Here is a 52671-nt window from a genome sequence, read left to right as displayed (position 1 = left end):
TGACTGATTGGGGATATATTAATATACAAACTGAACACTGGATTCTATTTAATAAAAATTAAATTACAATCTTAAGAAAAGTGTTTACCGAGGGAACTGAACTGTCGCCCCCTGCTGACCCCATGCTAAAAAGAATGCAGTTTGAGGCACTGTTGCACTGGCTTCACATATCAGACCCAGAAGTCATGTTAGTATATTTTATGTACTCTCTGTACTGAACCCACTATTGCAAAATATAACCTGTGCAGCTTTTTGTAATGCCTACTTCACAAGGAGAGCCCCTGCTCCTCTGTGCAGTGAGTCATGGCCACAGAGTTTCTTTTCAGACTTTTCAACGGTTCAAATTTTGTTTACGACGATGCAATGTTCCATTAAAAGTTCAGGGACCAAGTTATGTGACTGTTTAGCTGTGTCTGCATTTAAAACATCCACCTGCAACCTGCTGGTTTGACCCTTGTAAACACAGCTGCCTGTTGAGCTTGGTTAGAGCTTAGATGTGGGCTGGAATCAAAGGCAACATTGTTTTCATTGCTTCTCTGTCGTTACTTTTTGTTTGGATCAGATTTATTGTGTGTATCACATTGTGAGAACATACCAAACTTAATGGGGGCAAAAGTAAATCACAACTTAAATCGTTCAATTTTAGTATCAAGACTTAATGAGGATAGGTTTATGGTACATCTACAGAAAATGAATGCAGGTTTGTGTTTTATCCTAAAACATAACAGCTGCCAACATTATAGTGCAATTTGTGTCAGAACTCACACTCAGCCCTGCTTGCTTTTCATCTAAAATGCCATTGTGTCTTCTTTCTTAAAAGAACTTGATGTTCTGTGAACACCTTCTGGAGTCCAGGCCTGAAAGACTGGCTCTATTCTGTGGGAAATAGGCTGTTTGAATTTGCTGAAAGAACAGACCCCTGAGATGGGGCATTTTATTTTCCTGGGTTTCTTTCTAAAAATTGAAGAACGTACATTTGAATAAAAAGAGGTGACATTTTATTTCAAGATAATGTTTTTAAAGCAGGAAAATCCAAATTAAAGGGATGTAAAAGCACCGCGGTACCACTCGCAGAGTAGTGGGGAAGTGCGTGGTTTCTAGAGCATTAAATGTCTTTTTAACTTTGCGCAGACACAGATGATTATCATATTAGTTTCATTGTTTACTTTCACTGATATATACACTTGTTGATAATTCTGTCTGTCCAGATCTATGTTATTTTCTTTAGTTTAATTTTTTTAAGTGTGTCAAATATTTTGCATTGATTTGCTGTAATAGCCCCTCCTGACCAGGCTTGCCCGGAACAAGCCACATGGGTCCACCCTCCTGTGGGGCCAGAGGGAGCTGTAAAGGTCTGGTCCTTTGCTGAACAAGTGGCAGTCAAAGGCTTTGGTGGTGAGGTATTTACTACATGTTCAACTAGAAGAGGACATTCTGGAGAATTCCTGCTGGAAGACTTTAGAGGGTGCAGCCAGGTGAGAAGTTGGTTTGGGCGTCTTTGCTTAGTCTCCTGCCCCTATGACCCAGACCCGGATGGATGGATGGATGGATGGATGGATGGATGGATGGATCATTGTAATAAGTGATCATGTGTTACACTTGTAGATCTGTTGAAAAAAGTAAATAAGCACCAATTATAAAAAATGAAAATCAAAGTCTAGGAATTTGATCTATAACACATCTGTATCTGTAAATAAGTGATCTTTCTGGATGGTCTGTGCATACAGCTTAGCTGTTTGCATGTGGTCATCCCATCAGTCAACCAAAACTTACAATATATTTCCAGAAAAGATAACACATGTAACACATGGCTCTAAAAGAGTTACACACAACACAAATCTGGATGTTTTGAGGGGAAAGGGTGAACTGTTTCATTTTATTTTTCTCCATTTAATTTGAATTAAATGGGGGTGAGTGAACATTTTATGAGGTTATTATTGTAGCAAAACTATTTGTTCGTGTAGCTCAAGCCACATGTGTGTATTTCGATGAGTATGGAGATTTGTGTGTCTGCTTCCAGATCTGTGTGCCTATACTGAGATCTGTGTGTGTATATTCAGATCCATGTATGCGTAATCTGATATGTAAATGTGTAAACAAATCTGTAAATCTCTACAGAGATTTGCGAATGTGTTAGCAGAGACATGGTGAAAGAATGCTGATAAATCTGGACTCCCAGATTGGGAGGTTTAGGGTATAGCTATCCCAACATGGCCCGCCCTCCAGGTTGATGTGGCTGATGGTGTATGAAGTCCCAATTACAGTAGTGGAAGGAGTGGAGTGAAAGATCAACAAGTGCTTTTGAAGGTGGCTGGGAATCCCTTCGAGTTTTACATCAGACGTCAGAACTGGGCAACTACAAAATCTTCTCCCGTTGAAGAGTTCAAAGTGGCAAAATGCAGGGTTGCCTTGACCTTCACAGGCTCAAGAGACAACAAGGTCAGAGAAGCAGTGGGAGGTTTCTACATCACTGGCCCAAGCATAAAGGATCCCCAAATTCAAGGACATCATTGGAGCATCTGTTGCACCCTTAAAAAGAACTAAAAAAAAATAAAAAGATGAAAATAGGTATTCACTTTGTGCAACTTTATTACCAAAAATAATCACCGGCTCGAGCATACAGCGTGTGTAGTTTTCTCCTTTCACAGTACAATCACTGTCATGAACTCTCCTTCCCATCATGCATTGTGTCATTCTTAAAGCGGTATTATCATGCCAGAAATCTATGAAAGAAACAAAAAAAACTAAAGTAATTTTTAACACATTTAGCCATCGACCACCTGTTTTAACTAAATACTAAATAAAGTAGATGTTTGCCCAATAAAAATAAATAAATATATATATCTATTAATTGACTATCACAACATCTTTTTCAGGGCTCTACATCCTCCCCTACTAAAATAATAAAATGTTTCCAAAACATTTTACCCTCCAAAAACCTAAAGAATGTATCCTTACTACTAACTTTTAACATTGAACTCACCCAGGTACCATTTAGTTACATGTTGCTCTTCAAAACGATAACCAACATTACACCTCAAATGACTACAAATGTATATATACAGGATAAGTACATTTACCTATATTCCTGTTTCAGTGTATCAACTTAAATGATTGGTACATTGGTAGGCCTCCCAAGTCCATTAAGTCACATATGGCTAAATCTACCATTCCACCTTATTAAATGTGTCCACATTAAACATGCTTTGAATGTAGTACCACCTCTTACAGACTACTTTTGTGTTACCCGATAACACACTCAATTCCTTCTGTAAATGCATCAATAACGTATAAGTGTAGGTTTAGTCACTAGAAATACATTTCTGCAAAATGACTCTTACTCGTAACTAAATATTTTTGAACCAAATGAGTAACAAAACATTTTCAATCAACTTTAGCTGTAACTACAACTAGATATAGTTCAAAATACTATTCCTATTTCTTCAAAGATGTGAAACTAGGTTTCCCTAACTCATCATATGTAAAGATGGATTTTGGTTGACGTGTCCTTGAGGAACGTCGCTCCTGCTCCACTTCCACCTCCCAATCACCCTCCGAGGAAACACTGCTGTCTTCCTCAAGCATTTCAAGTTCAAGTCTTTGATCCTCAGTATCCATGCCTGGATTTTGACTTGTGTCTTGGTTCTGAATGTCTCCTTCCTCATGTCTCTTGTCCACTTGATTACTGATGTCAGCAGAATCATTCTCATCCTGAGACTGGTTTTGTCTTCCTACAAGTCTCCTAGTTTGGGTTTCTTCTGCAGGTTGGCTTGATCTGGACTGAAAGGCTGGGGCATGCGGATTGAGGCTGGTAGTCTGACTTTGACGGGCAATCCACACAGAATACTCGTTCTCACTACAGCTGTCAGAATCCTCCTGAACTTGATCTCTGATTTGGCGTATTTGTTTACCTTCTCGTCTCCTTTGTTTGTGTTTTTCTTTTGGTCCTTTAGTATCTTGACCATCAATAAGATAAGGACAGGGTAATAACACATTCCTATGAAGGATTCTTTCCCTTCCTTCACCATCTAATGGTGTCACCACATATACTGGACTATCTTTCCCTCTTCTTTCTTTTATAACATGCATTTTGTTTTCCCAGTAAGCACGTATCTTTCCAGGTCCTCCTCTTTCAGATAGATTTTGGACAAGAACATGGTCTCCAGGTTGAAGTTCTGAGCTCCAGGCTTTTCTGCTGTAATACTTTTGTCCTCTTTTGCTTGCTTTTCTCATGTTTTCTTGTGCAATGCTGTAAGCTTCCTGCATTGACCTTTGCCATTTGTCTGCATAGTCCTGATGAGACTGTGACGGCTTTTGCTCTTTTGGAAACAGTAGGTCAATAGGTAGGATCGGCTCTTTTCCAAATAACAGAAAAAATGGTGAAAAGCCGGTCGATTCATTCATTGTAGAGTTGTATGCATGTACTACTTTGTTTAAATAGTCTTTCCAGTTAGGTTTCTGCGTCTCTTCCAGTGTTCTGAGCATGCTTAACAAAGTTCTGTTAAAACGTTCAGCCGGGTTAGACTGGGGATGGTAAGGGGTTGTCCTTGAATGTTGTATCCCACTGTAACTCTGTAACTTCCTGAACAACTCATTCTCAAATTCCCTTCCCTGATCATGATGAATTCGGGCAGGGTATCCGAATCGCAGAATAAAGTCATCAAAGATTTTGCGTGCAGCTGTCTTTCCAGACTTGTTAGGTGTTGCATAAGCCTGCGCAAACTTAGTAAAATGATCTACTATTACCAGAATATACTCTACACCCCCTTTACTTCTCTCTAGATGCAGATAATCGATCGATATTAGCTCAAAAGGCGCAGAGGTTGTAATAGTTTGTAGTGGGGTTCGGGTTTTCCGGTTAGGTTTCTTTTGTTTCAAGCAGCGGCAGACTCTTGTAACATAATGTTCAATCTCTTCTCGCATTTTTGGCCAAAAAAACCTCTCCCTGGCCAATGAGATCATTCTGTCTGCACCTAAATGACCCATTTCTTCATGGAGTTGCTGGTAAATCAATTTCTTGAGCTTAGCAGGCACTACAAGTTGATTTCTCGTTTTTGTCTTTCGTCGTAAAACTCCATCTTTGTCCAGATAAAGATGAGGCCACTCTCTCAGTAATCGTTTCACTTCAGATGGCTCTTTTACTTTATCCCTGTATTTAAGTTTCTCATTATGCTGCTTTAATGTGATTACTCGTTGTATCACTTGGTCTTCGTGTTGAGCCATCTGGATGTCTTTGACTGCTATTGGCTCAACTGGAGTTGCACATGGAACAGTTAGTTGTGACAGTACATCTACATTGCATGTAATAGCTGAAATCCAGTCAGTATCACCACTGTGATCTGCTTTGAGTCCTTGCTGTAGTGCTGTAATGTCATCAGCTTTACATTCCTCTGTACATGCTGACATCATTTTGTCCATTTCAGCAGGTTTGCGAGATAGAAAATCAGCATCTCGGTTGACTTTACCGGGTCTGTACTTCAGAGTGAAACAAAAATCAGCTAATTCTGAGACCCAGCGATGTCCTACTGCATTCAGTTTAGCACTTTTCATCACATATGTTAAGGGATTGTTATCACTGTACACCACAAAGTGTGGGGCATGAAAAAGGTAATCTCGAAATCGCTCAGTGACAGCCCACTTCAGAGCTAAGAATTCAAGCTTCCCTGGGTGGAGTTTGTAGTTTTTCTCAGTTGGAGTGAGTGTACGTGAACCATAACCTATTACTCTTAATACTCCCTCCTGCCGTTGATATAAAACAGCCCCAAGACCTTGCTCTGACGCGTCCACCTGTAACACAAATGGTTTTTCAAGGTCTGGGTAGGCCATTACTGGTGGATCTGATAAAGCGTCAACAAGTCTTTCAAGTGCCTCCTGCTGCAATGTCGTCCATTCCACCGACTGAGATGGCGGCAGCTGTATAGAACTTTTCTTTAAGGATTTGTTCTTTGTCTTTGGGTGTGACAACAGATCGTAAAGCGGTTTTGCTATCCTTGCGAAGTCAGCTATGAATGATCGGTAGTAGCCTAAAAAGCCTACAAGGGATCTTACTTCTCTGACTGTTTTAGGACTCGACTTTTTCAAAGCTTGCACTGCTTCTACTTCCTTTGGGTTCATCCGATACCCATCCTTTGAAATGACACGGCCAACGTAACACACTTCTCTTTTAAAGAAATCACATTTCTTTGCTCTGAGTTTGATTCCACATTCTTTTTGTCTTTGTAAAACTTTTCTCACACTTTCCACATGTTGGTCAAAATCTTTGCTAAAAACTAAAACATCATCGAGATAGGGCACACATACCTCATCCCTGAGATCTCCAAGACAACCTTCCATATACCTCTGAAAGGCAGCTGGGGCATTTGTTAGCCCGAATGGTATCCTCAGCCATTCATAAAGTCCCCATGGCGAGATGAAGGCAGTGCATGCTCTGCTGTCTGGGCTAACAAAGCCTTGGTGGTAGGCTTTTCCTTGGTCTAGCACCGTGAACCAGGAATTTCCACCAAGATTTTCCAAAATTTCTTGAATCCTTGGAATGGGGTGTCTGTCGGGGTGTGTCTTTTCGTTTAATTTCCTATAATCCACACAAAGCCGAATGGTAGAGTCTTTTTTTCTCACAATTACTATTGGTGATGAATAAGAAGAGGATGACTCCTGTATCCACCCCTTACTGAGCAGATCTTGAATGTGCTTTTTCACTTCCTGATACAAATGACGAGGGATTGAATTGTATGTTTTTGTCACTGGGATGTTATCTTTGAGATGTATTTCCATCTGCAGATCAGGTATGCATCCTGTATCCCACTCATTTTGTGCAAAAACATCACTTTCCTCTCTTAGCATTTTCCTCACTTTGTCTTGTTGTTCTACCGTTAAGTGTGAAATGTCAACTGGTGGATCCCATATTTGTTTGTCGTTTTTTCCTTCATTATCTGATGTCACTTTCATGTCTTTGGTGTGTGCATGTCCACTTTCACTTTGTGACCTCTTTGTGACTTCTTTTACCTCTTGTATGTGATCCACAGTGAATAATGAACCAATTATTGTCCTGTTTTGTAGTCTAATATTGTTGTCTGTGTGGTTTTCGACTACAATTGAAATTTTAGCTCCCTCATCAGTTGGTATGTGTATTAGTTGCGGTTGTATTTGTAATCCTTCTGGCCATGGTGTGCTTTCATTTGGTTCCAAAAGTGCATATTGTCCCTTTAGCACATTTTTCTTGAATTTTCCACAGATTACTTTGGACATTTGATGTTTTGGGATAATAACATCTTGTCTCCCTAGTTTTACTGTTTGATTCTCTGCCATAGATTTGTCTTCACGTAACACAGAGAACACTGCCTTTGCCTTTTTTTGTCCTACGTCTAACGCTGACCCAAGACTGTGCAAGAACTTGTTGGGAAGAGTTCTATCTGATGACATGTTAGACTTTGCGAGTTCTTCTATGACATTGAAACCCACTATTGGCTTAGTGATTGGCTGAGAGCTTACAAGAAATGGCACTAACAGTTCACTGTCTCTGTTGTCTGTAAGGCTGAACTCAACTCCTACCCAACCCTCATAAGGTATCTCAGTGCCATTTGCTGCAGAAAGGTCTAACATACCCTCCTCAAGAAGCTCTTTCACTGATCGAACCGCGGCGTCTGGTAGATGTTTTTCTTTCCAGTCTAGATCCACAATTGACACTTGTGATCCTGTGTCCCAAAGAGCGGTGACTGGAACACCCCCAATATGGCACTGGACCAGGTTTTTGCGTCCTATTAGTTTTGCTGTCTTTTCCTGTTTTTTTGACAAAGGCACATTCTTCTGTGGAACAACACTGTCAATAACATTTTCAGTATGTACTTCAATTTTGTTGACATTAACTGTTGAGTCTTTCTTTTTCCGACAACCAATAGCCCAATGTTCACTGCTTCCACATTTAAAACAATGTGTACATTTTCCTTCTGGGTTTGATTGTTCGCATTGACGACATTTTCTGGGGTTCTTTCTCGTAGCACTTTGATAGTATGGCTTACTTTTTAAGTTTTTGTCTTCAGTTTTCACTTTTGCCTGAGTCAAGTTAGAGACTTGTGTTGAAAGATTTTGGATAGCTTCACAAATAACTTTGTTATTGGCTTCCAGCTTTTCCACAATGGGGTTTGGCTTTTCTGTCTGGTTTTTGCTTTTCTTTGAGCTCCCAACATTTTCATTTCTGCATTTTTCTTCTTCCTGGACTGAAGCCACTTTGATGTTCTTTTGTCTGGTCGACAGTTTATTCCTTCTTTCGAGTTCAACACTGTAGGCGGCACTCATTTTCTCAAGAAGTACTTCATCACTAACAGTTGTGTCCTGCAGGTAAGGTTTAATGTCCCCTCGAACAGCATCATCTTGTAATCCAGTCAGAATAGTTTGCAAAAACTGTGTCTGCACCAGCTCAGGATTGTATTTTAGTCCAGCTTTGGCTCTATCAGACGCAGTCAATACTTTTTGTCTAAGGTCCATTGCGCGTATGAGGAACTGAACAGGAGTTTCTTTGGATTCTTGCACTGCACGTGTTAAGGAGTGATAGAGTTCTGTTGCATCTTTGTCTATGAAGTGTGTCCTAAGCACTTGCCTGAGAGAGTTCAAGGATAATTCTGACCTACTCTCCAGATAACTTTTTAATTTCACATCAGGTACAATGGCTTGGATCACTGCTTCAACGATCTCTCCCTCATCGTATCCTTTTTTTTGTCCTCGTTCTATCTGTCTTTCAAGACTAGTGAAGTTCAGTTTATCCTTTTGTCCAACATCGCCGATTTGTCCAATAATCCGAAAATCCTTTCTGTATATTGGATGCAAGTGTCCTTGGTCTTTGGCTTGTGATGACTCCCTTTCAGAACTTGCTGAGCTGCTTGATAGTCGCGGCTGTAAAACCGAAGGTGTAGTACCGATTTGTACCAGCAGAGGTTGCTCAACGACCACTTGTTGCTCAGCGGTGGTGTGCTCTGACGCAGCACCTGACAAAATACTTGTATCGGTTTTCTTATTCAAGTCATTTATTAAATCATTCGTGGTCAACAACACTGATAATCCACTGTCTTCTAAAGAAATGACTTCTTCGCTTTCCAAGTGAGTACACATTTTTCTTCTTATTAACCGACATGACAACTTCACCTCTTCACTGAGCTGCAGGCCTAACGCTTCACTTAGGGCATTTAGCTCATTTAGTGACAGAGTAACCAGCTTCTTATCAATATCAGCAAATACAGATTCCCACTCACTGTCCATGATGCTTTGTCTTGGTTGATTCACCGCTTGGAAAGATTCACGTTCGTTTCTTCATCGGTTGTTTCCCTTTCACAGTAGACGTCATCTGGTTAGGTGCATAGCCGCTTAGCTTAGCCACTAGCATGCTCGTGTTGCTCCGCCGAGCTGTTGTTCCTCTTCATCACAAAAAAAAAATCACTTCTTATGTAGAAAACATTTGCTGAACCGGGCGGAAACACCAAAATTTATGTTGCACCCTTAAAAAGAACTAAAAAAAAATAAAAAGATGAAAATAGGTATTCACTTTGTGCAACTTTATTACCAAAAATAATCACCGGCTCGAGCATACAGCGTGTGTAGTTTTCTCCTTTCACAGTACAATCACTGTCATGAACTCTCCTTCCCATCATGCATTGTGTCATTCTTAAAGCGGTATTATCATGCCAGAAATCTATGAAAGAAACAAAAAAAACTAAAGTAATTTTTAACACATTTAGCCATCGACCACCTGTTTTAACTAAATACTAAATAAAGTAGATGTTTGCCCAATAAAAATAAATAAATATATATATCTATTAATTGACTATCACAACATCTTTTTCAGGGCTCTACACATCCTGTCCAGGAAGGCAAGGTCTGGGAATGACACATTTCCAAAAGTGGAGAAAAACTAACTCAACAGAGAGTAAGAACTATGATCCAAGCAGATATAAGAAACCTGGAGGAGGAATGGAAGAACCTACAAGCAGTAGATCCCAGGGAGCCTGGACAAAGCGGGACCTCCCCAAAAGGAAGTTGACTTGGACTGACATATGAAAGCTGGAGCTGTTCCAGATGTCCTTCCTGCCGAGGGCCATCTACAAGACCCTTCCAAACCTTCTGAATATTCACAGGTGTTGCATGAGAAATGGCCAAATATGCAAACTCTGCAGTCAGAAGAGAACCCTGGCATGCATCCTGTCAGGATGCAAGATCACTCTGATCCAAGGCAGATAAGGGTGGCTGGCTGCATTCGCAGACATCCTAGAGCAGGAGAGGACAACTATTCAAGGGCAAGGCATCACTTGCAAAAATATTTGTCAAGGAGGGAGCACAGACAGTAGCTTCCAGGGCAACCCTCCTGCAGTTGGCCCAAGAGTGGGAGCAAAGAATAGACCTCAAAAGGAGGCTCCAGTTCCCAGATGTCATCCATTGCTGATGCAATTTTGTTCTCCACTGAAGGTAAGATCATCCTTGTGGAGCTAATGGGTGCTATGTGAAGTGGGATGCGAGGAGGCATTCGAGTGGAAATCTGAGCACTACAAAAAAAAAAAAAAAAAAAGGTGCAAGACTGTAGGGATAAAGGCTGGCAGGCATGGTTGCACCCGATCAAGACTGGCCAATCAGTTTGTCAGTTTTTGACAGCAATGGGACTGACAGGGAGCAAGAGGAAGAAGGCGGTTTGACGATTGGGAGTGACAGCAGAAAAAGCCTCCTGCTGCATATGAAGTAGGAGAGAGGAGTTGGGCTGGCAGCCAGGAGGAAGTGAGTAATAGCTGGGCACCACTGCTTACCCACCAACAGGAGAGTGTTATGGGTAAGGGTCGAAACAATCAACGATAGTTGGTACCCATCGGATGACATGATCTCCTGGCTGCAGTCATTATTATGCAGTGACTGAAGGAGAGGATGTATGCAATCACTCAACACAGATTAAAATACATACGCGCGGACTGAGATACACGTACACACACACACACACACACACACAGATACAGAAACGGTTTTACTACATTAAAAGCCTCTTAACATTGCAGCCACTGTGGGCCGCCAGAGTGCCTGTCCACGCTTGTAACCATTTTTCTAATAATGGTAAGACATTATCTGATTGATGCTCTGCTTGTAACTATACAAACATTAACGTTTTTTAGTATAGATGTTTGACTTACGCATAAAAGGTGTCATACCAAGTGACTTTTTCTTTATTTCCACTAAGTGCGAGTAGTGAGAGTCGTGGGTAGTCGTAAATTTCCGAGCAGACCCTGAATGCCTCATTGTGTAGCGTGGCGAGGGCGGACCGTGTGACGTCGAGCCGAGGCTCTGGCTGTTTATTGTTCCTTCTTCGGCACCGACAGAGAGAAAAAGGCTAACAAGCAGTCAGCCACTTTCTTCACACGGTTAACGGTCGGTTTTACGAAGGTGTAACGGGCGAGACAGCTGACTGCACAAACCAGGGGTCATGGCGTATGCGTACCTCTTCAAATACATCATCATCGGAGACACGGGTAAGTTACTGCAAGCGCCAGCTAGACTGCCACTTAGCATTTAGCTAGCGCTTAGCTGTTAGCTAGCGGCGTATTTCCGCAGTGTTGGATAGTTCAATGACGTGGTAAAAGCAGAGACACAAGAGGTGGGATGACAGCTCCATTTCTCCCCCGTTAATATGTTTAGATAAAATCAAGCAATCCCTGGCACTGCTAAAAAAAAAAAATCTACACAGGCCCCTTAACATCAGCTACTCCAAGGTAGCTGGTGTTAAGGTTGACGGTGGCAGATAAATGTTGGGGCCTTTTGTCCCTTTGCGTCGAGGGTGGGGGTGTTAGCCACAGCTTGCCAGCCTAGCTAAGTACCAATAGCTTTTCCACTAAATATTTAGCAAACGTCTGTCACGACATCCAAATTACGCGTCACTGGGTGCAGCTACGCACGACAAACAGCCACACTACCGATTTCTTGTGTTGCGGATGCCTTATAAATGATCAACATTAGCTTAGCCTCCTGCCAGAGAAGGCCAGGACGTCAAGCTAAAGCCTCTAATATTCCCTGAAATGGCGTAGAGCAGCTCTAATTTTTGTCCACATTTATGCTCACGATTTGGTGTTCGTTGCAGGATTTCGCGTTTCACATCTCATTTAGCAGATTTTTAGGTTTGTATAGCTTGTGTAGGAAACCACCAAAAAAGCAGGTAATGTTGTCATCTGTTTACTGTTAGCAGGCTGTACTGATGAGGGGCCCCGCTCACTGAGCTCGTTCTGTGGCTGCAGGTTCATTTCTCTGTTATAATGATATAGCACCAGATTTAGAAAAACAGGCGGGTCTAAAAGATTTCCCGTGAGGCGCAGTGAGAGATTTGGTATGGTAAACGGCCAGAAATACCAAAGAAAGAATGAAGCAGTTGAATAATGATCAGTGTAAATGTATGCTGGGGAAAGATTCCCATGGTTCTAATGTGCAGCTTTACTTTAGGTGGTGATGTACACTGTGGTGGGCTCCATGTTTACTACTGTGTTATTGCCAAACAGGTCCACGTTTTGCCTGCTGCTGTTGTGATTTCGTACAAGCGTGTTTATCTTCAGTAGTGAGAGCTGAAAGGTCCAAGCTTGATTACACAGATGTCTACACCAGAAATATCCCATCTGTGCGGCACTCGCTTTTACGTCAGTAGGCTTTTTTTCAGCACACATACAGGCGTCGCAATACCAGCCTCATTTTTTATTATTTTTTTAAAGCATATTGCAAGGTGTAATTTAAAAAAAAAAAAAAGCATGTAAAATGTCTGGTCTCTAGAACATTACATGAATTTCTGAAAGTTCTCATTATTATTAGTGTTAAAGAGGCCAGAATGTGCCATAGCTATCATCTTCACATCATATGACATTACAAATTTAGTGGGGGGTGTTTTCGGATCACTTTCAGGAATCCCTGGAAGAGCCCTGACCTTAGTCTTCCAGCTACAAACCTAATTGGCTTGCTTGTTGTTGTTGCTGTTGTCGGTGGAAAGGTTTCTTAGAAGTATATTTATTTTTATGTTAGGGATAGAAGAAATAATGGCTATATACAACAAATCATTGTGAAAACTTTTTTTTTTTTTTTCTCAGCAGAGAATATGCTGTTTTTAGTACCACTTTACATAATCCAACTATATTTGGCTGTTTTCAGTCTAACCTGAATCATGTTGGGCTGAAGAGTGATTCTCAGAAGCAAAACTTATTCAGCTGTGACTTACTAAATATTCTTACTCAAGCAAGAAGACCAGCAGATGCTGCAGCACTGCAAATGATGAGACCCAAAGCTGCAGGAGTCACGGTTTGCTTATGTTAGATCATGTGATTTCTGTCAACAAATAATTCTTATGGACAAAAAACAGATCATACTAAGTAAGAAACTAGTCTGCGGTGTTATGATTGGACTGGGAGGCAAGTCGGGGTTTGCTTATGAACTGAGTTTAGGAATTGCTAATTATTCTTGAAGACTGAACTAACAGTGATATTTGTAAATGTATATGACAGTATTTTTTTGTTGTTGCTTTTACAGAATATCCATCCATTTTTTTTCCACTTCTCCAACATGTTTCAGAAAATTATGCTGCCCCCGGTTACAATGCTACTAGCACTCTTTGCAGAACACACAGCAACACACTGATTACAGCTGAGCAAAAAATAGATATAAATCAATATAAGAATTTTTAACTCTTACAGTCTGTGTCAGCATTGGCCCCAACATTCCAGACTCTACCTTAATCTAAGGTGGGGTAAGAACAAGGGACTTTGCACACAATGCATCTAGCACTGTCCAAATGCTACAGTGCTAATATCTAATAGTTTACTAATAGTGACAGTGGTGGCTGTGAACAGCAGAGCTGCTTATGTGGTGCTCTGTACACAGGAAGAGTGGAAGGAGACACTGGGGAGTTTATTTCAAGCTTTAATCATGAAAAGAACATAATGTATGTACACCAGCAGGATGGCACCCAATCATATTTAATAAACACAGCAATGAATGATTTAGCCAGCCTTGATTAGTGGACAGCGGTTGATTGCCGGGCTGAGAATTTCACTGCTTCACTACTGGAACTGATCCCTATCACCACAATACCAGGCGTGGCTATTAGTACTAGTAAATACCCAGGGGGACCACCACACCAACAACCCACCCGACCCGGAGCTGTATTTTACGTGTAAATAAAGTTAACAGTAATCTAGAAGATACATTAGCTAACTTAACAGTTGCTTTTGTCTTTGAAAAAAAAAAATCCCAGTCCATTGGTCTGCCAGGCTTGTAGCACAGTGGTGGAAACTGTGGTATGAGCTGAATTTGTACATTTTTGCCACCAGCTAACTAACTAACTAGTTAAACCGCATCAGCGTGGCTCATGCCAGCTTTGTGGACAAATTTTTGTATTTTCATGAGGATTGAGTAAAAATTTAAGCCAAAGTAAATAGCTGCAAATACTCACTTTTCTAATAGTTTACTAATACTGACAGTACTTGTTGTTGTTGACTGAAGCCTGATTGTTTCATTGGTGACACTCCCTGAAAGTCTGTTTGATGAAGAAAAGTGCCACTACAAAATAAAAGCATTTAGTCATGTTTGTTCACTCATAATGCCTCCTGCTTTAGATGTCAGTTAAAATGTTAGGTTTGACACTTTTCTTATGACATATTTGATCATTTTATTTTGAAACTACTCATTTGTTCCTTCTGTGTTTTACGCCTACAATAAAACGCAACCTTATATTGGCCTTATCTTCAGACTAAAGGAGATTTACCGATTGCTGGTTTGGACAGCCACGTGTCATCAGTTGTCATCATCTAAAGGTATTCATTGACTCTAGTAGTTAGACAAGTTTCACTTGGGTGTGTCTGCTTGTAACAGCAGCGCTGAGTCAAAGCAAATCCTCAAGTTTGAACAGCAGAAAAACGTCTGGTCTCCAATGCTGATCTATATTGTGTAAGGCTTTTATTGTGAAAAGCAATCACAAAGGCTTTCATCTTCCTTATGTGCCCCTGCATGTAGAGAAGACAGTCTTACTGGTGTTGACCATCTGTGAGACACCCAGGGTTTCTGTGTTAGTGCAGTGCCTAATCCTTATAGCGCCACATGGAGAATGAGGAAGATGCATTTCTAGTCGGTGAGTTGTGTAGGTAGTAGGGACGTTTCTGGCAACTAATTGATTAGTTGACTAAACAAGGAGAAAAAATGAGACTAACCGACTAGTCTAAAACTAAGAAACACTCAGATATCAAATTAAATGTTAGGCCTGTTTAATGGACAGTGTCAAAAACTGTGTAAACAAAGGCATTTGAAACCATTAATCGCGACATTAGAGCTACAACATAACTTCTGTAAGTGGCCGATGTTGTTGCCGGCGTTTATGCGTGTGCATGTGCATTGCGTGTGTTAATTACCTGTTGGTCATGTCCTGGTGTTTTACATGCAGTGCCGGGCGACAGAAACATAAAATGCTGGGACTTTTTTCCCTCCTCGGTCCGACTCTTTGCTGCGGTCAGCTTTTTTTTTTTTAAGGTACAAACACATTTGTCCCTCTAGTTTTTTCGCTTCTTTGTACAGACTTGGAGGAAATAGCCAGAAATGCAGGGAAGTAAAGGTTTTTCTCCAGAGGTGTGCTTCAGGTTACATTGTAAAACTGGAAATAACAACAATAACAACAATAACAATATTAGACCTAATAAAAGTATCAGGCCAAGATTAACAGACGTATGGCGTTTTTTCTATGACAATGTCAGGGACCTGACTAGTACGTCTGGTACTGACTAGTGGCAATAGCGACACTTAGTCGACTAGTCACGCACATCCCTAGTAGGTAGTTATGTAAGGAGCAAGTCACTATGGAACAGGTCATATGTCAGAACAGGTATACCAACAGTTGTCTTGGTCAGCTTGCAGTATATGTTTTGGTAGCTCTTCACACTTGGCATAGATTCATGGCCTGCTGTAGGTTTTCCTGATCTTTGTCTAACTTGTCCATGCACTGCTAACAGTGCAGAACTGTGCCATTTTAGCTAATAAAAGCTAATAAAAATGATCCAATAAACACATTCACCCTTCATACAGTGTTGGAGATGTTTTGCTCTTTGATGCAAAGGAGTTGCAGGGACATACACAAGTGAATAATGATCGATTTTTCTGAGACATAGAAATAAAAAAAAAAAAGTGAATTCATTGTAAGTTGGACTGACCCGTGGCCTCAAGCCAGGCTGTCCTCAGATATGGCTGGCAGAAAGACAAATTGCATCTGAACAGAAAATTACTGCCCCGGTACACATTGAACGTCCCAAAATAGTCTCTGTTGTACTGCATGCTGCCTGTGCATCTGCAACTTTCCAGAGATTTGCCAGTTTATGCAGAGTTTGACCCCATTCACAGAATTTTGACATTCATTGTGACACAGCAGTTTTCACTATGAAAAGCACAGACACATTTCTATGAGGAGAACTAGAGTTTATTGGGGGTTTTTTAAGCAATAATATCCAGTATTTAGCTAATATGAGCCTGTGTATGCATCTATCTTGACTAAAATATAACTGTGTTTAGACATGCTCATGAGAGAGTCTGAAACTAACGACTTATTTTCATCATCTGTTAATCTCCTGAGTATTTGTGACCCGATCTGGCCAAAGGAGCTGTAAGTCACAGGGGCTCATTCTTAGCCCAATAACATGAATCAGCGCGCTGTGTTGTGTTTCCGATACACGAGATGTTCTAAGCAACAAGGCAGAGATCACTTACATGTTTTGAGCACTCATACGTACTACCAGTGATGCCATTATTAAAATTACTTTGCAGTGATGTCATTAGTAAAATTGCTTTGCATATTAAATGTGTCAACGTAATTTTGCTTCACCTATTTGATCCATGAAGCCTCTGATGACTAGGAAAGCGCACAAGCAAATATTAGTAACATGCATGTCAGTTCAAACAACCACCTACAACTGTAACCAAACAGAATTTGAACAAAAATGTGATAATTTAACAGAAACTAGATTCCTCGGCTTGTTTGATCTTTTCAGGAATACAAAGCATCTCGTAAGCTCAACTTTAAAAGACATCTTCACCCTCAGATATCCACACTGGAGTGTGAACTGAGCCATAAGTGTGTTGTGCGTAGTCATATGGCCCATAATCATCGTAATCTCCAGGTAGCTGCCTCATGAAAGGTGTCTGAGGGATAACATTGTGTCTGTGTGTGATTAAACTGGGTCAATGGGGGACCTATAACAGTAAATATTGACTCTGTAAAATCTGCCTCATCAGGATTGTGTGGCTGTAGTTTAACCAGATTTGACTGATAAACAAACAGAGTAATTAGAGTTTGGAAGCCTCTAAATCCTGATCCCTTCAAACCCAACCAGAAGGGAATCTTTGAACTGTTCAGAGAAGGAAGTTGATTGAGTTTAATTTTTCAGGACCTCTGAAAATATAACTTCATCTAGTTCATATTGTTTTCAACTTCTGAAACCCCGTGCCATCAGCCCACAGGGATGACTGCTTCAGATCACACTTGAATGCACTTGAGTAATACTTACTGTGCAAAAACTGTTCCTGTGGACAGGCTTCCTGTCAGATTCCTCAGCAGGGATAGTGGTGGAGTCTGCTGACCTTGCTAAGCTTCAGGTTACTGCTGTAAATGAGCAGAGCAGCATCTCATTGGTTTGCTGGACACTCCAACACATCTGCACCAACCATGTGCAACACCCTACAAGGTCTTACTGAGGCCTCTTTTCATTTCAAAATGCTACACTGTTACCATTAGCTTAAAACACAAAAACTGTCTTCTTAAATGCCCCATAGGATTGTTTCTTTTTTTATGTTTTTTTTTTTTTTTTAATTACTTTGTTTTAAGGCACTAGCAGGCATCTCTTATTTCACACAATGAAGTAGAGTGAAGTTTCCGGACAGATGTTGGATGGATGAAATGTGTCATAGGCACAAGGTCCCCAAAGGCAGACTAACAATTGTGGACATCCTCTGGCTTTTTCATTCTGCCAACTGCTTCTACATTTCATTACTGGCTATAGTTAAAGTTCTGCACAACTAGTGCCGTTCCCATCAGGCTCTGTTCTACTTTAGCAGTGAACTGCTGTACCTGCTGAACATCAACATTTTACATAATTTGTATAGTAAAATAGTATAATAGCAATATAATAGTATTTTTTTTTTCACTTGTAATTTACTTTCAATTTTCAGACATCTCCCCATATCATCTCCATTAATTTGTGGATGCTTTCATGTTTTTAGTGACCAAAAATGATCACCCTCAGTTAAAATCAGAGTACAGTTAAAATGTGTTCAGAATATTCACATAATCAGATTGGATGTCATATGCTATACTGATTATTTTGCATGAGAAAAATGCAAAAGGGGTCAATTTCAGGAGTAAGTCATAGTTTGAGGAATAGAATAAAACAAATACTTACTAATGCTTTTCCATATGCATTGTACTCATATAAATGCAATAAACCAATACACACTTTACATAATGAGTGTTAAGAAGACAGTGATTTCCAACAGTTGACATACAGAGAAGTCTGCAGTGCTTCTACAGCTGAAGCTCTTTAACAGCCAGTTTGACCTCTCTCAGGTTTAACTACACAACACGTTGTCTGGAATGGTTGAACAAAGAGTGCAGATATATCACACATCCAGCAGCACAACAGCATGCAGTGTTTTTACAAGAGCCAGTCACACAGAAAGCTTCAGTTGTCATTATTGATGACCTCTGAGCTTTTGCATTCATCACTGAGCTAGTGGTAAAAATGTTACCAACCTGGCCATATCAACCATGCAGGCTTACAAAAACTGAGAGGTGCATGATCAGCTGAAACAACACTAAAGTGTGGTTCACGCCAGCACAGTTGTCAGTCACGAGTCCTTACTGTCTTTTTAGCCAATACTCTTTACCGTTTTTCTGACACTTAGAATGACCAAAGTTTACAAATGTTCTATTCAGTGTGTCCCAAAGTGAACGACTGAGCCCGTAAACCCATGAGCCCGTTATTGTTTACAATAATCAGGACCAAGGGCAGTTTTCTCACAAACTGCTGTAGGGCCGAACAACAGCAGGTATCTGCCCCGATGGCCATTAAAGTATGCATCTTTAAAATGCTATGCGTTATCTTCACCTTTGAATCCCTGAAGCTGTTAAGTCTGTTATGCTGTCTGTTTCTGTCATTTTCAGTCAAGTCTCTCAGCATTCAAAAATCTAAAATATGACAAACTCAGAATTTAAAATATGTAGTGCTGTCAAGCCTTTCCTCCAGGCTGTTATGGACAAATAATCCCACATTCCATGCTGTGCCTCGGTAGCCGGGTCTGGGAGAGTGGTTGGTCAACTTTGGTTGAGCTATGACTGTCTTATCTGTGATTTATGACAATCATAAACAGTTTGAAATGGGTATTAAATAAAGTTAAGAAGCAGTTGTGTCTAGAAATTGCTCCATGGGTTGACACAACTTGTAAGGTGCTCAGCTATGAAGGACCTGTTACTATGACAACTGTTGAAGTCAGCTGGAAAAAGATACCATTAATAAGGTGTCATTGCCTAAAGCACAGAGCCATGGTTTGAGTCATGTTATCAAATCCATCCTACTTCTTGTATTTTTGTGTTTATAAAGGGACTCATTTAAAGTCCAGTTCAAGTTTTTGTGGATGCTTTCCCATCATTAGGATGAAAATTTTGCTGCTTGCCACCACTGTGGGAGGTGGATATTTATACTTATTGGTGGATCATATTTGTTGAGTCATACTGGTATTTGCTCAGAAAGCACAACTTAGTTATTCCACCTGTTCTTAATCCAGTCAACATGTTCCTTTTGTTTGCTGATAGCCCAGCATGCCTGTCCACATTTCCCTCTGCATGATAAGATATGGTGAGAGCTAGACTCTGTTTGAAAGCAGTTTCACAGAAATGAATTATAGTCACTAATTATGACTCTAATTGTTGCCACTCTGCATTTAAAGGCACAGCAGGCTTTGATTGTAGGCTGCTGTAGACAGTTTGCTCATGCTCTGAACCACAGCTATCAAGCTGTTAACTCTTGGTCAGAAATGGAGAGTTGTGCAGTGGTAAAATGTTCGTTAATTACATAATTTAATTAGGAAAATTGCTTACTGTTTTGTTGCCTTAATAGTGGAAGAGTGGGATATGTGCAGGTGTCTTTTGACTGATTGTGGTGACAGTGTTACACCTTTATTTAACTTCCCTCCATCCCTTATCAGCAACAGCATCATCACACAGGCCCAGCCTAGCAACTGGTTTGCTTGACAATGGTGACCCATGGAAACCATGGAGGAGGAAGACCATGTGGCACCTCCTTGAATCTCTGTCAGCTGCTATCTCCTTAACATTTTCTTCTCTCTTGTCTTCACCCCTCCCCCACCTCCTCCTTCTGTTTTTCCTCTCACACACTCCCAAACCCTTCAGCTCCAGAGGCTTTTTTCTACCATATTTACTGAATATAGCATTACATGCAAATTTTCTTCAGGTTTTTTGAATCTTCTGGACACTTTTGGCTTTTATTAAAAGCTCTAAAATTCTGTGAGGTTGAGGTGCAGATGATTCACTACTATCAAGATGCATCTTGTCGCAAATTAGGCATCAGAACATTGTTACTGAGGCAATATCAGCATGGTGTATTAGCCTCAGAGGTGAAGACAGGCAGGCTCTGTCAGTAAGTACAGTACATCAGGATGAGATGACAGGCTGCTCTCATTAATGCTCAATTCTTTTTCCTGCGGTTAAACCTTTTTTGGTTTTGTTTCCTTGCTGTTATAACTGCTATTCACTAAAGTATAGGTTCTTACTACTATACACATGTACATTAAGATATTCTGTTAAGTAAAACTTTGCTGTCTGACATGATGCAGATGTTTCCTAGGTGTTCAGTGTTGAATTCCTCAGCAGACACATTGCTTAAGGATTAGCACTAACCTGTTGTAGACCTGCTGCTGCACCAAACCTGTTGAGTGTGTTTCTCATGCTTCTAGGGGGTTTGTATTAAGGATATAACAGGTCACTCATTTTCGTTTGTAATGCGGTTGAAATGATTCCATTTGCAAACACCTGTCATCTGACTTTCTAACCCAGTGATTCACTTTGGTTTTTTTCAGTGGGGGAGTGTTGCTTGCTTGTAGTTTTGTGTTTGTGTGTCTGTGGGAGTCTGTGACAGAGCTGAAGTTGTGTATGCAGTGCTGTTGAAAATGAGAGGACTCATTAGCGCCCTTTTGGCTACATAGCGATTGGTCGGCCTGTGCTGCGCCTTGCTGAGGTGCCTTCACACCAGGCTGAGAATTTCAGCAGTTAGCTACCAGGACAGCGATGTGGCCGTTAGCACTAGCAAGTGGTTGTTTGCTTCGGACCACCACCACGGCAGCTGGGATAGGCTCCAGTGGAAGAAAATGGATGGATAGATGGGTTGTAACTACCTGTGTTGTCACCTGCAAACAGCAGTGTGTCTCTGAGCTGTGTGACAGTTCAGGTTTTGATCCTTTCTGTAAATTGTAGTAATCTCAGCATACAAATGAAAGTGAGTGTTTTCACTTGGTTCTCTGTTCCAGCTTTGACGCCCCTTTAATGCTATTTGTGTATTTCCTTTTTTCCAGGTGTGGGAAAATCATGTCTATTACTACAGTTCACAGACAAGAGGTTTCAGCCAGTTCACGACCTCACCATCGGTAAGAACACCTGCACTCATCCTCAGTTCAAATGTAACACTTTTAATGTAATTTAGTTTCATCATATGGCATTTACTAATTAAAGTCCAAAGATGGACTAGGCCAGACTAAAGCAAAGGAAAAAGAAAATACAGCTGGTGCTAAGTTAACAGGCAGATGAGATGAAGGCGCACTAATGAAAACCCTTCTGACACTCATTTACACTCATTTACAAATTGTATTGTACAATTTTTTTTAATTTTTATTTTATTGATAGGAGGATAATCTCTTAAAATTGCATGAGTTGCAGTAAATTATCAATCAGGATTAATTTTTTTTAATATTAGGAAACAATGTGGACCTTTGTAAAGTTGTTATTCATTGTCAGTGACATGTGGTCTTATGCTCCAATGCTAACAAAAAGAGGCTCAAGAGCTTCAAACTCTGCTAGCTCAGTGTGTGTTCAAGGTAAATGCAGAATGAACTGAAACCCCTCCACTTCTGCACAGTTGTGAATACTTGTACAAATGAGAGATTTCAACAAATGTGTAGATTTAAAAAAAAAAAAAAAAAAGATGTCTTCTCTGTTCTAACCTATAGAGTGCTGATGGATGTAAAATAAATGCAATTTGATTCTTTTTAAAGAGATTTCTAAAAGGGATGCACACACACGCCACACGCTGTAAGGTTTCATGGTACTGGTTAACAAAAAATGTGTAATTTTAATTGCTGCAGGTAATTTGAAGTCATCTGTCTGTACATCCAAGTGGAGCAGTGGCCTAAGTCACACATAACAAAAGCTCTCTCTTGTCGACTCGTGCGTGTTCTGTGTATAATGGAAGAATGAGCTGGAAATCATGTGCTTTGTAAAACAGCTCCAGCAGGAGCAACACACTGCAAATACAGTACAGGGGAGGAGCCACTGATAAATCTGATGAGCCAATATTTACATCAGATTTTGGCCTTTTGTAGCTTTATCAGTTAAGAAATCTGGTTTCCTGTTTGGTTTGCCTCGGTCCCCCTCAGTCCACCTCAGTCCAGATCCGGGCGTTGTTCATTTTAAGGCTAAAAGCAATGCACGTCAACCTCAGGAAAATGTAAGCACAGATAAGTAATTTCAGCTTCAAACTAATAAAAACTAATTTGATCTTAAATGCAGTACAATGCATTTATTATTAATTTGTTCTGGACTCAAAACACAGATATAGTAGTAGTAGTAGTAGTAGCAGCTGTAAACCTAATCAGGTGCTGTGTAACGTAGCAAGTCAAACCTCAAATTGCAGACATTACACACATTACACACATTACACAGCCAGTGACAGGAAGTGATAAGAACGGCATGAAGTCATCACACAAGCCCCACAGCCTCCATCAGCATTATTTAAGAGGTTGTGTTTACATTGCGGTACTCTGCATTGTCTGCATGAAGGTGTATCTGGAGAATACGAGATAGGTCAGTCAATATTATCTGAGATTGCTGACCCATCTCCTCAGCTTCCCTCATATTTAAAATGAGATGTCTGCCATCACACCTCTGCTCTACTCTGTTTCTGTGAAATAGGCTCAGGGACCCTCGTCCTCATGCAATCAGCTAAGCATAGCGGTATCATTGGTAAATTTTAAAAATGTTTCTGAAACGCTATCGTTGACCCTGATGGGTCTGACTGCTGCAAAGGAAATTATAAAAGGCTTTTCATTGTCTCTTTGTTTCAGCAAATAAGGTTAAAATCAGCAGCTCTGCAGACGCTTTGAGGTATTTCAGGTGCTTAAAAGTCAAATAGTGATAATGTTAATAACATCAGTGTGCTGCACATTACCTGCAGGCAGATTATAATAGATGCTGTACAGAATTGGCCTCTGCCGTGAATACAGACACCATGTGTTTTTCAAAGCATTGGATTACTCTCTGAGTCCATCAGCACATTATGAACAGTAAAGAGCAAAAGTCTTCTAATCTGTGTAAGTGGAGTAAAATCCTCTGTTTTTGCTCCCTTTCTGTTACTTACAGCTCCTGTGATTTGTAATGTGAGCCGTTCATGAAGATAAATAAACTTGTGTGGTGCGTTCACAAGGAGTCGGTTCTTCACTGTGCTTAATGCCCATCCTCTGATTGTGTGTGTGTGCAGGTGTGGAGTTTGGAGCGAGGATGATCACTATAGATGGCAAACAGATCAAATTGCAGATCTGGGATACGGTAATGGATGCACACATACACACACAAAAGCACAATATAAAATCTTACACTGCTACCCACATACTGTTCAACCCACAAATGCACTTTCCTTACAAATGTGGCTCCATCTAAGGGGAAATAAACGAGCTTTCCAACAGCATAAGATTTTTTGCCAAGAAGAATTGTTACAACAAAGAAATAATCAACCAAACACAAATTTCTTTACTTTTTATGCTGTGTTTATAGTGGTTTTGATTGTTTCTATGAAACAGCAAATGTAACTTAAATTTACTGAATAAACTACAAATGTTTTGAGGTCTTTGAAGTGAAGGTTGTTGGTATAATGTGGCAGTCATGTCTCTGTTTATTTTTCATTTGTTTTTTCAAAAACTGTGGGAGTGCAAGTGAACGTCTTTCAAAAGCTCATCTTATTTAGGGAATCTGAGTGAATTTTAATATAAATATTTGAGCTGGAGAGGAGCACATGGATCATCACTTGGTCTCATAAACAAGGAATGTGGATTGAATTAAAGATTAAATGTGGATTATGAAGATATTAAATTTAGAGCCCTGTAATACTGAGGAATACTTGCTGTCACCTTTGCAGCATTTCTCATATTGTGTTTGAAAAAGAAACCTCCCCGTGTTTTAGGGTTTATTAAACAGCTTTAGAGATGTCTGCAAAACTAATGAAAACCAACCATGTACGGCTGGTTCTGATTAACTGCACATAAAAAGAGAACCCCTCTTTTTATTTATTTATTTATTTGCATTTGCATCCATTTGATATTATTTTGGTAAATAAGATTGATCAGTATTGATTATCTGTATTGGTCTTCATCCCATGTGATGTGTTGCCATGCAGGCACATCTCCTCACTCATAGTACTTTGGATTAATCACATGCCTGTTGTGTGACAGCTTCTATCTCCTGCCAGAGTGCTGATCACATCGTTGAGACACACAGTGTCCTATTGCAAATAAACCAGTAGAGCTGATTGATGTGATTTTATTCCCACATAGTGAACAAGTACATGTGATTAGTCGTGCAGTATTATGGTAACTGCCGAGTGAGAGAAAAAATCAGACTGAGGAGAATTAAGTTGAATAAAAACATTTAAACACTTAGTTTTAGTGCATATAAAAATAAGACATTTTACATGGTTGATGTTTTTTAACAGCTCAGAGAGGTAATGTTGTATTTTTTTACTACAAAGTTCTGAATAGCATTGATAACCACCAGTGAGGTCCTACATTTATTTCTAGTATTTTATAAAGATGAATAATCTGTTTTAAATGTGGGATGTTGTAAAAGTCCTTCTTAAATCCAGCTCACAGGCACCAGCGCACCAACAGCTGCACTGGTGTAGAAGAGGAGGCCGTGATGAGCTCTGAGCCTCACTTTCCAAAAACTAAGGGTTACAAGTTCCCTGTGTATTTGCATTTCCACAGCTGGACCAAAGGTCCTGCAAATTAGTCCAGCTGTCTCATTTCTGGGCCTTCTGGATGTCCTCAGTCTATTGGTCATTAAATCTAAAGGAACTACTGGACCGTTTTAGGGCCGACCACACCTATGTGCATGTTTTGACCGCTGGATGTGTTCGTGTTTGAGACCTCTTTCAAGGCTGGGGAGGAAAAAAATAACTACTACTTTGTGACCTTGAACAGCTTGTTGGGCAGAGGTCCACTCCTGATAGGTTAGACTTAAAATAGCTCTATTTTTGGAAAAAAAAAACTGCAACCAGTTAACAGCAAGATGAAGAACACCAGACTGCTGTTCACCCTCAGGAACAAAATCTGAGGTGATCACAGCAATACAGCTGTTTTCTAGATTGTTTTTGTGTCATAGATGAATGGTTACATAACTTCAGTTGTTTTTGTACACATGAGGTTAAAAACAAAAAGCCTGAAACGCTTGAATAAGGGGCTCTTCCTCTAAACATTGGCTGCTTTTCTACTGCATGAAGTCTCACAGGGGCTAGGAACCTTCTGAAGGACTTGCTGCAGGATCATTTCCAGGGGACTTATATTACTGTGGCTCTTGAGAAAACAGTCAGGATGTTACTCTGTTGCTGTGTTTTCTTACTATTCTTAGACAGACATCATACTGTCAAAGCGAATGCCTGCCCCAGGTTCCCACAGTGGGAGGTCAGCTGCAACTCTGCAAGCACAGCTAACAGCTATAAGTGAATACTATAGAAAATGTTATGGATAATATCAAAAATATTTGCAGCACTGCAAAGCAAATGCCTGTTTTGTAATACACACAGCTGTCCCCGAAAATGATGTAATGTTGTGGCTGTTGGACTGGTGTACTGTGATTTTTTTCACTGTTTGCAGTTACAACATTAACCACCAGGTGGAGTTAGAGCTCTATGAAAACCCGTGTTTCAATCTTGAGGCAACAGCGTGAAGAAAAGGCCCCAACATTTCAGTCCTGATTCCCAGGTCTCAGAATAGCACTTATTCCCTGTCCCAGCAGACAGATTATTACCGTCACCTGGTTTTCCAGGTTTGGTCAAACCTAAAAGCAGCTGGGCTCAGTGACTGTCAATTAGGTAATACATCATCACCTAACAGTTAGAGAAAGCATTTGGATTGTTGTGCAGGCTGCACTTGCCATATGAATGAGTGCTTGCACATTTATGCGTGTGTGTGTTTCTGTATGCGAGCCTGTTGGCCAGATGGCAGACAGGCACAGCGTTCCCTCTCTTTCACCCTTATCATTTATTCACTAATAGCATTACTGGCTGGTTGACTGCTCTCTGAACGTCTCACTGACTGTTCTAGTGCCCAGCTAACTTGGTGTGTGCTTCACTGACCGACTGAACATCCGAATGGCTTTCTAGCTGGCTAACTCACCCAGCTTGTTGGCTGTCTTTGCTAGTTCTCTGACTCAGAAACCAACTGCTTCACTGGGTGAGAAGTTATCAGTCTGGTCCCCTGACTCGCTGAATGATTCACCTCCCTGTCCGTCTGATTGTCTGGTGTTTCAGATGAGGTCACAGCAGCACGGGACTTGGAGCTACTAGGATAGAGTGTCGTTTTGTTTTCTGCTCTGGCTTGGACGAACACAGACGATATTGTTATTGTACATTGAATGGAGAGAGAACATGAATAGATATTGCACTGGGGGGGTGTAAGAATACCAGATGGTGAAAACAGTGAAGGAAAGAGAGGAGGTCTATGGATTAATGGAAAAAGAATGAAAAGAGGAGTGATGGAAGAAAAGGTGAGACAATGAGGGGATAATAAAGTGGGGGTGACTGAGCAAGGTGACCTGGAGAGCTAGACTGACAGTCTAGTATGACATAAATTCTGCCAGCCTGGTCCTTCTGTTGATCATAAATGGAGAAACAGGGAGGTTAGACATGCAGGCAGAGAGAAAGAAAGGGACTGTGACGGATAGATGGAGAATGAAAGAGAGAACTCTATTGTATCCCATTACAGGCTGTGCTCTGTCCTGTCCTCTCCCCAGCTGACTCAAAACCCAGAGCTGGACTCTGCTGGAGAATCAGGACTGATACACACGTTATACAAGGACTAGACAAGATGGGGGTCTCTCAGACGATATGGGCTGTTTTGGATGAATTGTAGGGCTAGAAGAGCAGGCCTCTGAAGCCAAGTCTTTGTTGGGGCTCTTGGAAAACCAGAGGCTCTGCAGGTGTCTGTGGACATTTCAATTATTCAGCTTTCAATTTCTGTTTATTAATATGCATGTGTTTCTCCAGGCTGGTCAGGAGTCGTTCCGGTCCATCACCAGGTCTTACTACAGAGGAGCAGCAGGAGCGCTGCTAGTCTATGACATCACAAGGTAACAATCAATCAGCCAATCATACACATGGTAGCTAAGTGTGCATGAGACACATTGTGATAGAGAGAAATTGCAGTAAGATGTCTACACTTCCACCTGTCGTGGAAAGTCTCTGCATGAGTGTGTTGTGACATAAAAGATTGGCGTTTCCGCACTCTGTGCATCTTTATAATACATCACTGATACAAATCAAACATTCGAGAGCCACGGGAGGAGATCTGTAAGCAGGTACTTAGAGCAGAACAAATAACAGTGTTCAGTGCTTACCGTGACCACTATCTGTGGGCTTGCCAGCTGTCCCTGAAGCTTAAATTACAGCATCAGTGAATGGACATGACCTCACCAAACCAAGAAACTACACCAACAATGAGGCCAGATCAGGTGTAGTTGGAGGAGGAACACCTAATCTATCCAAACGAAATGCGCAGATCATCGCGGTGCTAGTGAAAAACACAGAGGAAGGCCACAGTCTGTAGTACCAGCATGTTACATTTTTAACATAACTAAATGTGGACTAAAGGGATCAGCTGGCCAACTGGCAGACAGACGTGGGCAACACGTCTGCACCGTTTGCAGAAGCCTCTTAAAAATCTGATTCTTGACTTGTTCATTTTCTCTTCCACTTACATTACATCTAAATGCCCTCAAGATCTCAGGCTGTTTGTGTCATCTTATTTGAAAGCCCACCAGCAACACTTCTATAGAAACCCATATATTGATGTTTACTAGTTTTATTGCCTTCAATTTTGTAATTGATTTTCATGTTCTTAAGAGGTTACATATTTCCTGACTTTTTTTCCGGTGCTCTAATCCATTGAGAATTTCCACTCCACCACCTTAATGACATTTTCTTTTATTTATGGGTCCGCAGAGGAAGAATCCTGAGGCTCACAGCTCTGACCTTATCTGCAGCTGCAGTCAGCTGACTCTCAGCAGTGGAGTTCATTCGAATCTGGCCCTTAATGTTGTCCAGAATTTTCTGTCATGTATACACTGTTGCAACGGTGGTTGCTCATATTAAACATGGCCAAAGTTTCAGGTAATATTAGCGACAATGTAATGTCCCTAATATGGCCATCTCAGGCATATAGCTGTGGCTGTGAAGCCCCATCCACCTGCTGTCCAATTCTAACATTTACAAGGGTCAGGCAGAAGACAGCTGGCTTTTAAGGCATTGTAAAGGGGGAAGGGTTAAAATGGCTTGTTTTAGACAGAGAATGAACTGAGGGTCTGTACCAAGGACCAGTACAAGATCAATAAGGACTATTTTAACTTTGGATCGCACAGAGCTGCTGTAGTAGAGTCAAAAAATACAGAATCCAGAGCTGGAAATGAAAACAGTGGACACTACAGTCTACACAGACCACTAGAGAGGCTTCAGACATTATAGCATGAGCTATGGCCAGTGCAGATCTGTAATGACATCCTGTCAACTGTTACACAGTGATAAAGATTCAGCATATCAGTAATTTATAGCCTAGAGTCTTAGTGCCAGCTGTACTGATCCCAGTCTTTTGTTTTGTTGTATTTTTTTAAAATTAAATTTTAACCCACCCCCCCCCCCCCCCCCCCCCCCCAACCCTGTTGATTATATGAATGAAATTTTCTGAAATAAAGAAAATTCATCTGTTCAGGTGCACTGGTGTGTTTAAAGGCCCTGACCATTAACTGCAGTGTGTTTGAAACCAGCTGGGGAATCAGGCTTTGATGATCAGTCCCCGTCCTCGCTCTCGCTTTCGTCTCTTGTTTGCTTTCATCTGTTCGCTGTAGACGCACTAATAAAAGCAGCAATACCAGGAAATGAAAATTCATCTGTTAATGCTCAGACATGTGAGGAGCTCAACACTGTATCTAAATCACATTTCTTACCTGTAAAACAAAAAAAACAAAAAAAAAAATAAAGCAAACAGTTCTTAGTGAGACTACATGTGCATAAAGGAGTCGGGGAGGTGGATGCCAATTTTTTTTTTCTTTTTTTTTTTTTTTCTTTCGGTTTAGATGCACCTAAGAAGGAAAGATGAGGGTGTTTACATGTTTGAATGGTTGGAGTAATTCCAAGAGGAAGTGGCATGCACATCAGTCACCAATTTAGAAGGGAAAGGAAGCTCTGTAAAATCTGATATCCGTTTATGCGTGTGTGTGACAGCAGCTGCTTTATCTGAGATGCTTTCAGTTTGATCACAGTGCAGTCATTGTGAAACCAGCAATCTGTGCTCGTTTTAACAGAAGGGACACTTTCAACCACTTGACGACCTGGTTAGAGGACGCCCGCCAACATTCCAACTCCAATATGGTCATCATGCTCATTGGCAACAAGAGGTAAGCTTAGTTTGTTGTTTGTTGTGTTTTTTTTTTTTCCCACTCTCTTCCACAGTGATGGCTGCACACTGCCCTACATAAGGCTGCACCATCAACAGTATGTTTAACAACATGTTGCTGTACAGCTATGACTTTTTTAACTTTCTTCTGCTGTTGGGATTAATTTTATTATTATTATTATTTATTTCTAATGGCTGAGCCTGGTCTTAATTTCACACTGTCACTAAATGACATTAGGAGCAGGCTCAGCCATCGCAGTCACTTCTGCTTTTTCCACACAGACTCACTCGGTGCTTACATAACACACCGCTGTCACAGCAAGTGATGCTGCCGATTGCTAAATCTGCTTTGGTAAACACAACTTAAATGAGGAAGTTTATTTCCGCAGCACTAATCAGCTGGTATTGACCAAACTGCTTGCTTACACTGTAGGTGAGGTTACATAATTATTCTCTGTAAGATGACAGTAATTCCACTGTAATTTAAAAGGACATTTATTTTGTATGATCTGAGGTTGAATTGTTTCAATTAGGAAATGCCTGTCTGCATTAATTTTACACTGAGTAAGCCAGCTACAGGCAGAGTGCGTTACTTGAACTTGCAGTATGTAGTTTATGCTGCTAGACTGTCTCCTAATCGATGTAGCTTCATGGTGTCATGGGAGTTGTTACATTAACCAGATAAAAAAGTTGATCAAACATTACTGAAGCTGAAGCAGTCATACTAGAAATAACTGAGTGTGCTGAACACTGATGTCATTTCACCGTGTGCATTTGCTCGGTGGAATATGATGCTATATCCAGGTAAGCAAATGAAATGCACTGTTACGCTGACTAAAAACGGAGACTGAAAATTCCCTCCACACCGTGCATAAACTGCATCTCTGCATCCAAATTAGTTTGTGATTACGGCTCACAATTTTTCCTATTTTTGATATGTCCTTCCAAAAATTCCTGGATCCGCATCCAGATCAACTCCAAAATTTAATCACGACTAAGTTTGGCAAAGCCCAACATCTGAGTAATGCTGCTGGCAAACAGACAAACCAAACCAGTCATTTACCTGCTTGGCAAAGATGGGTACAGATTATTTTTGTTCACATTTTAATGCAGAAATTAAAACATTTTAATTCTCAGAATGCCTTTTAGGTTATTTTTGGCCATAATTTGCATGAACTGGGTAGTTGATAGTGAAGAAGCAGACCCAGGCACATTTCAGTTACACACTGTAGTTGTATTAAAGTCAGAGTCCTCTTGCCGCAGGTGGCTGTGGCTCAGGAGGTAGAGCAGGTCAACTACTAATTGGAAGGTTGGCGGCTCGATTCCTGGCTCCTCCAGTCTGCATGCCAAAGGATTTTTGGGCAAGATATTGAACCCTGAGTTCCTCCCTGTGTATTCATCGGAGAGTGTGAATGTGTGTGCAAATGTTAGATAGCTCAAGGAGAGTAGAAAAGCACTGTATATAAGAACTATTCCTTTAGTTTGTGACTGTTGTTGCATCATTTCATAATTGTGTTTATGTATGTTTTAGTGATTTGGAGTCGAGGAGAGAGGTAAAGAAAGAAGAAGGTGAAGCATTTGCCAGAGAACATGGCCTCATATTCATGGAGACCTCAGCTAAGACTGCCTCTAATGTAGAGGAGGTAATCCCATGCACACACATAAATACATGCACACACGCACACTTGTATGCAGCAAAATCAACCCTAACACTTTGCTCAAGGCTACCAACTCGCACCACCTGTGTATCTGAATTAGGAATACACCTTGCAGGTCGACATTATTTCTCAGCAGCCGTTATCGGTGCTGTCTGTTAACCTGACATTAGAGCTCTGTTTGTTTGGAACGCAAGCATGTTCTTTGATACTGTGGTTGGATTTTCATTGAATTAGTCAGAAGTCTCATTTCTTCACTGTTAAGTAGTAAATGTTTGCATGTAGTTATGCTAAACAAGGTGATAAACCTGCTAAACGTCTGCTGATTGTTAGCATGTTATCATGCCAATGTTGCCATTGGCAGCATCACAGAGCACACTTGGACTGTATATAAAAGGTATAACTTCCAGGTCTGAAAGGTGAGGCCAATATGAAGGGCCTTACTTGTGCTTTATTTCTAATGGCCAGCAGGGGGAGCTGCTAAAAAAAAAAAAACATACTCCAGTTGTACAGAAATGTATGAGAAAATGGCCCTCAGCTTCCTTAATCTGTTACCCTCTTAACCACTTCACTGATGGATCTATGTTCTAGATTAGGGTCTTTTATATACACCCTGCTGGTTGATTTGCACATTTTAGTCCCAATTAGAGGAAAATAAAGTAGGAGATCATTTAGGGCGAACCTGCCTCATGACTGACGCTTGCTGGCCAACCCCTTGCTCAGTTTCCAGACACCAAGATGTTTAACAGCCAAAGCACTCGTGTTGAGGCATCACAATAGGATTTCACTAACCAGTAGCTGACATCACAGTAGCTACATCCATCTTTTATAATCTGGATGGAAAAAATCCTTTTTTTCCATTGAGTGATTAAAAGATTTGTAACTTATTTCCCAAGTTCTGTTTCTGAAGCAAATGAACATACAAAATATTTTTTTATCCAGGTTTAATGTGTATTAAAAATCACTATTCAGGTAAGATAAAATGCTGAAAACCCCAACCTAATTCCAAAAACCTATAAAGAATTCATAGACTTCATGCTGTTTAGAGGAATACATTAATCAAGCACAATTCATCTCTGTTCTTTTTAGGTCCCAAGTACATATCAGTTTTCTAAACTAAATCTTCTAGTTAAGTCAGTTTTTCCTGTCCTACACAAACTGAATCTTGAATGCTTACTAAAAAGCTGTGCAAATATGTCTAAAAAAAATTACTGTACCCCTAATTTTCCTGTATTTGACATTAAGTGCATTAACTTTAACTGATTACCCCACTAAACTGTAATTTCCATTGGTTCTATTGGCGCACATTATGTATGATTCAGGTGTGAGGAATCGTGGGAACACAGTAATGCAGTACAACTTTGGGTCTAACGTACGAACTCAGTCTTCAGTTCTCCTCACTGGTTGGTTTCTAGACTAAAAACCCTCAACATCAGTATTGCTGCCATGTTGGTGTTCTGGAGTCAGAAGTGACCATAGTTTGGTTCAGTAGGGCTGGATGCTGACAGCCATCAACGGCATAAATGACACACACAGCTTCCAGATCTCAAAAGTGAAACCAGTACAGAAATGCCTTAAAGCTGCATTCTTTTAATGACCACCAGGGGGCGATAACTGTTTCAAGAACCTTTTCAGTCCTCTGCCCTGACCTCTGTAAACCCTTTTCTGATGACTTTATGGTTCAGTCACTCACGTTGGGACACTGACAAGAACATCAGGTCCATTTAAATGTGGATTATTGTCAGAGTCAGACAAGAAGACAATCCAGGATATTCTCATTGGCATTTGTGATTGAAAAGTCGTTAGCCAAGGAGCACGTGGTTTCACAGTCAAATGAACTATTAGACTTCAGGCAAACCTCCTTGTTGACCTGCATCATCACGAGCCACAGTTAGCACACTGAGCATCCTGCTCCACCCCTGGGAGCGACACACACACCCTGGTGGTGTTGTGTGTAATGAATGCATGGCACCGTCCTCTGAGACCCCTCTCTCACTTATCCAATCACATAAATAATCCCATCCTACACAGCGCAGTATACCAGCTAGGAGCACGGCACCGTGCGTGTGTGTGTGTGTACATACACACATTTTTTGTTTGTTTGTTTTTTTCCATCCTCCTGCCTTCATACGGTCTTACGCCTGGCCTATATCATCCAAACGCGCACACCAGCACCACTGACGAGTTGAGTTCTCTCTGGGGTTAAGATAAGGGGGGGGAGTGTGTGTGTGTGTGTGTGTGTGTGTGTGTGTGTGTGTGTGTGTGTGTGTGTGTGTGTATGTGTGTGTGTGTGGTATGATTAATTTGTCTCATTAGTGCCCTCTGAATCCTCCTGATACCACTCCTCTCCACTGTTCCCTTCATCTCTCCTCGCTCCATCCCTCCTCATCCCTTGACGTCCATCATTTGCTCTTTAGCTCTCACCTCCCCCCCCGTCATGCTCACCATGCCTTTCTCCCCCCCCCCCCCCCCCCCCTCCCCCAACGTGTCTTCCTGCCCTCTTCCATTCATTTCATCCTCCCCCAATTCCCTTCTCTCCTCCTCTTCATCCCATCATCTCCCTTCCTCTCTCTAGCAGTATATCAACCACTTAGTTCATACATATTCATAACCTCCACCCCGCCTCCCCTCACAGCAACATCCAGCAGCCAATCAGTGTGCTGGGTTTGTCGTCAGGGTCTGTGGGTGGACATTGGGGCTGATAGGATGGTCCTTACAGATAGATGGAGAGAAATTCCTGTAAGCATTTTTTTATCATCTCATCTTTTCACCCTTCCCTCACTGAGATCCTATCCTTAACCTCAGCGCACTTCTGTTCTTGCTCATTTCTCTTTCTTCTTATATCGTTTCTGTTTTTTTTCTTTATTTCTCAGTTTAATGTTTTTTGTTTGTTTTTTTTATCTTTTTCCCATCATTCTTTTGTCTGCCATGTAATGGTTTTCTACTCTGTTTCCCCTACCCCCATCTATAAATCTTCTCTAGTCTCCATCTCTTTTGTCACCTCAGTTTTTTCCCTCTTTTTTTCTCACTTTCTTGCATCTTCACATTCTACACGTACCTGAAGTTCCATTAGTTAAGCTCAAGAAAAAAAAGCCTAAGTAGATTTGATGGTACGGAGGGTGCAGTGATGCGTTGAAGGAGGGAAAGAGGACAGTGCACACGAGAGTGCACCCTTGGGCTCCTCAGTCTATTTTCGACAGGGTGTCATATAGAAGTCCAGGACATATTTTCAGTTCTTGAACATTACCTTTTTTTTTTTTTTTCTTTTTTTTTTAAGCGTGATGAGGCTTATTTTTGCCTGACATTGTTTATACGAGCCTGCGCTGTTAGATCATTCCTACGTAGAGTGAAGGTTATGACATCTGAGCTGGTGTCACATCTCTAGTTTATCCCAGTTGCTCCTCAGGTTGGACCCTTGAGACAGAGATTGCCCCTGCAGACAAATGCATCGATACCATAGTCATAGCCTGGTTGCTCAGGGAGCTTAATTCCACTTTATTCAATCATCTTTGATCCTTGCTGTGTGTGTGTGTGTGTGTGTGTGTGTGTGTGTGTGTGTGTGTGTGTGTGTGTGTGTGTGTGTGTGTGTGTGTGTGTGTGTGTGTGTGTGTGTGTGTGTGTGTGTGTGTGTGTGTGTGTGCGTGTGTGCGTGTGTGTGTGTGGGAGAGAAGACATTTTTTGTGTCGTCTGCTTGTGTGTTGTGTTCAGATCTCTTTTTTTGCTGATCTGCTCAAAGGGGCAACTGCATCTTCTAACAAGGTCTTACGCCATATCCCCTTAACTTCTCAAAGCTGGCTTGGATGGTATTTGGTCAGTTATAGTGTACATCGTAAGCTCTTTAAGCCAGAACAAAACACAACTTTTGAGAACGTCGATATTTAAAAAAAAACAAAACAATTGTTGTTACTGAATACAGCATTGTGCCGTTTTTGTTTAGTTTTAGTTCTTTTTAGTTATGGTCCCCAGTTGAGTCAAATGAAGATAAATCAGGTTTAACTTAATATGCAAATAGTTTACATTATTTTAGAAGGCATGACTGATCAAACTTACCATATTATGAAATGCGTTTATTTAACACTCATGTATTGACCAGGCCGATGTTAGCTGCTTGCGGGTTTGTGTGTTTGTTGGCCAGCAGGTAACTTAAAGGATTGTTTGTGCTTTAAATAGAGAGCAGGAGTCGGGCCCGTTTAACTTAGCTTAGCATGGATGGGAACCATTTAGCCAATTAGTAATATTCAGTAGATCTTCTGATTAACTCTTTGTTAATGTGCAGGAGTTTAATCATCCACTCTGGACTTTTGCAGTGACTGACGGCTCTAATTAGGCTGCAGAATTTCCCATCTCTCCCCGTGACGTATCACTGTCCCCGCCCGCTGTTTAACCCCCAATAACATGACAACTCATCACTGCATAGTTTTAAATATTTTTTTTGTGCTGGTCTCGAAGTCTAGGCACCGTTTTGTGAACTGTATTCATCAGCTGTAATAAATCAATCATTTCAAACGTGAATTGTTGAAATGATCTTTGTTTACAAACAAACAGAAAAGGGAAAAACAAGCAGTATGTCATATCGCAGGTCTGCTTCCAGTTTTAATGTTGAGCTTACCTAACCTCAGTCTTCAGTTAAATACTGATGCATTCCCACAAATGCAGCTTTTAAATGCTATAATCATTTAGCCTTATTAAAAACATTAGCTCCCTTAGCATACCGTGCGGTTAGCATTTTATTTTTTTGGGGAGTGAGCACAGCCAACGACTCGTGCATTTTTCATGTCAAGACTGCACCTTTGTGCACAGCTATTTGATACCCATGTTTGGTTATTGTTTGCCTGCAAGGTGTGTTTTTCCACTCACATAAACTTGTGAGTTTACAGCCAAGCCTTAAATATAGATTGAGTTTGTTACTGGAAGCTGACACGCCTGTATGGAATATTTAACAGATCAGTAGGTGCTTTGTGTCACTGAGGAGAGAGCATAAAACTAGGAGTGGAAAGTTCACTATGATGGCACGTTTCAAAGTTCTGTGAGGTGTTTTTGAGTTGTGACAGGAAGCTTAGGCTGCAGGTGAACAGTAAATAAGATGGCTGAAAGTCAAAGCCTGGTTGTGTTACTGAAACTTGAATTTGCTTTGCATTCCTAATGACATGAGGCTCATTTATAGGAGTCGGCATACAAATATGGTTTAACTCGCCTGTCCTTTCTCTGTCTGTTTCACTTCCTGTCTCTACGTCAGGCTTTCATCAACACAGCCAAGGAGATCTATGAGAAGATCCAGGAGGGAGTGTTTGATATCAACAACGAGGTGAGATACTCTGTTCCTTCTGTTTTTCTTTTCCTCCCTGAGCCACATTCATTTCTTCCTCTCTCTTCTTTGTTCTTCTCTTTCCCTCCCCTCTTCTTCCTCGGTGTGGTTTTGCAGCAGTGTGTGTGGTTTGCCGTGCTCCCTCTCTCCCAAAAAGAAGGGAAAAAAAGCCCTCCTCTCAGCTTCCTTTGACTGCAGCCAAGCAAAACTCCCTGTGTTCCTCCTCTCCTCTGCTCTATTTTCCACACACACTCTTCACTCCTTCGTTTGCTCTGTCTCTCTCTCTCTCTCCGCCTGTCTCTCTCTCTCTCGGCATCTTGCCAGCTCATAAATTCCTCACATCCCACAAGGTCTCAGTCATTGGGCAAGAAAACAAACACTCAGCCAGCCAGTCAGGCTGGAAGCTGTCTATCCAGCCAGATAGAAAGTTTGTAAACCAGGCATCCAGCTTCGTGTCACCTCAGTGAAACAGCTAGGAGTAAGTCAGGCTAATTCCACATGAAACCTGCAACATCCAAATACACAGAATACATTCATTAAAGCACTTTTATTTCTGCAGCACGACTCAAAGTGCTTTGCAATGAAGATAAATGGATTAACATTCCAAGTAGACAGAAACGTACTGAACAGTGAGTGGAAGACCACATGAATGTGATGGCAACTGGAAAAAATAAAAGGATATATATATATATATATATATATATATATATATATATATATATATATATATATATATATATATATATATATATATATATATATATATTAGGGGTGGGACTCGATTAAAAAAATTAATCGAATTAATTACAAGCTTTGTAATTAATTAATCGAAATTAATCGCATTTTAATTGCATTTCAATATTTGACATGAGAAATATTAATTTAAGTTTAGTTGATGAATGAATCAATATACATAAGCTTAAACTTCAAAATTTTGTTCATTTTCCCACCAGTCTACTACACAGACCAATGAAGGGTGGAAGTGCTCCTGTGATAAGCAAACACCTGAAATTAAAGTTAAGCATCATAACTGGATAGTTTTATTCAACATTAATGTCTCACTTGTTATAGTTGGAAATTAATCATTCTCTCAGCTGTATTCCTTGATGTTGAAATGTGTTATGCTTGTTTTAACAGCTTATTTTGAATTAAAGACTTAAAATTAAACCACAAAAAGGAGAAAAAGTTCGTTCTCTGTTTAACCAGCTGTTTTTACACAGCTGTGCTTCACACTCACGGTTGCTAGGCGACATTAGCTACACAGAGTTGACGGCAGCTGATATGAAGGCTAGCCGCTCACTTCCGGCCTTTGTGGTGTTCGTGGGCTGCGAAAGACGTGGGCCGGGTCCTTCGCAGGATGCGGCCCCTAATTTGGACATTGTGCGTCGATATAATCTGTATGCCTGGAACTCGCGCACTGAGAAACGTTCCACGGTGCAAAGTGCGATTAAAATGCGTTAAATTTTTTAACGCGTTAATTTCCCCGTAATCAATTATTCGAAATTAACGCGTCAAAGTCCCAGCCCTAATATATATATATATATATATATATATATATATATATATATATATATATATATTCCATATATATATATATATTCCAAAAAATTAGAATATCATGGAAAAGTTGATTAATTCCCATAATTCCATTCAAAATTTTAACTTTCATAGATTATACATTCAGGGCCCACAATTTAAACAATTTCAAGTATTTATTTGTTTATTTTTACATAATTTGGGCTTCCAGCTCATAAAGCTCATAAAAACAGGATTTCAAAAAATTAGAATACTCTGGAGAAATCAGCCCAAATTTTGCAGGGCATGAATGTTTTAAACTGAGTGTGACACACTAATCATCTACTAAGCTCAAAGCACCTGCACAGGTTTCCCCAGGTGTCATTGAATTGCTTCAGTTTGGTTCAAATATCTCAGTTCGGTTCAATATGGGGAAGACTGGCCTGAAGACCATCATTGATAATCCTCCATAGGATGGGTAAGCCACAAAGCCTCATAGCTAAGGAGGCTGGTTGTTCACAGAGTGCTGTGTCCAAGCATATCAATGGAAAGTCTAGTGGAAGGACAAAATGTGGCAGGAGAAGATGCATCAGCAGAAGAGATGACCGTGGGCTTCAGCGGATTATCAAAAAGATAAGATTCAAGAATCTGGCAGAGATCCAGAAAGAGTGGAATGAGGCAGGAGTCACAGCTTCAAAAGCCACCACATTCAGACGCAGCCGGGAGATGGGCTACAACTGTCGGGTCTCTTGGGTCAAGCCTCTTCTGAACCTGAGCCAACGTAGGAAGCGTCTCAACTGGGCCAAGGAGAAGAAGGGCTGGACCGTTGGCCAGTGGTCCAAGGTCCTCTTTTCCTATGAAAGTAAAGCGTGCCTTTCATTTGGGAATCAAGGTCCAAGGGTTTGGAGGAAGACGGTGAGGAACAGAGCCCAAACTGCTTGAGGTCCAGTGTGAAATATCCACAGTCAGTCATGATTTGGAGTGCAATGTCTGGTGCAGGTGTTGGTAAACTCTGCTTTCTTAAATCCAAGGTCACCGCAACAGTCTACCAGAATGTTTCAGAGGACTTCATGATTCCTTCTGCTGAGGATCTGTATGGAGATACAGATTTCATCTTCCAGCAGGACCTGGCCCCTGCCCGTGCCACCAGAAGCACCAAAGTCTGGTTTGATGCCCATGCCATCACAGTGCTTGACTGGCCAGCCAACTCGCCGGACCTAAAGCCCATTGAGAATCTACGGGGTATTCTCAAGAGGAAAATGAGGGCCAGCAGACCCAACAACAAAGAAGAGCTGACAGCAAGCATCAAGGAAATCTGAGCTTCCATAACTCCCAGACAATGCCACAGGCTGATTGCCTCAATGCCACGTCGCATCGAGGCAGTGTTTAAAACAAAGGGAATCCCAACCAAGTATTGAAGAGTGACATATCGTTTTGAAAGTACCATATTTTGATTGATTTGATGTGATCCTAATTTCTTTTTTTTTCTGCAAAATCTGAGAAGTAGTTTGGGCTGATTTCTCCACAGTATTCAAATTTTTTGAAATCCTGTTTTTTGTGGGCTTTATGAGCTGAAAGCCACAGTGGGTAGCTCCACATGTTTGATTTGCAGAGTTTACGCACGGTGCCCACCCTGACACTGATTTGTGTCTTTGGCTGATGCTGACTTTTGATGATTCAGGATTTCGTTCTCAGAACTATAATCAACAAACAAAAATACATTTTCTTCAATACACGATATTATTGATTGACTGAAGATTATTAAAAAAATGATTAAGACAAAGAAGCTGTTGCTGTCCAGTCTGCTCGTTAGATTCAGGTTAGCTTAGAAATGAGCTACTCTTGGACCTGTAAACCAAGCCTACACTGTATGCTAAATGTCTTTCTATTTTTCCACATTATTGAACACATTTTGATAATAATCTTAAACTTCAAGGCTTTAAGGATAAATTCAATACTTTTATTTAGCCTCACTTTCCTCATTTGATTTGTATTTCTAAAATAGGTTTGGTCTTCAGTCTTTCATTGAACTTTTGATACCTGATGTGTTTTTATAGCATCCACAGTTCATAATGCTGCCTACAAAGCTCTGATTGGTTGTGATAATAAAGCATCAGGGAGCATAGCAACCCCAGGATGGATCTCTGTTGAAAGGTGGATGTAAAATTGGCTGTGGATGGGCTCTGAGTTAGCTGTCCAACTCCAGAGGGTCATCTCTCAGATTGTAAAGCACAGAGGTATCATGCTTTCCGTAACTGTGTAGTCACATGATGTAAATCATGTTGCTGTCCTCAAACACACACACAGTGCCAGAGTTTTGGGCCTGTGTTTGCCTGTACTGGAGGGTTCAACAGCCCTCAAGTGCAGGCAGTAGGCAGATGGAGCGAGAGGAAGCCAGCCACAGAGTGTTTTTGTTATTAGTAACAGTAAGACCGAGCGGAGGCAGGCCGGCCAGCCAAACCGCATCAGCTGACTGGCTGAGAGAGAGAGAGAGAGGGAAGCCCCACCAGAAATGTTGGCAGCCACTATGAGAAAACACACACACACACAAGGCCTTAGCTCAATAAATGTGATTTAAAGGCATACAGGGTTTCCCAGAGGCACTACTGCTACTGAATGTAGGAGGGGGAGTTACAGTGAGAGGAGGAGATAAATATATACAGAGGCAGAGCGAGCGGGGCTGAGAGTGTGCTGCAGCCACACAGAGAGAGACGTGATGAAACACAGAGGGAAAGTGAGCTCTACGGTACAGAGAAGGGGAGGGAGAGATGAAAGTGTCTCCCTACCACCCACCTGCCTGCCTGCCTCCCTCGCTCCTCTTTTCTCTTCTTTTATAAGTGCTTTTCTTTTTTCCCCCAGTGTCCTTGAGTGCTGCTGGTGTTTCCTTTGCTTTTGTTCAACCCAGCAGCACCTGTTGCTTCCTCTGTGATGAGATCTAATAGGAGCTCCCACAGGCGCAGTGCAGTGTTAATCTCAGCATGAAAGCAATAACACACAGTCATTCTGAGGTGGCTTTATTTAGTCCAGTGTTATGATTGCACTTTTTTTTGGTTGTAGCTGGACCTGTTCCACCACCACCACCACCCCCCACCACCCCCATTTCATTGAGATATATGATACATGACCCTTATTGTTTGGGGGGTCAAGAAAGGAGGAAATTGCTGCTAGTGCTAGCACTGCTACCATCAGCCACACTGTGAATGATCCTAACTGTTAGTTGAGTGAGTGAGTAGAAAATTAAGAGCTAGGAACAGCGTACCTCCTTCCTCTGTAGCCACAACTTTCTAGAGGACAATAATGACCACAGCTCCACCCACATTTACTAGCTCATCTTTTTCCACTGGACTAAATCCAAAATGCCGCTAAAAGGTTTTCTACTTATCAGTTGCCATCTTGCACAGCTCGCTAAGCTCAGCTGCAAGTTCACCCATAGACACTGCCCTCTCCTAGCTTTAGTACACCTGTTGTTTGATAGGGGCCCGGTCCCACTATGTGCTGGCACAGCAGGAAACCCCCAGCAGTCTGTGAGGAGCGTTTGCTTGAGCTCAGCTACAGGAATTTAAACAGTAACCCGAATCTTGCAGCAACATGAAACTTAAAGAGTAGTATGAAACTGGTCTGGCTTGTTTTATACCACATCTTACAGACTGGAGCATTTCACATACGTCACCTCAGTGATGGTGTTCTGTAGTGTAAACAAAAAGGCTTGATCCTACCTTATAACTGTGCTCTTTATGTTGGTGCACATCAGCTGTGGGCTGAGTCCTCTCAACCAGTGCTTATATAGGTTTAGTAAGTAAATGGACTGGTACTTGTATAGCACTTTTCTACTGAGTACAACTCTTTTACTACTCTTTTTTTTTTTTTTTTTTTTTTTTTTTAAACCACAAGCCCATTCTCACACACACACACACATTTGTACAGCACTTCATGCCTTTTAAGCATTTTCGGGGCAGTTTGGGGTTCAGTATCTTGCCCAAGGACACTTCAATATGTGGACTGCCAGCAGTAGTACCTTGCAGGGTTAGCTGGCTGCTAAATACCACTTAGAAACTTTCAAACAGACTATTCATGAACGATGCCACGGACTCTTAAACTGTCAGCGCCTCTTTTGTGGAGCAGTTTATATACGACTCATGTCTGCAACAACGGCACTGTGCTCTTGAGTTAAAGCTGATGGTTGTGTCCTGATTTTGAGTATATTTACGAGTTCAATGGTCACTCAGAGAGTCAGAAGGGATCTGTCACACTGTCCACCGCTGCTCTCTGAAGCCTCACTGATGAACACAGCAGAGACGGGGAGGGCACTCTGGAGTAAGAGGCCATTGTGAAGTAGGATGCTTCCTGTGGATTTGATTTAGCTAGGTCTTTTTGGTCCAAAAAAAAAAAAGGGTCCACTAATGGGGTGTGACAGTGAAGCTTTACACATAATAAAAAAAGCAGACTTTCCCAATGCCCAGAGTTGAAAACCAGATTATTACCCAACCAGTGAACATCAGAACCACTGACTGTTATGCTTACAAGCCTGACTCATTTTAGTTTTATTTATTTTAATAAACCCAACTTTATGTAAGAATATTCCCAATGTGAGCAGAATATAAAGAGAAAAAATCAAGAACTCTAAACCAGAAAAGCTGATTGTAAAATAGCAGGTAAAAGGTGTAAAGACATTTTGGGGGATTTTAAGAGGTAGTGAGTGAAACACTGAAAAGTCAATCCAGTATTTAAATTGGTGTAGAGTCCTGGTTTGGTACGAGATGGACAGAAACTAATCAGACAGGTGTGGGTGTGAAATGTAATAACGAGCCCGAGTTTGTCCTTTAAAGCTTTGTTCTGTTCTTCTTCAGGTGACGTTTTTATTCAGCTCTGTTCTCTCTGTGTTTGTGTCCACACAGGCTAATGGTATTAAGATTGGACCCCAGCATCCCACCACCAACTCCACACTCTCCAGTAGCCAGGGAGGGCACCAGGCTGGCGGGGGCTGCTGCTGAAGCCCCAAAACGCACCTCCTCAGCCTCCAGCCTCGACCCCCCCCTCTTCCTCCTCGCCCTCTCCGACCCTCCCTTTGCGTTTCTACAGAACTGTTCAGGCTCTCTTAACAGTTTAACCTCTCTCTCTCTCTCTACTGCTGCATTTTTTTTTTCATCCATCTATCCACTGTCTTCTTTTCTCTCCACATCATCTTCCCTGAGCCTCTTAGCCAATCACATGGGTGTAGGGGCTGCACCCCCCCCCCCCCCCCCCCCCAACCAGTCACTCTACAGGCTTACGAGGACAGAGTCGGCCTCACCTGCAGATCTGCCCACCTAACTTGTAGTTTTTGGTTAGATTTTAAGCTTTTATTTAAAATGAAACACACAGACCTGCTGCAGTGTTACTTCAGCAGTTCCTCTGAATTCTTGTGGGTGTTGTTGGGATGATTCAGTATCTCAGAATCACAAAGCTCTGTGGTGAGTTGACTTTGCGTAGATGGAGACAGGAGCGAGGGTAGAAGTGAAGCACGCTTAACTGGCTGGCTATATGGAATAAACCAGGCACCGTGTTTTGTCTATACACACATCTGTACATGTTTTTAAAGACTGTGTTGATAGCAGGACATGTCTCTACATGCTGAGTCAGTTTTCATGCTGTGCCTGTGTGTATAGGGATGATACAACTATTCCACTGTCAGTCTGGGAGGTGTGGGAGGCGTCCAAGTCACTCTGTATTTTCTGTCCATAAAAAAAAAAAAAAAAAGTGCAAATCATGTCCTCTTTGTCCTTCCTTTTCCCTGCTTTTCGTCCTTGTTCTCTCTCTCTTTGTGCCCTTTTTGTTGAATTGCAGATGGTTTGTATTACTGAACACTAAAAACTGGTTACAGAGTGTTTTAAACCACACGGAGAGAGAATAAAAGACCGAACTGTTGAGCGTGAAAACTGATCCTTTGGGAGAGACGTTAAAAAAAGAAAGACAGGAAAGCTGAAACATTAAAGGGATGTGGAGGGCAGCGGCTGCCATAATGAAGTTAAGAAGTTAAAAAGAGGGAAAATGGTAATTTAGGCTTCTTTTTTTTTTTTTTTTTTTAGCTGTATTTATCTGGCGGTTTTTTGTGTATATATGAATCTTTAGCTTTCTGTAGCTTTTTTTGAGCTGAAGCTTGGCACGTTGTTGTGGTCTGTTTATCTCTACACCGCGGGATTGAAGAAAGAGAGCCTTCACACAGCTTTTTAGCATTTTTAGCAATTCTCATTTAAACTCAAAGGTACTGAGCTGCCCCTTTACATCAGGGTCAGCGGTGTCCTTTCTTTTAAATGACAAGTATGAATGATAATAAGCTGTTAGGAGAGCGCAGAGGCATTCACGGTCCCCGGTGCAGAATGGACTCCAACTGAAAATGTCAAAGTGAGCTAAGATTTCCACCAAGAATTAGCCTGCAGATATATAATGTATACTGTTTAGAGCTTGATCGATGACTGCTGCATTTTTTTTTTTTTTGGCTTCATGATCCCCACTGGAATGGCACCATTTTACTGTTCTGATCATATTGTGCTGCTTCGGCTTTGGCCATTCGCTCCCTTCCCCTCTTTCGCTTTCTCGGACTGTTTGGTAGCGATTGCGCTCTGTCCCTATTTTTAATGCCAAATGATTGTGTTTACCTGTGTTTTCATCAAAAGGGGGGAGGGGGGGTAGGGAAAGCCATCAGCTGAGCCCATGTAAATCTGACCTGAAATCAGCTGTCTGCCTTAACTCCACCCCCTGAGAGATTTGGACAACTGCTAAAAAGAATAACCCTTTTAGCTGCAGATAGGCATTTGACCACTAATTAGCTAGTCACATGCACAGTAATGGAGGCACGCACGTAGAGAGATCATGATAAGACATCGAGAGAAGCCCAGTTTGAATTGAGGGCATTTAAATTGAATCTAAACCCACTTTTTTTCTTTTCTTTCTTTTTTTTTTTTTTTTTTTTATAACCCTTTGCATCTCGTCCACCATGCGCGCGCACACACAAACTCATATGTATGCAAAGGTAGATGGTGCATACATATATCCCTGTCTATCTAACCTAGCTGTGTTTGCTCTCCAGGCTAACCGTACAACTGTTTTGGGTTTCACAGCAGTGCGAGTGAATCTGTGTTCTTCTTATTTTACTTTTTTTTTAAGTCCTAGAAATATTCAGACAGTTATTAATCTTATTCTGATGATGACTATTCTTTGTAAAGCAACATGTTGTGTGCGTGTGTGTGTGTGTATGTGTGTGTGGACCCAGAGGGGTTACAGGGGGAGGATCAAGCCAAACCTACCTGATGCGTCTATCTACCTACTTACCTTATCTATCTATTAATGGATTGATCTATCTATCTTATCTATGTGGCTCTCCTCTCTCACTCTCCCCTCCTCTACCTGCCTCTCCTCCTCCCCCTCAACGTTATTTGCTGTGTTTGTTCTTTGGAAAAAATAAAACCTTGGAAAAAAAAAACAAAAAAATGAAAATGCTATCACAATAAACTATAATAAAACATTCTAAACTCTAAACATGTAATTTTGATGGTTATGTGGAGATGGAAAAAATACAGTGTTTAAAAAAAAAACTATCCAAAAAGCCTGAAGTTGTATTTTCTCTTGTTTTTTTGTTTTGTTTTGTTTTTTAATGCCATGAGGCTCCTCCCATGCTGATGACTACTCTGTGATTGAATGAATCAGTCGTGATGGGTCCACGTTTTGTTATACTGTATCTGATTTAACTGAGCAGGGAAGGACGTGCACTCTAGGATCTGTGCCCTTTGACCTTGAGCCATCATGGAGGTTGTATTCCACAGTGAAGGTTGGTCAAACGGGAGTCTGCTTGAAAAATGAAACGTTTTAGACTTCTATGTCCTCAGACTACTGTTAATGAGTAACGGCACATAAATTTGGCAGTTTAAGTAATCAATTATTTAGTTTGTCAAATAATACAGTTTAAGGTTTTATTCTGTAATGACATCAATGAGCGTGCATAACTCAGCAAGAAAGCAGAGAGGATCGTTGTGGCAGCTCAACAGTAGGTTCCTGATGTGGAAATGTCATTTATATTCTCCATAGGTGTTTTCATTAAGAGCCAGAATGATGTAACCATTCAAAGTAGCTATGACATGAAACCGCAACCCTGCATATCAGCCTTGGTTTTTATGGTTTTTGTTTTTTTTAAAAAACACATTTTACTTACTTGCAAAAAAAAAAACGACTCTACCCACGCTGACTTTGATGGACATGTAGGTGGAGGGGACAGAGGTGGTGTTAGCTATGGTGTTATGGGTTAATGTGGAAGGAAAGGTGGTAGTGGATTTTACTAAAAGGATGGAAGTGGCTGTGGTGAACACACTATAAAAAGAGGAACAATGACAAAGGACAAGGCTTAGGGTGAGTTGTGAAGCTGGGCACTAAGGAAGGTGAAAAGGACGTGTATCGATTGACAGATTGAGCTGGAAAGGATGTGCAGCAGGTTAGGGTGGGTAACCATGGAGATGTACTAACAGGTGAAGAGAGGATGGAAGGAGAACTTTGAGGAGCTGATGAATGTAGAAAATGAGAGCGAGGACAGATGGAGGAGAATGAATCAAAGTGCGGAGGATTAGTAAAGAGGAATTGAGGGCACCCTTGGGACATATGAGGACAGTGCTGAGGTGTGTGGCGGGAGTTTCTGATGGGTTAAAGTTGGGGTGGGATTACATCAGGGATGGGCTCTGAGCCCCTTCCTGTTTGCTATGGCGATGGACAGACTGACAGATGAGTTCAGGCAGGAGTCTCTGTGGACTATGATGTTTGCAGATGACACTGATCTGTAGAGAGCAGGTGGGAAAGAGTCTGTGGAGGTATGTTCTGAAGAGAAGAGGAATGAAGGTCAGTAGAAGTAAAACAATACATGTATGTGAATGAGAGGGAGGCAGGTGGAAAGGTGAACATGAAAGGAGCAGAGGTGGTGAAGGTGGATGAGTTTATGAGCAGCAAGAGTGAAAGGGAAGCTTAACAAGATGGTAGTGAGCTGGAGGAGGCAGAGCTGAAGATCTTCAGATTTTCATTGGGAGTGACCAGAATGGAGAAGATTAGAAATGAGTAGATCAGGGTCACAGCTCAGGCTGAGCTGTTTGGATGCAAAGTTAGAGAGATGAGGCTGAGATGGTATGGACATGTGCAGAGGAGAGGTAGTGGATATGCTGGACAAAGGGTGATGAAGATGGAGCTACCAGGCAGGAGGACCTCAGAGGAGGTTCGTGTACAGGATGTAATGAAGGAGGACATGCAGAGGGTTGGTGAGATGGAAACAGATGATCCGCTGTGGCAACAAAAGAAGAGTCTGCTGGGAGGGGTTTTCCACCTGCACAAATGTGCTCCCATGCAGTCCTCCAAAACCCCAAAGGCAAATACCTTGGCTGCACATCGGCCGAATGCTGATTGGTGTACGAGTTGGCCAGAACGGAGCAGCACACTTCTCCCATTGCTGAGTTCACCAGGAACGTCAAGGGTTAAAAATACAGTAAAGTACAGACAGTGGCTGTGGTAGACACCTTTCACTGTTTTTAACACTCAGTTTCACTTCAGTCTTTGTTAGAAATTCACTTTTCATGGCTGGCTGACAGAGTAGCCACATACTTTGGGCACTGCCTCCATCTGGAAACAGATGCTGTCTGCAGGTGAAGGGGCAGGCCATAGCTCCCTGTGGTCTGTTAACCCACTGCCAACAGAACCGTGTTCAGCTCGTGAGTGCTGAAACCTCAGAAACTGAGAGCAGTGACTGCAGTCAGGAACAAGTCGCTGTACCATACTGATAACTGCAGACAAACAACAAAAACTACAGCATACAAGCAATTATAATCCGAAAAGGACTGCGAGTGGAAGAAGGTTGGAAGCCATCGCGCAGTCACTGTTGAGCTCTGTTCCTATTGCAGACAGTTCCAGCTGTAAAGAGCAGAAGCACTTGTTACTGAAGCACACTTCCACTGAATGATGCTGCTACTAGTCAGAAACGGCAACGACTTGCTTACAGTTCAGCTACAGCCGAGGAAAATCGACAGGGGTTTTAATTGTCTGACGTAAGGTTACCCTAACAGGTCACTTTTCTCTGTAGGTGATGGCATAATTTAAGTATCTTGAAAGTGTCATTAATGTGCATGAGGTCAGTGTTAAATTTCTACATTTGACACATCTTTGGGATACAAGTTACCGTGTTAGCAAAAAGACCTCCAAGACTGTTATTTTATTTAACAAAAAAAATGAAATTATCACAAGCAGAAAGGAAAGTGCTGAGGTCAGGATAATGTGTGGGTGCACAGTATGGTGTTGAATGCGTTGTGCGACCTGAAACAAAGATACATGTGAAAGAAGAGGTCTGAGGGGGAATACTGGGCCACTGCTTCTCCAATTAACCCAGTGATCTGCTCCACCCATCTACAGCACAAAACATTTAGACAAGCAGTCGCAGCGCTGACAGCTGCAACCAGATGTGCTATTTTGGCCATTGTCGTGGCTGTACACCACTGATTAGCCTCGCAATTCAAACCAAGAAAAATTCCAAGTTTACTCTTTTTCTCTCTCTCTCTCTCTCTCTCTCCTTGAAGGGCCCCTCCCGGTGCATCTTTGCACCCCTTCCAACACCGCTGCTGTTTTTAGATCACTCCCTGAAAGTCTCGTTCTACCACTTGTAGGTGCAAGTGTGCAATTTAGCTCCCTGCATGCAACTTCTTCCTGGTCCCCAAAATAAAACTCAGGTTTAATGGTTGCTGCTGGGTTTTTTTTTATACAGGGGAGGAGATCAGAAAAGCACAAGTGCAGTTAGATTACCTCAAAGGAAATAGCAGCCGAAGTCCAATCAAATATGGGGTTTGCTTTTTTTTATAGGTGTAGACAGCAAACCTTTTGATAGCACTTTGCATTGTGTAGGTCGTCTCATGCTGCCAAAACTGCTCTAATATGGACAGGAGACCTCTGATCCTCTTTAAGTTTGGAGTTTGATGGGATGAAGACCTGATCAGTGCCCCGTTTGCACCTCGAGCCATTCCTGTTTCTCCAGCGTGGTGGGGCATGTTCTGCTTGGAGAAGTCACTGTTTCCATAATGGGAATATTTGGTCCGCACCAGTGTACCTCAAAGTACACAATCTGCTATGTTCAAGATCCAAACCCATTATTTACCAAACAGCACCAGACTTCATCTTCCGAAGTACTTCTGTAGTACTCCTGTAGTACTTCATGCTGGGCCAAAGGCAAACTTAGAAGATCATCAAGATCAGAGGGATTCACAAACTGTGAACCATGTCTACAAAATGTCACATGTGATGTGATGTTTATTTAAACAAATAGTGATACATCGAACATCCTGTTCTCCAAGCTTCATGTCGGTGGCGGTTCATTCATTGTCTGCAATAATCACTCTTGTTTTATGATGGTGGGGTTCTTCTGTGCTGCAGCTAATCCGGTAATACCTCCGACACGCCCGCCGCACCGGACAAACCTCACACTCCGTTTACAGGAACCGTGCCGCACGTTCAAGGATTCAAGGGTTTTTATTGTCAGTCCAACACATTCAGTCACATGAGGTGAAATGAAACATGTAAGTGATTTCTCGTGTCCTTTTGAATATTGTGGCTTTATGACCAAGTTGCCTGAGGAAACAGCTGCCTGATCTGAACATCTGCCACAGTGGACAGGAGGTGATTTACCGAAAGGAAAATGTTTTTTTTTTCTTTTGTCAAAACCACATCATTAAATTAAAGCAACATGCTAATAAATACACATGCTTACAAAAAGATGCAAACTCAGCGTGTTAGGGAGCATCCTCTGATTGCAGGGTTGGGGACAAATTCTGTATTTGTTTGCCTGCAGTGCAACACAATGAACTGCATGCACTCGATGATTTGAGTGTGGATGCTGGGACTGGGCCCGTGTAGCACGCTTCAGTTTGATGAATTTGGACCATTGCTGAAATATGACCTACTTCCAGTTCAGTAGTGTTAGTGTGCCTATGTTAAATGGATGTAGTGGAGGAACACTGATGAGAAGGAGAATTCAATCAGATTATGGCTAATAAGTATTAGGTTGAATAGCCAAGTAATAATTATAAATAAGAGTAGCACTTCATAATAGAGCCCACAATTTATGGCCAACTTTTACTATGTAATTTCTTTTTAGTATAGGGCGTGTCATCACCTAAAAAACAAAACAAAAGAAACTAATGATACTGTTTCAAAGTGTTTCCCCTTCTTACATTGTAATTACACATCATTATTAGGGGAGTGAGGCTACTGCAAAGCATCCTAATCTCCTGTAATAATTCACGTGTGTTAGCAGGCACAGAGAGGCTCTGATGGGAGCAGCTTTGGCATGCTGGCTCATTCAGAGGGGACAACGCTGAATGGTTTTTACAAAAACTGAAATCAATGATTTTACCATAAAATTTGTTTCAGAAGCAAGGTTTTTATTTTTAAAGTTTACACATCGCTTCCTGTTGTTGTTGCTTATGTTAGTTATTGTCTGTAGTTAAAGTGTAATTGTAAAAAAGTGCACTAATACGGTGTAATTACAGTGTAAGAAGGGAAACATTGTTTGTTGCTCCTAAATCTCTTTAAGGTACTCGTTTTATAAAAATACATTATAGCTTTCATATTTTTTTTTCCTTTAAAATCACTCATTAGTTCAAAAGTACTCATTTGTCCTGCAAAATCTGCAGTTGTACCTACATGGAAATACTTTGCTTGGAATGAAAATTACACAATGAATTTTGTGAATACGCACACATCTTGATTATACTACGATGTACTACCTTAATAAGTAATGCACATCAGAATCAGCTGTTTGTACTAAAAAAAAGTGGCGTTGACTGTTTTTGAGCTAGTTTGATTAAAATGCTCAGCCTCAGCGGGACACTCTCAGAAAATATTAAATTTAGAATGAGCCTATATTTAAATGAAAATAGAAATGTTTTAATTGCATTGTTGTCAAATAAAAAATAGGCTTTAAATTCATTTAAAATTATTCTGGTCTGGTTTATTTGATATTTTTGTGCGTTTTTAGAAATGGATCGTAAGATTAGATGTCCAAGGTCAAACAAGCTTTGAGAATATTATGTATTTCACACTGAGAAATAATTCATCGCTGCATAACAGTGCACATGTGGTAAATGGTGCGAAGAGAGAGAAAGAGAAAAGTAATTTGTCACTCATAACCTCCTAATGAGCTACACTATTTCCATCCCACACACCTATTTATACTCATATAACCAGATTAGCTCAGGTTTGTTTCTGATGCTACTTTCCTCCTCTGTGCCTCACTCTGGCATCGTTTTCCTGCTTTATAAGGAATATTTTGATCATTTCTCCAGGGCAGAAATGAACCTGGCCTGTAGGACAGACGTTTGCAACCAAATGCATCAGGATTTTTGTACCTGTGGCACTTCCATTACATCGGAGCTGGGCATCATTACTGACTAAAACTATAAAAACATATAAGCTTCCGTACAGCTTCATAAATATGACCTAAAACATAATCCAATATAAGTCCTAAAAGCAGGTAAAAATGACCGTGTTAGATTTAGTCATTCATTTTTAAGGTAAATGGTTGCATATCAGTAAGCAAGAGCCTGCATGTGATTTTCAGTAATTAGGAGTAAGAGTCAATTTAATGACAGTTTATGAGAAGAAGGATCAAAGCCTGATCTTTACATGTGATTGGTATATTTGTCATTTATGCGTCCATCTCAGGTCCAAATGTATCTTTGTGTTTTTCCTCAGGTCATCACGTAGTTTCGCTCCATTAAGTTCTCCTAAACGCACAGTTTCAGCGTGGATCCTCGAGCCTGCTGAGATTTATTTAAAATATCATTTATTCCTGTTTCAGTTGTTTTCTGACACATCAAAAAACAGCAAGATCCTTCTTATCAGAAACACTGCTCCCTTTGGTCTGAGTGAATCATCAGACTTCCTTTATGGGTTACCAGTCGTGTCTTTGAGTTCATATTTCAGGGATTCCTTCACTGAGCCTGTAAACTCAGAGCAGCAAGGTGAGTGGCATAACTGGGTGTGTTTGTAGAGTAAAGCATAGCGATCATGTGAACACGGTAAAGTACAGTATCCCCTCTGAGGTGTGATGGCATATTACTATAAAACTCAATAAAGTACTTCAGTCATCTGGTGCCAGAAGGAAATGTGACCGCAATCAGCAGCACAGGCCACATGTTTGTGGCCTGTGCTGCTGACTCATGATGGGGCTGCTCGCTGTGACAC

The 52671-nt window shown here is 41.2% G+C and overlaps 1 protein-coding gene across 1 annotated transcript; it reads left to right on the top strand.

The window, feature by feature from the left end:
- Positions 1 to 11286: 11286 nt before the first annotated feature.
- rab2a (RAB2A, member RAS oncogene family) lies at positions 11287 to 44175 on the top strand. The gene is made up of 8 exons (XM_030751852.1): positions 11287 to 11492; positions 21610 to 21681; positions 23787 to 23854; positions 27564 to 27646; positions 29873 to 29965; positions 31496 to 31607; positions 36856 to 36924; positions 43335 to 44175. The coding sequence occupies exons 1-8, from the start codon at positions 11447 to 11449 to the stop codon at positions 43428 to 43430; spliced, it is 639 nt and encodes a 212-aa protein (XP_030607712.1). The 5' UTR covers positions 11287 to 11446; the 3' UTR covers positions 43431 to 44175.
- Positions 44176 to 52671: the final 8496 nt, after the last annotated feature.

Source organism: Archocentrus centrarchus, chromosome 17, assembly GCF_007364275.1.
Source record: "Archocentrus centrarchus isolate MPI-CPG fArcCen1 chromosome 17, fArcCen1, whole genome shotgun sequence".
Lineage (NCBI taxonomy): Eukaryota > Metazoa > Chordata > Actinopteri > Cichliformes > Cichlidae > Archocentrus > Archocentrus centrarchus.
The sequence above is the reverse complement of the archived record's forward strand: the minus strand, read 5'-3'. Positions and strand labels throughout refer to the sequence as shown.

Excerpts from the sequence above, each read along its gene's own strand:
- rab2a (XM_030751852.1), top strand. The coding sequence starts at position 11,447 with ATGGCGTATGCGTACCTCTTCAAATACATCATCATCGGAGACACGG. Across the intron at positions 11,493-21,609 it reads CATCATCATCGGAGACACGG|GTGTGGGAAAATCATGTCTA; the intron begins GTAAGTTACTGC and ends CCTTTTTTCCAG. Across the intron at positions 27,647-29,872 it reads CTAGTCTATGACATCACAAG|AAGGGACACTTTCAACCACT; the intron begins GTAACAATCAAT and ends TCGTTTTAACAG.